The sequence below is a fragment of the Vicia villosa genome, linkage group LG7 (assembly GCF_029867415.1).
Source record: "Vicia villosa cultivar HV-30 ecotype Madison, WI linkage group LG7, Vvil1.0, whole genome shotgun sequence".
Taxonomy (NCBI): domain Eukaryota; kingdom Viridiplantae; phylum Streptophyta; class Magnoliopsida; order Fabales; family Fabaceae; genus Vicia; species Vicia villosa.
In genome coordinates, this window is record NC_081186.1 from 30,322,978 (window position 1) to 30,395,066 (window position 72,089).

General features: G+C 37.9%; 2 protein-coding genes across 3 annotated transcripts; one reads left to right on the plus strand and one right to left on the minus strand.

Annotated features, from left to right (window-relative positions):
• Positions 1–19,101: 19,101 nt before the first annotated feature.
• LOC131620424 (G-type lectin S-receptor-like serine/threonine-protein kinase At4g27290) lies at positions 19,102–22,623 on the minus strand. Of its 2 annotated transcripts, none has more exons than XM_058891494.1 (7): positions 21,185–22,623; positions 20,999–21,112; positions 20,613–20,740; positions 20,318–20,528; positions 19,970–20,207; positions 19,742–19,892; positions 19,102–19,667 (listed from the first exon to the last, which is right to left on the minus strand). In XM_058891494.1, exons 1-7 carry the CDS (start codon positions 22,482–22,484, stop codon positions 19,362–19,364), a joined length of 2,448 nt encoding a protein of 815 aa, XP_058747477.1. In that variant the 5' UTR covers positions 22,485–22,623; the 3' UTR covers positions 19,102–19,361. The 2 variants fall into 2 exon arrangements, with proteins under 2 accessions (XP_058747477.1, XP_058747476.1); XM_058891493.1 differs by having other exon boundaries at positions 19,103–19,667; positions 20,613–20,743.
• A 26,768-nt stretch (positions 22,624–49,391) lies between these two features.
• On the plus strand, positions 49,392–50,383 carry LOC131618816 (uncharacterized). Its single transcript, XM_058889973.1, has 2 exons — positions 49,392–49,710; positions 49,761–50,383. The coding sequence occupies exons 1-2, from the start codon at positions 49,392–49,394 to the stop codon at positions 50,381–50,383; spliced, it is 942 nt and encodes a 313-aa protein (XP_058745956.1).
• The last annotated feature ends 21,706 nt before the right edge of the window (positions 50,384–72,089 follow it).

Sequence of the window (72,089 nt, forward strand, 5' to 3'; positions counted from 1 at the left end):
GTTACTTAAGTGTAACGCCCTAATTATTTTTATGAATTTAATTTTTATACTCTGATAATTGTACCTATATGCCTGGGTAGAATTGGGGTGTTACAAAACACGCTTCTGATTTCTACTATGAGGAACCGGGTTGTCCCTACATGGGAACCGGTTCCCAGCTACCCATAATCCACACGCTCTGTTTTTTATAAGGGGAACCGGTTCGTCCCACATGGGAACCGGTTCCTACGTACCTGCACAGCAAAATTCACCATTTTGACAGCATTTACCCTATCCCATTTCCCCAATTTCAGGTACATACGAACATAGCACACAAATACCATCAATTTTCACATCATCACACATTTCAGACAAGCTTTATCCAAGTATTAACAGCATATATCATGAGTATTGACAGAATCATGTAATTCATACAAATTCATCAAAACCTAACAAAATTCCCAAACCCGACACGTACGATTGAACTAGACAATAATCCTAATCAATCATACTACCTATAATCGCATAAGGATTACTAACCCGAAGAATCCCCCCTTACCTCAAAGTCGAATCTTCGAAGTTCTTCTCCCCCTTTGGCTCTTCTCACTTTCACGTGTTCTTCCTTTCTCAGACTCTGACTCCTTTGCTTCTACTTCCTCTTTTCCCAAATCCTTTTATTTTATGAAAAATAAAATAAATATTATAATGGGCTTGCTTAGCTAACACCCCCCTTCTGCTAATCACCACTCTAGCCCAAACCAAATATTTCATCATTTTCCACATAATTCCCAAAAATTATTAATTCTTATAATTTAATTAAAGAAAAATAATTAAATTAATAACAAGAATTAACGGGGTGTTACAGTAGAAGCTGTAGCATTAGCCACAAATGATGCTAAAGTAGTTGTGAGTTTTCTCAGACACAATATCTTTTCCCGGTTTGGGGTACCAAGAGTTTTGATTAGTGATGAAGGCACTCACTTTCTGAATAAGCTTATGGAGAGTTTGTTAAAAAAATACAATGTGAAGCACAAGATTGCAACACCGTATCACCCTCAGACGAGTGGACAGGTAGAAGTGTCCAACAGGCAGATCAAGCAGATATTGGAAAAGACCGTTAATGCTTCTAGGAAAGACTGGGCCGTGAAATTGGATGACGTGCTCTGGGCTTACAGGACAGCATTCAAAACACCTATAGGTATGTCTCCATATCAGCTTGTTTATGGTAAAGCTTGTCATTTGCCGTTCGAACTCGAGCACAAGGCATTTTGGGCCACTAAATTCTTAAACCTCGATTCCAAAAAAGCTGATGGTTCCCGAATTCTCCAACTCCATGAGTTAGAAGAATTTAGGAACTATGCGTATGAGAATGCCAAAATATATAAAGAAAACACAAAGAAATGGCATGATCAGAGGATCGAGAAGAAAGAATTTTGGGAAGGGCAGTTTGTTTTATTGTTTAACTCCAGGTTGAAGCTATTCCCTGGGAAATTAAAGTCAAGGTGGTCTGGACCGTTCGTGGTCACTAAAGTATTCCCTCATGGAGCGGTGGAGGTTAAAAACCCAAGTAACGGGGATATTTTCAAAGTCAACGGCCAGAGGTTAAAACCTTACCATCAAGTCCAAGAAGTAGGTTTGATTCAATATCTTCGTCTCACAACTTGATGTGGAGACCGTCGAGCCATGCGACGTTAAACGAAGCGCTGCTTGGGAGGCAACCCAAGGAAGGTACGAATTTTGTTTTACCGCAAATTTCTTTAATTCAGTTAAAAAAAAGGGGAGTTGAAAAATTTGGCTGCCCATACGCGTATGAGGCCTAGTATACGCGTATGGAATGTTGAAATCTGAGGATATTGGCACTGGCCATATGCGTATCATACGCATATGGGAGGCATGGTACGCAGCCATACGCGTATGGAACTTGATACGAGATCTATATATGCAGTTTGATTTTTTGACCGTTGGTAAGAGCGTATGGACCAACCCATACGCGTATGGGACTGCATGATACGTGATCTAGAATTTTTTCCCTTCAAAACGCCTCTGCCCATACGCGTATGCTGCGTATGATACGCGTACTGCCCGGTCATTTTAGCGTATGATACGCGTATGTGTTTCTGGGCCTACTATATAAATTTTTTCTATCATTTCCTGATCATTATTCTGTTTTTGCATACGCACTGTTCTCGTATTGCTCTCATTTTATCTGCAGAATTGTAGATTTTTGTGTGTCTGTGCCTAAGTTTTCAGGTTACGTTGTTCTTCCTTCTCAACCATGGCCCCATATGATCGAAACAGATTCAGATCTGCTGCACACTATGCAAAGTTTGAGAGTTTAGCCACCAGAAACATCATTGAAGAAAGATCTTGGACGTTAACACCCGAGGAACTACCTGAAGTCCAAACTGTTCTTCAGGAACAAAAGTTAACATATTTGAATGAGCGGATTAAACCTGTTAGCAGAGTTTTGATCCAAGAATTTTATGCCAACGCCTTCAGAACAGGCTCAGAGGTTGATCCAGTGTTGGAATCTCGAGTTCGGGGTAAAAGAATAAACTTTAGTGCTGATAAGATTAATCGGATTCTGAAATCAAAACCTCTCGAGGAACATTGCCACTATCAAGAGATGAAAATGTCCATGAGAAGATTCTGGCCATTTGACGAGATGAAAAATTTGTTTCTTCAAGAAGGAAAGGACTGGCACCCTACTACAAGAGCCTCGCCTTCAAAGATGATGGTTGTGGATTTGGCCCCTATTCCAAAAGATTGGGCTTTCTTTGTCCATCACACTCTGAGCACAAATCAAAGCGGCTCTGATTTAATTGCTGAAAGAGCAATGTTGTTATTTTTTTTTCTGACCCACCGTCTTGTGAACATTGGGCGGATCATCTCTTCTGATATTGACGACATAGCGCAATCTTCTTCCAAGAAAGCGCTCGGTCATGCTTCTGTGATTTATTTGTTATGCAGGAAAGCAGGCGTTCCGGATCTTGATGGACCAATGGTTAGACCAGCTAAATCATTAGGGTCGAGTTGGTTGTCCCTCGTTGCACCTCACAACACTCAAGCTGAAGAACCTAGAGCTGATGGTTCAGGACCGAGTGGCACAACGAGACCTGAGAACACCACCTCCGCACCAGAGAGTACTACTGCTCCAGATGCTTCTGCATCTGTTCCATCATCTTTTGCTGCAGATATGATGGATGAAAACTCTCGGTTGTATCGGTTTATGATGTCAGGCTGGTGTATGTGGCAAGACCAGTGCCTGCAGATGGGGATTCCAGCATGCTACATGTGTCACCAGACTGATTTGTGGAATGATGCTCGGCGCTTCCGTGATCGTTACTCTGGAACTTTAGATGACCATTCTTTTGGGATCGTTCGCATTCCGGGATTCCCTGCGCCATTTCAGATGGGGGGACCCTTTATCCCGCAAGAACAGCCACATCAGCAAACCCCTAACCCGCAGCCGACTGTATCCCCACTAGATGCATTTGTTCAGGGGACACCTTTTGATATCGATGAGCACATCAGTTTTGATGCGGATATGCAGGACAGGGATGGAAGAACCGACGCATAGAGTTCTTTGTTATCTTCTAGTTCGTTTGTTAGTTTTTCTGTTTCAATTGCTTCTAGTTATCTTGTGTTATGATGTACTTTGTTTCATTTCTTTTGTTTTCGTTGTTTTTGTTTTATTTTAGTTTTATTTCTCTGTAATCGCCCATTGGGCATAACTTATTAATGAATCTGTTGTTTTATCATTTAGTATGAATTTCTTGTTTATAGAGATGGTGGTTCTAACTAAATGGGTGACATCGATTCTAGACTCCACAAATGTGTAAATCATCCAATCATGTTACCTCATTCATAGATACCTGTGACTCAAGATCGGACGCACTTTAGTCAATGTCATCCTGAAATCCTAACAGCGTTGTGACAACTTTAGTGAAGACGCACAATATGAAGAGCCATCAGGAAACCTGTCAAAATCAACCTACCATGGTGAGATCAGATATAACCGATTATTCATTCATTTCCATGAGGGATATTCAGGTATGATTCTACTATTCAGAGTTTGCATGCGTCCTTTTCTGTTGTATACTGCATAATAACACACTGAGGCAAGTTTTTTCTTTCACCCTAGAGCCTTGTGTAGTCACCTGATCTTGATTATCCATTGTTCACCATTTTCGAGCTTGAAAAAAAAAAAAAAGAAAAAAAAAATAATATATCTTTTCTTTCTCTCACACCCTGGTTAAATGTCACCTTCCCCTGTTTCAAGTATGCAAATTACAATTGTTGGTTTCTCGGCTTTTGTGTAAGTTTGGGGTTGCTCATGGAATAACAACGTGTAAGTTTGGGGTAGCTATGCAATGATATTCAAAAGAGGAACTCACAATATGAGTGTTTACCCAGAAAAATGGTAAACAAGCGCTAGTTTCCTTTTTAAAGGTTACTTTTGCGGAATCAACTAGAATACTCCAGGACTAATTGCTTTATTTTGTTATATTATGTGTATCTGGTTTGTATTGAATGCAACAGTGACTTTAAAGTAAAAGTAAAACACTGAAATTAAAGGCTTTAAAGTAAATCAAAGCAATAAAAAAAAGGCAGTAAATGTGCACTGAAAGACGAAATATAACGTAAAATGATTGCATTAATTAAACTGGTACGCATACGTACATTCCAAGGTTGCACTCGTTACTCATTATTGCACAGAGATTTGAGTTTACTTGTGTTTTGTAGAAAATGCGGGCCCCTAACTATTCCTATGGAACTTGCTTAAATAGTAAAAATAAAATAACTACTACTAACGGTCGACTGGTTATCAGTCAACACGTGTCTTCGACATGCAAGATCTTCAATTGTGAGACCTCCACGCGTCCTGTAAGAACTGCCAGAAAACTGCTTGAAACTGCCTCTTAACTTCTAATACCTCTCGACTTTTGCCTCAGTTTCTGCAGCAAAATTCTTAAGTCTTCGCATTCTTCTGATCGAACGCTGAAGCCTCTGATCATCTTTCTAGTCGAACAGCTTCGACTACTAAGCATTGCTTAGTCGAACCACTTCGACCTAAATGGCAATGTAATTATTTAATTGAGGCCCAATTACCAATTTAGGGCCTTTCCACCAAATTGAGGCCCAATTACCAATTTTGAGCCCCAGTTGCCCATTTATTGGTAAGTCGAAATCCTAGGGTAACAAATTGCCCCCCAAGCGACTTCTTTCGACTAACTTTAGGAAAGAGAAAAGATGGCGTTTCAGTTCTTTCTTGGGTTTCGACTTTTGTTAATTCCCATTACGCCATGATTACATTTCATTTTCCCAAGCACTAATTATTACCTAAACACTAGGTTAGTGGGCTATAACTGCTCCCAGCTTGCTTGTGTCAGTTTCCAAGATATTTAATACGACCTTTGATTTTCTAACTTCCTTTCCCACGTTTGTCTTGCTGAAGTAACTACATATTCTCTATATATATAGCCTCATTCCTTCCATTTCCTTTTGCATTTCCCTACGCATAACATCTTAGACATTTTCATCCTTCAATCTTTGTCTTCACACCATGGCACAACCTTTAACAAATGCCAACATAAGATCCTCCATCAAGAAAGAATTTAAACTTTCTGAAGAAGAGTTTGATGCGAACCACATCAATGTTCGTGCTCTTTATGCTAGTCAGGGACTTGAATTTTATCCTGAAATTTTAGATGGTAACATCTATCCCTGCATGTTGATTGAATTCTGGAGATTTGCATCTTTGCGCATAGATCCAGAAGGGAGGACTACTATAACCTCTAACATTCGATGGGCTCATGTCATCATCACTCTCTCAACAATCTCTGATTTGTTGAAATGCAGCAATACCGGTGAAACTTTTGATGACAATATTTTCGACATGAACACTTCTAATATGTTAAGGGACCTCATGGACAATGATCCCTTTTGAGCCAAAGTAATCAAAATTTGGCACCAACTTTTGGTGGGCAACTTTCGTCCACGCAACCATGATGAAAATAGCATCATGGTGGAAGACTTGGAATTCATTTCCTGTGCCCTTCAGGGGAAGAAAATCAACTTTCCTCTATTGATTTTTAAGCAACTTGTGGAAGCTGTCTCTTTGACTGCCTCTCGTCAAGGAGTGGTGACTTGTCTTCCTTATGGAAGATTCTTATCCTACCTATTCCTCAGGCAAGGTGTGGTGAGGAAAATGCGCAAGGCTGGACGCATGGATATGTTCGAAGCCGAAAGTCTGCCTCTATTATCCTTGGAAGACATCGACCGAAGAGTTAACTAATATTGGATATTTTAGTGGCTTTGGGTTTTTTTTTTCTTTTTTTCTTGTAATGACTGCGCATTTTATGAAGGAACTTTTTGTAATGACTGGCCAAGTTTTGGCCATTTAATATAATCTCTTAGTTTTTACTCTCTTATGTGAATTTCTTGAAGCATAGGTTTATATTTTTTCAAATATTTACCGTTTATCCTCGAGATTCGACCATCTGAATTTAGTTCTTCAATTTCATATGCATTGTTTGAAAATACTTGCAAAATTTTAAACGGTCCTTCCCAACTTGGAAACCATTTACCCAATAACTTATTCCTTTGATCCATGGGCAGAATAACTTTCCATACATAATTACCTACCATGAATGTCTTGTCTTTGACTTTCTTGTTGTAAGCCTTCGCCACTTTTTCTTTTTGTCTTATCAACCTATCCAACGCTATTAGCCTTTCTTCGTCTAATTCTACTAATTCATCTAACATCATATTCCAGTATTCGTCAGACGAGAGACTATTTTGTCGTTGAATTCTTGTCGACTGTAGATGAATCTCTGCAGGCAATACAACATCATGCCCAAAAGTCAAACGAAATGGGGTAGTATTTATTGCTTCCTTTGGTGACGTCCGACAAGCCCAAAGGATTTGGTCGAGCGTTTGATGCCAATTTCTTGGCTTTTTCCCCACATGCTTCTTTATCAAATTTATAATAACTTTATTAGCAGCTTCGACTTGACCATTAGCCTGAGCATAATACGGAGTGGATGTTAGTAATCTAAATCCTGTCTCTGCTGCAAAAGCTTGCATCTTTCAACCAACAAAAACTGATCCTTGATCAGTAGTAATAGTCTCTGGAATCCCATATCTGTAGATAATGTGTTTTTGTATGAAACTAATCACTGCTTCTTGATCAGCATTAACTAGTGGGATGGCCTCTATCCATTTAGTAAAATAATCTATTCCTACTAAAATGAATCTTTGTTGCTTAGAAGATGCGGGTTTGATTTCTCCTATTAAATCCAAAGCCCATCCTCTAAAAGGCCAAGGTTTGACAATGGCATGCAATTCACTGGCTGGAACATGTTGAATGCCTGAAAATTTCTGGCACTCTTGGCATCCTCTTGCATATTCAATACAGTCTTTTAGCATTGTCGGCCAATATAAACCTTGTCTAAACAACAGCCCTTTCATCTTATGGCCTGACTGATGAGCTCCACAAACACCTCTATGAACTTCTGACACAGCCAAATATGCTTCAGCTTCACTTAAGCATTTCAACAATACACCCTCGGCTGTTTTCTTGTATAAATCATTTCCTAATATCACATAGTTTAGAGCTCTATATTTAATCTTTCGATCAGTTCCTCCGACTGGATTATTTAGGTATTGGACCAATGGGTTTCTCCAATCAGCATCAGTCATATTGTCGATGGCAAAAATTTCCAAGGCATACAAATCTTTACTTTCAACTTTACTTTCAACATTATCACCTACCCCCTCAAATTTTAACGTCGACAATTGACCTAACTTGTCTAATACTTCATGGGATTCTTTATTCTTGATTTCGACCATATCTTCTAACTTGTCTTTAGAAACTCTATACCCAGAAGCAATTTGTGCCAATTCATTGGCAATGCAATTGTTAGATCTTGGTACATGCAAGATCTCAACATGTTCGAATTTTTCTAATAAGCGTATCACGATTGCATAATACATTATTAGATTTTCTTTGATGCATTTATACTCTTTTTTGATTTGTCGAATTATTAGCTCAGAATCACCTCGAATCTCAACTCATTTTGCCCCTAAATCTATTAGGGCCTTCAAACCAGTTATCAAGGCTTCATATTCGACCTCATTGTTAGAGCATACTTCTTTCATTTTATAATGGAACTTTGTTGGAAGTCCTTTGGGGGAAATAATCAAGACTCCAATGCCTGATCCATTTTTGTGACTAGAACCGTCAAAAAACAGTTCTAGGAAGCTGCTTGATCGGTTTTTTACCTGGGTTTAACGGTAGTCGATGTTCCATCACCTGTCGACCCAAACCAGGCATTTCGTGATAGTCCCAAGCAAAACAATCTTTGTATTCTCTTAGGAGTCGAATCAACTTGGTTTTTAAACAACTTGCAAGCGTCGTGCTCACATATGTAGGCTTGTTAATGATCCCATCACCTAAATCAACTTCTTCCAGGGGATCTTGAGCTTGCATTCTTTTGACTGATCCTAATGGATCCATTTTGAAACCTAAAGGTTCATCATCGTATATCCCATCAAGTCGTTCGACTTGGTGATCGACTTCAGGCCTGTCCTCATTTTTTACCAACATGGCCTCAATAGCCATATTTTTCTCTAATTCGGCTTCTAAAGTCGTTCTTTCTTTGTTTTCGGCCAAATAAGCCGTTATTCGAGCCAGGTATTCTGACTCAGTGGTCATCATCTTTGACTGATGTCCTCTGCTCTAGAGGACTTTCATGGTTCAATGGTTCATTAGGGTCTTCTTTATTCCAAATGAAACCATAATTTGGGTCTAAGTTCATATACTTAGACACACTTTCATCAGAAGAATACACCTCTTCTGCTTTGTAGCAAGGAGCTACATTTTCCAGATGTTGGTCGAAGTGTCTACGACCACTTTCAGTTTTGTAATAACTTTGGTCAGCTTCAATATTCTCCACTATACCATCTGGCCTCCAAAGGGCCACACGCTGATGTAAGGTCGAAGGAACTGCCCCTACTCCATGGACCCATTCTCGACCCAACAGCAGTTTAAAATTTGCCTGTGATGCAATCACCATAAAGATGGTTGACCTGACAGTCGAACCAACAGCTAGTTTTACTTGAATTACTCCAAGTATTCCACTTGTCTTGCCCTCATAATTAGACAACACCATATTATGGGGCCTTAAATCTTTGTCAGATTTACCCACTTTCTGAAGTGAGGAATAAGGCATTAAGTTTACAGCAGCCCCACCATCGACAAACACTTTGTTTATTGGAACATCATCCACTTTTGCCCTTATGAATAAAGGCTTCAAATGATACATCATTCCTCGACCTGGCCTCTCAAACACAGCCTTTTGCTCCTCTACCACTCCTTTTCCCATTACATAGTAACAAACAGGTGTTTCTTCCACATTCTCGTCAGGAAGAAAATCATCTTCGTTCTCAGATACCTCAGATACTCTGTCGAACTCTGCTGGAAGTACAGAGACAATTCCAAAGTCGATTAGCAACTCATCTGACTCTATGTCAAAGTTGTCGTCGACCTCTTCGTCCGACAGTGGAGAATACTCAGGTTCTTTTTCTGTATTGAGGGTCGGAGCATCATTGTTAACCAATTCTTTAATCAGTTTCTTTCCTAGGATCATTCCTGCAGCCAGTCTTTCATTTGCTATTTTAGCCTGCTCTTCAGTCAACTTCCTGTGAAAAGGCTTTGGCTGATAGTGAGAAAATCCTGCCTGCACCATTTTCGAATTTTCCTGTCCATTCTTATGGCTTCTTTGGTAACGCCTCCAGTGCGTTCGAGTCATGGGGTTCTTTCCTTTGTAGTTTGGAGATATGTAATCTTTTCTTTTAGATCCACTATCTGTCCAAGAGCCTTCAGCATTGGTTCCCTCGCCTTGAATTTGCCATTCTGGGCGTTTACCTCTGAAGTTAATAGGTTTCACCCATTTGTCTTTAGGGACATCCGTCTTGGGACGGAAAGTCCTTGGTTTTTCAAACATCTTCCTGTATTCTCCATCCCTTCGACCACTGTTTTCTCCTGTGTACATGAATTGACGATTCTTGCCTCGACGAGGATCGAACCTCACTTTTTTTGCAGCATCGACATTGAAAACAGCATCACACCTTGGGCATAATCCAACTTGAGAGTTGTTATTGTGGCATCTCTCAAGGAATTTGAAAAGACTTTCTTTTGGTTCAGGATAAACCATGTTCAAAACTTTGCCATCAGTAGCGCCGTTTTGCTTTCTAACGAAACCATCAGTAGTCTCGACCATCATCACATCAACAAGCTCAGTATAGTGAGCCTCTTCGACTTGCAAAGGATCAATATCAACTTGCATTGATGACTTTGGCTTTTCTCCAAACTGTAACCTTCCTTCTTTCAAAGCTTTCTGCACCAAGTCCCTGAAAAGGACACATTGAGAAGTTTTATGACCCAAGAAATTATGAAATTTACAAAATCCTCTTTTTTTCTTTTGTTCGAGAGGAGGATTTTTAAGTCCTGGGGGTACTATGATTTGCCCATCAGAAACCAGCAAATCAAATATTTCATCACATTTTGTTATATCAAATGAATACGTTTTACTAGAAAATTTCTCATTTTTACTTTCAATCAGATTCTTATCTTTTGAGGGCTTGAGCAATTTACAGATATATGGTGGCCCTGGCTTTAATTCAGCCACGTTCACCTCTCCCTCTTCGTATTCACTATCGATAGTAGAGTCGAACTCACTTGTAGTGACATAAGCTATCTTTTCTTTCTTATGATATTTACTAGCTCTGGCTTTTTCAGCTTTTAGCCTTTCGACCTGGCGTACTCTATCTGCCAGTTGTGCCATATCTCTCAAATGTTGGGTGTCTAATTTCTTCCTTATGGAATAATCTAACCCACCTGCAGCCATTTCGACTAACTCATGTTCAGGAATTTGTGTGAAACATCTAGCTTTCAGTAACCTAAAACGGTTTAGATAGTCATCGACTGGTTCTGCACCCTTTTGCCTAACTCCAGCTAATTCTTTCAAACTAATTTTCGACTGTCCCATTTAAAATTGTTCATGGAACAATCGTTCCAATTGGTTCCAGGAGAACAAAGATTGTGGAGATAAGGTCGTGAACCAGGTAAATGCATTTTTTGTTAAAGAACTTGGAAAATACTTCATCTTTAGATTTTCATTGTTTGCTATTTCTCCAGCCTCTGTCTGGAACCTAGCAATATGTTCGACCGTCGACTCTCCAGTCTCACCAGCAAATTTGGTGAATTTTGGGACTTTCCACCCCCTAGGCAATTCTGTTTGCCTTACGTATTCTGACAACGGGGAAACGAAATTTGGTCTATGCAAACCTACATTTATTCCATTCTGAACTCAAATTTGTTCGACTACATTAGAGATATTACTGTGTCCAACATTGACATCTTGCTGGATGTTCCTAAGAACCTGGTCAGCATCCTGATGCCTTCGTACTATTCTAGGGATCTCTTGCTCAATTTGATCTCCTTGTCCTATAGGTTCGACCCCTCTCACATTCGACCCTTGAGTAGTCGAAAGGTTTGGTTGTGGGGGCGCTCCAAAGAAATCTACAATTCTGGCCATTTGTCCAGCCAATATTTCATAACTTTGGTTCGTGTTATTTATCATGGGAGTAAAAACAGTTCCCATTTGTTGAGTAAGGGCATTCACCATTTCATGATTACTTTCGTCTATTTGCTGTCGAATTGACAACATTGACGTAGTACTTAAAGATGGCAAAGCCTGGTGATTATATCCTATGCCTATAGGTCGACCCCCTGGATTTGATGTGCTTGTAGCCATCATGTTGTCAGAATATAATGAAGGATTTGTGTGCAAACCTTGCATCATAGACGTGGGCATTCCAAACTGAGGGTTAAAACCTGGTGGAGGCATCATTCCATGAAATGGCGGTCGTAACGGATTAAACGGTGACCGTACATTCGTTGGTGATGATACCAATATTGCTGTCGTCGATCCACCAGTATTTGTTGTTCTAACTGGGGATGAATCTGCGGCACTTTGTGGTGTTGTTCCGGTCGGAACAACTCCTTGATTTCCAGAAAGATCAGAATTATTTGTATTAACTTCAGCCATGTTAGTTAATTCCCGACCACTTCTTAATATCATACATAACTATTATACTAACAAATATAAAACAAACAGCAATTGACGAGTCCCACTGGGCGTGCCAATTTGTTTACCCAGAAAAATGGTAAACAAGCGCTAGTTTCCTTTTTAAAGGTTACTTTTGCGAAATCAACTAGAATACTCCAGGACTAATTGCTTTATTTTGTTATATTATGTGTATCTGGTTTGTATTGAATGCAACAATGACTTTAAAGTAAAAGTAAAACACTGAAATTAAAGGCTTTAAAGTAAATCAAAGCAATACAAAAAAGGCAGTAAATGTGCACTGAAAGACGAAATATAACGTAAAATGATTGCATTAATTAAATTGGTACGCATACGTACATTCCAAGGTTGCATTTGTTACTCATTATTGCACAGAGATTTGAGTTTACTTGTGTTTTGTAGAAAATGTGGGCCCTTAACTATTCCTATGGAACTTGCTTAAATAGTAAAAATAAAATAACTACTACTAACGGTCGACTGGTTATCAGTCAACACGTGTCTTCGACATGCAAGATCTTCAATTGTGAGACCTCCACGCGTCCTGTAAGAACTGCCAGAAAACTGCTTGAAACTGCCTCTTAACTTCTAATACCTCTCGACTTTTGCCTCAGTTTCTGCAGCAAAATTCTTAAGTCTTCGCATTCTTCTGATCGAACGCTGAAGCCTCTGATCATCTTTCTAGTCGAACAGCTTCGACTACTAAGCATTGCTTAGTCGAACCACTTCGACCTAAATGGCAATGTAATTATTTAATTGAGGCCCAATTACCAATTTAGGGCCTTTCCACCAAATTGAGGCCCAATTACCAATTTTGAGCCCCAGTTGCCCATTTATTGGTAAGTCGAAATCCTAGGGTAACAATGAGTAACTCTTTATATATAAAAAAAAAGATTACAATGAAAAGGTACTCATAAATAAGTGCATGGAACTACCCGAAGACTTTTCCAAGAGACCCAGCAGTAACCGTGTTTGGTAATGAGACGCATAGACACATACGTGAAACTTGTAACCGTCATCCTTTTGTTTTTATTCCACCTTAACCCGAGCCCCATTACATCCTTAAAGACCTCGAAAAAGTTTGTGAATTATGCATGTAAACAGGGATTAGGATTCATTCGAATTATTGAGTGAGTATTACATACCATGAATTTGAGTGTAAACACTTGAACCCCTGAGAGAACTGGTGAGAGTGTGAAAGAAGCTGACAGGTCGAATGATGTTTCAAAATGGAAGTGTCTCTAAGCGATGGTGGCATAAAGTTGGAAGAATTAAAGGGTGATCGCTAAATGAGGTGCGAAAGATTTCACAGGTATTGTGGTAAGAATTTTGTTTCAAATAAGTTTGGGGTGATATGATTGGTCTTGATTTGAAGTTGCTTGAGGACAAGCAACAATTTAAGTTTGGGGTTGTGATCAGTCACCATTTTTGTTAGTATTTCACCATTTAAAAAGTAAGAATTCAGGTAAACTGTTTGATTTAACACGTGATTTTAAGTTATCTTAGTTCTTTTCAGTAAAAAGTTTTTTGCTTAAGACAATCTCTTTCTGGTTCCTTTTTACGCTCTTGTTGGTATAATTAGTGGTTTCAGGTTTATGAGCATGGATGTCCAAGAACAGTAGCACAAAAGCTGGGACAAGCAAGCAAGAAAGGAAGAAAATCGAAGTCAAGGCAGCCCATACGCGTATGGCCCTCCTGATACGCGTATGGCTCAATAAGCAACAAGCCCCATACGCGTTCCTCAAATTCCAAGGCAAAAAACAAGACTGCTCATACGCGTATGGGAATGTCATACGCGTATGACCCCTAGCATATACGCGTCTCATACGCGTTTTGTAGAAATCATGTGCAAAATTGGATATGCCCATACGCGTATAGGGAGCATCATACGCGTATGAGGCCCAAAATATTGCCCATCTCAAACCTATATAAACCAGTACTGCGAATTTCACCGGGTTGGACGATTTTTGACTGAAAAGACACGTTCAGAGCGCTGGAGAACTCAGAATTTGGCAAGGGTTTCACATCATTCAAGAGTTTACACAATTGAAGATTGATTCCTCGACAGATTTTGTAATGACAACAATTCTTTTCATTGCTTTGTTTTTGGTTATGAGTACCTAAACCCCCATTTGCTAAGGGGGGTGACCCTGATTCTGAATGTAATGAATTCGTATTTGTCAATGCATTAATTTTTGTTATTCATTGTTAAATTGATTTGTTCTTGTTATCGTTCTTAATGCGTAAACCGTCGGAAAAACGAATTTTGAGTTTTTATAAATATTAAGCTGGGCAGCTATTGTTTATCGACCTGAATGAGAACATTTGATAATAAATATTATCTAGGACTAGAAATATTTTATCTTGACCGGAAAATTCTCGATATTTGATTGCTTGATCATTACCGTAATTGACTATGGACATAGAAGTTAGGGTATGTGTTCAAAGATCTTCTGACTAAGGATTTAGGCTTAGATGCTCTAGAGAACCGGTAATCAATTGCTGTGAAGTATATTATTGCACTGATAAGTCGAAATTATTGCAGGCAGAATCATTCACCTACCCCTATTACTCATATCTGTTATTCGTTTAACTAATTTATTCACTCTTTCTGAATTGCATACTTTAATCATTTTCTTGTAAACCAAACCATTTACCAGTGATCTTTTGTTTAATTGAAATCATATTCCAACTCTATATCCTCAAGCAGTCCTTGAGATCGACATTCGGAGAAAACTCCTTTTATCACTACAATAGGCAAAAATAGTACACTTGCTACTTTCCTATCAGTATGTATTCATGAAGAATTATAGAAATTACTTCATGAGTTGCATCTGCACGTGGAAGAGCTAAAAATGCTGAAATGGGTACAACTTCTACTGGTACCATTTGAGACAATGGAGCTTCTGCTGTGGTTGCTGGTGTATGATTGTTGGTCATGTGATTTTGTTTGGTTTTTCATTGTGATTCTTTTTATTTTAGTTTATGATTTGGTAAGGGTTAAATGCCCATGATATTTTTAAGTTTACTTTTCTGAAAAAAAAATAAAAAAAATGCTTAACAGGTAGCTTGCTTAGTTCTACTACCTTTGTCACTTTGTGGCTAAAAAGGGGAAGTAGTATTTGAGTATGCAGGAGGTGTTTGTGCTTGAGGGGGAGTCTTCTCGCTATTGCTACTGTGTTAGGATATACTTGGCTAGTATAAGCTAACATATGTTGAGGGGAAGCTGTTACCCTGCTATGTTACCCTGCTGGTTCTTTCCGGTGCTGCTGCTGTTCTTCTAATGCAATGGTTATTTGGTTGTTTCAGTCAAAATGTGCCAAAGGGGGAGATTGTAGTTTCTCTAAGATTGGCATGAATTTTGGTAAAACCAACCTAGCTGAAACATGTTGAATAAAAAGCCATATCATTCAGTTTTTCAACATGTTGAACAAGATGTCACAACATTACAGGTATGACATCATGTTTACTAGGACGTGCTTGATGGAGCCGATCTGTCAAGATATATCAGTTGGTTTGTCAGCTACAAAATATTGTGGAATATTCAGTTAGCTTATGTGTATCCAAGATCGACTCAATCAGAGATAAATCAGAGATATTTGTTGGGTTTTAAAATCTCTATAATTAGAAACAATTTAGGAAAGATTGGATTAAAAGTCTATTTTCTTGAAGATCAAGCAACAAAATTTGTGCAGCCTCCTTGATGCGGTTTTAGGCCCAATTAAGTCAATACTAATTCTATAAACAGACTGGCCTATACCTACTTTTAAGTGGAACTGATATTTGTATTTCTAGGGTTCTAGGAATCTTTATTTTGTTATTCGTACTGTAAGTTCCGAACTGGGTAAATAATTCTTTGTGTTTTTTACCTTTCTGCACAATTTTCATTACTACTGCCATCTTGTTCCATAACCGTTATCAACAGATATTTGTGTCGTGACATCTTATTCGACATCACATATCTGATACTGTTTCACATGTGTTAGCATGAAATTCAAACATGAATTTATTATGTTGAACACTATCCTATAGTTAGGTAAAATTTTGAAGAAAATTGAGATGAACAACATATTTAATGGTGAGACAATGGACATTACCAACATGCACCTTATCATTTCCTAAATATGAAAATAATAATAATGTAGAAGAGATTCAAGAGAGTTTAAATTATAGGATTCACCTGAATCGGAAAAACATATGTGAGACTCCAACTTTCTTCGTAGCAAGAATTGCTCAGTATCATAAAGTTGGTCTATTGTAGCAGCCATTGAACTTGGTTGAGTTACCTTTGCACAATTATCTTTAACTCAGTCAACTTGAGCTTGAGAGCTTATATTTTGTTACGTAATATAAATATTGGTAAAAGTTAAAAGTTGCATGTCTATAATTGATATAGAGCTGACAAGTAGGTATGAAGCCCGAAAACCATCCTTGGAATGACCTTGACCATAATGATTGCACCCACAACCATGAAAGAGAGTACCATTAAAATTGAATTATGATTCTTGATGCACAGTATCTGTAGACACATTAGAGACAAAGAGTTCTTGTCTGAATTTATCCAATTGAGCTTCTTGAACATACATAAGCACTTCAATATAATAGATTGTTGGAGGCTCAAATTGACCATAGATTTGTATAATGAAGAAAATTTCCTCCAAACTTTAAAATGATCTTACTTTGTGTAGCGGTGAAATTGGTGAGACTAGAGTCATTGAAAAGACTTAGCTCATTTTTAAACAGAGTCGCCACCGCGCTTTATTGTTTCCAAAAGGAATGAGTGAAAGAGCGAATAAAACCCACAGAAGTTTTTAAAATCAAAACTAATAAACTTATCAGAGATCTGACACCCAGAATTGCTAGTACTCAGAATCACTATAAAAGTGCAAAGTTTGGAAAATGAGAATCTCAAGTGAGGCAGTGACTTGGAGAATTCTGGTGTAATTGATCAAGGGAGTGATACCCTCTATTTATAGGCAAGATTTAGGGTTTGTGGAGGGAAAATATTCAGAAGTTTGAAGCTCACATGTGACCCTTGTACCACCTTGCTTCTTTGTGAAGTTATGTCAAAATTGGAGTTCCAATGGCAAGGTACAAGTTCAAGCATGCTTCCATGACTTTATTCTGAGTTTGGAGAGGTTACTTGTGATGTTTAATTTTCTTTTGGTTCAGAGGAGATATGGGAGAGGCTCAAGGAGAGTGGACTTTGTGCATAAAGCCTCTTTATCAAAATGGAAGTGTGATCTTTATGCCATTAATGGAATGATCACTTGGATAATGTCTTAAACACTTGAATTATAGCTAAAAAGAAGGCGTAATCTTCTGATTATGGTGCTTTGAATAAGTTATATGGGCTGCAAGAAAGGAATCTTTGCATTTGAAATGGTTTTGGTTCATAACTTCTTCATCTTCATTCTTGAATCCAATTGTTCATGGATCCTTCTTTACAAAATCATAACTCTTGGATGGAGCCATGGATTTTCATGCTACTTATCTCTTTGGAAAGCCCTTTCTACATACTTCAATTCACTTGTTGAAAGTTTCCTCAAACTCTTTTTGGATCATGGAGAAAAAAGGGCTTAAAGTTAAGAAAAAACTAGGTGAAAACACTTAGAATTTTTCTAAGTTTTTTAGACATAAACCTTCTTAATCCAATATTCTCAAAATAATCACTTTTAGAAAAAAGTTGCATTGTGATAAGTTGTTTTTGTCAAGATCTACAACATTCATGTTTGGAGATTTTTGAGTTTGTAGGCAAAATTTGAAGTTCCAAAATTAGGTCAAAATTCACTTAAAACCCTAATTTTGACTTTTGTTGACTTTTTGATTCTTGATGAATTCTTTGAATTTTCTTTGATCAAATGTCTTCAATATCCATATGATGATGATTTGGATCGTCCCAAGTCCATAGTTGACCATTTTTCTCAAAAGTCAAAGGTTGACTTGTATGGTTGCCTTTTTCCAGATGAATTGCAGTTTTGTGACTTCTACATGAATCAAGCTCTCCTCTTCAAATGAATGATATGAATGGACTATAATGTTGAATTGAATTTCCTTGAATCATAGTTTTGGAACCATGTCCTGATTAAAAGTCAACCCTCTAGTGAAATTAGGTCAAAAACCCTAATTGGAGCTTCTGATGAACTTGAAGGTGATTGATATTGCATTGACCCATCTTTGGACCTTGATATTGGTTAGATAATCCCTTGAATCATAGAAGAATGTTGAATTTCTTTTCGGGTCTCAAAATCCTAATTTGCTCAGCTTCTTCTTGATCAATCTCATGTCTTGGGACACAAGTAACAAACAACAATTTTTGTATTTTGGGTTAACAAATGATAAATGCATGAAGATTATGATGACAATGATGATCCTAATAATTAAGATATGGTGGGATCTAAGTGGTCAAAAATTGGGGTGCAACACTTTGTGACTATGTCACTTGCTGAAAAATAAGGAACCAGGGAGAGCTTGATGAGAAGAACAAATTTTGAGGTTGAACTATTCAATTTCTTGGTTGATTTGAGTTCCCTGAGTAGCCCTTGAACACATGTTTTCATTACTACATGAAATTGTTTATGTATTTTTTCCTACATTGCATACGAAAGTTTAATATTAAGAACCATTTGCACCATCGATTCAAAGATTGTAGATAGAAGCCAAATAAACAGGGATAGATCTTGAACAATCCAAGTTTCATAATCCTCAGAAATTGAATTGTTTATACGAGATGCCTCATTTTTTAACATTGGGGGGATTTCTGATTGACACAATATCCCTGAAGTGCGTGTGTTACAATCATACTCTCAACTTGTTAATACCATAGCTAGTATTTATTGTTTTGCTGTTTGATAGAAAATTTTAGACCAAATGAATAAGAATGTTCCAAATTTCTTATATAGTGGAAGATTTATCATCATCCTCTAGTGATGAAACATGTGAGCGATCAGGGAAGAAAAAGAAAGATTATTGTGCAGAAGCAAAAGAAATGATGGCTGATATCATGTGTGAGCTCAAATGAATCTCTCATTTATTATTAATTAGATAATTAAAATCTCGTGATGACCTTCTTAATATAGAGGTTATCTATCATTCAACAACAAATAACAATAATGAATCCTAACTAACTAAAAGTAGTTACAATATTTATATGAATAACTCTAAACTAACATAGTCTTAAATGAAGAACTAGTATAATACATATAAACTCATATGTAAACTATTATTTTTCTATCTTGCATTTAATTGTGAGATAGTTACATTGTTTATTGAAGAAGATCTTTGTCTTTCGGAAGAAGTTTCTCCTTCACTTGTTATGGTTTTCAATAAATAACTTGGCTCATGTGGTAGAGGTAAAATATTATTACCATTCAACATCACAACAACAGATGTCATACTTGGCCTATTATCAGGATGATGTTGCAGACATAAAAGCCCTATTTGGATACACCGCAAAGCTTCATAAAGAATACATGTATCTTTCAAATTATCATCAATTAATGTGTGTATGGTTCCCTCTTTCCATAATCTCCATGCCTACAAAAATTTCAACAAAGTTATTATCTATGTTATGTAGAGAAAAAATAATCGAATTTTTTAGTGATACTCACATGTCCAATAAGATTGTGATCATCTTGACTATAGTTAAGGGTTCTGTTTTTCTTTCCACTTATAAGTTCTAACAATAAGACACCAAAGCTAAATACATCTGATTTAATTGAGAATAATCCGTCAATGGCATATTCTGGTGCCATATAACCACTGAAAAAGAAGTAAAAAGAATAAATTTGATATTCAATCAATTCCACAAAACTCTATCAAACCTTTATGTTACTTACTATGTGCCAACTATTCGACTTGTTTCCCCTTCCATTTGATCATCTCCACACATTTTAGCAAGACCAAAATCAGAAATTTTTGGTTGCATATCATTGTCTAATAAAATATTGCTCGCTTTTAAATCTCTGTGTACAATTCTTAACCTTGAATCTTGATGCAAGTAAAGAAGACCTCGGGCAATTCCAAACAAGATGTTAAATCGCATAGACCAATCTAATAATTTACTTTGAATTGGATCTGTTAAAATATCGCAATAAGTATAATTAGTAGTTCTTTCTTTCAATAATGACATGAATAAATAATTAAACTTGTATCATGACAAGTATTGAACTTTGAAAGTTACTTACCAAAAATAAATGAATCAAGGCTTGTGTTCGGCATGTATTCATAGACCAACATTTTTTCATCTTTTTCAATGCAATAGCCAATTATTTTAACAAGGTTTCGATGTTGAAGTTTAGAACATAAAATAACTTCGTTCTTAAATTCTTTCAATCCTTGTCCAGAACTTCTTGAAAGCCTTTTGACTGCAATTTCTTGACCATCTTGCAACTTACCCTACATTGATGATTGAAAGTAATTTGTTTAATAGTTCAAATGACTTTTTCTTTAACGTCGAGCCAAAAAAAAGTTTAAATATACCTTATATACGGGTCCAAAACCACCTTCACCCAATTTGTTATCATCTGCGAAGTAATCAGTGGCCTTATGTATTGTAGCAAGATCGAAGAAAGGGAGGTCTAAATCATTACGGTCGTCTTCATTATTGTCTTCTAACAAGATGATGAGAACAATAGTATTAAAGAGAAACGAAAAGATCAAAAGAATATATTTTCAGTACTTTGGATAAATACATATTCATCTACTAAATTAAGTGTATTAAATGAAGAATGTACACCCCCAAATTGAAAGGAAATGAATGATCATTTGGTTATTTAGGCTTCAAAGCTTTTAAAGGTACACAAATATATATCAGAAGTAAAGTATATTTTGTGAAATATGAAATGCTTTAAGGATAAGAAAAGTACCTTTGTATTTTATCTTTTTTCTATAAATGTATAGAGTCAATAGCATCACAATGACTGCAAAAACAATGATCGAAACTACCAAGATAGCCAATTTAGGATACCCATGTTTAGCACCTGCAATGAAACATTGTGTTCTTTAATGTGATCAAGTGACATTATTATGTAAAAGAGTATTGAATTTGTTACCTATATTTGATGCATCAATTCGAACATATAAGTTTCTCATAGAATCTGAATCTCTTAAGTCTTTAAGATCATTAAACCACATGGAACAACCGCCACTATCTTCATTTGAGGTTAAGCCTGAGTAAGCTGTGCAGGAACAATTTTGCAAACATTTGAGCTTGCAATCATCAAGTGTCATATTTGCGCTAGCCCATGTATTTGTAGTATCTGGAAACTTCACTCCAGTAACTTTAAAAAAACCGTCTCTTCCCTTCACTCCACAGCTCCAATTTCCATTGCGCACACATCCATCTGCCCAGTTCATTGTGCTCCACTGTTGCGGTGATTTTGGCTTAAACCCATCCAAACACTGACAAAGTGGGGATGAGTCAATCACACACTTTCCATATGGTCCACAAACATTATAACCATCACAAGTATCATGTGGTAGGTTCAAGTAGTTACTCCATTTTCTAGATTGAGGAATCCATACAAGGCGTTGAAGAAGCAAACTAGTTTGGTTTAAAACAACTATGGAAATCACAGATTTGTTCTTTAGGGTGTACGAAAAATACGCTTCATCTTCATTGCTTACAACCTCTGAATTAAAAATTGGGTTAGCCTTCATCCCATATGCTCCACTATCCGTAGTACCAATCATAGGTCCTGTTCTGTAGAACTCAGTTGAACCTTTCCAAAGAACATCTTCAGGATTATCACTAAGACTCATGGATGATACAAAATCACCTGAAGATGGATCTTCCCAATTTTTCCATGCAGTAAATATTCTATGAATACCAGTTTTCTTGTCCCATCCAAGCTTCATCTCAGGTAATAATGTATCGGTAGGATAGTCAAAGCTCTGCCATAAGAAACTTTCTTCATCAGTTTCAGTGTCGTTCTCATCTCTAATCACTAAATTTCCGTTGTCCAGAAGCTGGACAATTGGAGTTGAAGCCTTCTTCGTTGTGTTTGTTGACCATATAAGAGACTGATTGCTGTTGAGAAGAACGAGATTTCCTTGTTTGTCTATCATCAACTTGCTTGAGTTGTCTTTGATAGGATTATCACGATTTGCAACCCAAACAACGGTTTTGACCGGGATGTTTTTGTACCAAATTCCGACATAGCGGTTCGGGGAATTACCGGGATTAAAGAAACCCAACTCGAAGGTTCCTTCTTTGGAAATCAAGGTGCTTCCATCGGAAAGTGACTCTGATTGGGTAATAGTATCTGCTCCATAGGAAAATTTGGAGAAGAGTAATAGTAACATAGAAACAATTACCATTGCTGGGAAAATGGTCATTTTGGTGTGATTCATGATAGAATTTCAGAAACGAATAAGAAGTTTTTTCAATAGAATGAATTCAGAGTCAGAGGGTCATTTTTGTTAGGTGGTTGAACTTTGTTCTTCTGTGAGTTGCCACTTGACAATAAAATATGAAGAAAACATTCTAGCTGAAGAAAATGTTGTAAAAGTTTATTTATTATATACTCAATTAATTGAGGAAATTCTAATATATACGCATATGGCAATAAAATAAGAAGAAAATAGAGTCTTCTAGATGAGAAAGCATGGTCATTTTAGTCAAAAACACGTGATAAAAGTCATGTTTTGCGTAAATTTGTCAAAATTAGACTCAAAATGGGACGAAGTCCAATTTATCTATTACTAATATCGAACATGTTTCATCAGTGCTGATGGTATTTTTTTCATGATTTCTTATTTACTTAACTAAAAAATTACGGGTGTATTTGTTGGAGGGATTAAAATTATAATTTAAGGAATCTTATTCTTAAGATTGTTAATACCAAAATTTTATTTCCATCTATTGATAAGTTTTTAAAATTTTTAAGAATACTTTTAAATTTTATTTTTATTTAAAATTTTAAAATTTTAAAAATATAAACAAATATGTTAAAATAATAGAAAAATAGATAGTTATAGTTAGTTATTTTTTATTTCCATGGAAATAAAAGATTCCCATCCTTTAACATAGGAATAAATATTTGAACTTTCACAATTGATATTCCTTAGAAGAAAAGATTCCTTAGCATAATTAAAAAACTTGAAACAAACATTGGAATGTAGGATTCTCAACCTCACATTCCTGGATTTACAATTTGTATCCATAAAAAAAACACCCCATACGAGTTTTGTCTGAACAAATGTGATTTCTTATATATCGCGATATTTTATTTGTCAGTTTTAAAATTTGTATTATAAATTATAAATATTTACAGGATCACAAATCATTCATAATAATAAAGCAAAATGAGTTTATTGGCAATTTTGACAAGTGGCACAATTCTAGACAGCTTGCTATTTTAATAGTTTCTACTTTAATAATTCAATTTTTTTAAAAAATTATTATATATTCTCTATAGTCTTGGATAACACGTCATTTTTCTATTTTTTTTATAATTGGTTTATGACCACACAATACACATTACCTTTTCCCAAAACATTGGCCGCCTAATTCCCCCTCCCCATAAAAACTAAACGGAAAACCCTATTCTTCTTCATCGATTCATTCCCCTAATTTAATGTATATTTCTCGATGCTTTCAACTGATCATTCATTTCGCATAATAATCTTCGACGATTCTGCTTCTATAGAGTTTCACGATTCAATCCCTTTAATGGTAATTATTCATCTCCTAATACCTAAACAATGCTTAATCAATATTATTACTTCCTGATTATTGGTATTTCTTGATTATTGTGCCCGTGTATAAATATGACTTATTCCTTTTCTGAATTATCATATCCCTCTAATCCTTCTATCTCTTGCTTCGATTTTTTACAATGGTCATCTGTTTACCAGTGATTTCTGACAAACAACCGCTAGTATTCCAAAGGTATATACTTTGGTAACTTACAGGATTGACTAGATTGATCATAGGACATGTGTCTCGAGAGTTCGTATCTTTATGGTTTGATTCATGATTGATAATATTTCTAGATTATGAATATTATCAAAATCTTTTGACTAATTTCGACTTTTAAGAATTAACAATAACTCTAAGTGCAACTTAAAGATTAAAGAAATAAATGACGAAATGTAAGTAAACCACATGTAAAAGACTTTAACTTAAATTGCGGTAAGTAAATGACTCAAATGAATAAACTTGTAAATGTAAAGAAAGCAAAGTAAAGACTTTCGATGTAAATTTAACTTATATTGAATAAGTAAAACAGGGAGTAAATATGGTGTTCTTCATACATACATTATTTCAGCAAATTCTCTTTTCTCTAACGCTGGTACTTCGAGTAACTTTTGTGAATTTCTGTATATTAACTCGAACACACCTTAATCTACACATTAAGACTTCTATTTATACTAGTTCGACCCTAACGGTCTCTACGTAGATTATTGCCACGTCCGATATTTCAAACGTCACTTCGTTTCAGATGCTTCCACGCATTCGTCATGCAAAACCGTTCCGTTTGAGTTTCAAACTTTCCCGCTCAACACTTCGACTCTGCTGACGCCCCTGTCGAAGGGTACTTGCAAAGATTATAAAATCTCTTCCATCACATCCTTCGATACAACAAATCTTTTCCTTCAACGACAAGACTTAAAATAGCTTCATAAAAACCATTTTTTCTTCATAACATAACACTTTTAAAGTATCATGATCCTTTGGTCGAAATCTTCAAGTAACAAATTGCCCCCTATAAATGTCTATTTTGAATTCATGCAGAAGTAGGCATTTTTTGATCACCAGATTTAGACTAAAACCTTTTATAAATTCAAAGGTCAAATAACTGTCAGTCAATCACGACTTGACTTCCCAAAAATGTCCCATCGAGACGTGCGTTCAGTTATTGTCATCATAACTGCCTATTCCCTAGAAAGTGAACAACAATTTTTCAACTTCCTCACCAAACCACTAGCACGTAGCCCACTACTCCTGCCAGGTGTACCCTACTGCCTCATAGAGTAGCCCTATAAAAGCTAGCCATTATCTTTCTTTCTTTCTTTTACACAAACATCCATCTTCAACCATGGTTCAAATTTCCAATTTTCTGAAACTTCTCTCTTTCAGAAAAAACCTTTTTCATAACTCTAAGATATATCATGTCTTCTGATAATCAGCAAAAGAGTTCTGCTTCTCACGATACTCCAACAAGTAAGATCGTCACGGTTGGGAATCGAGAGTACATTACAGCTCCAAAGCTTACTAAAGAACAAAGAGCTATTTTCACTTCCCAGGTAATGATTCCATCCCTACTTTCTGGAATTAAATTAGGGTTTTTAGGACCATTAGTTTCTCAAGGTCATTTAGAGAAATGCATAGAATTTTTTCCATGTTATTTTGATACAAAACCCATAGCAAATAAAATCGCTCCCTCAAAGGATGAAGATTCAAACCAGAATTTGGCTGAACCTATTAAAGAAAAGACCTCTGACGGTACCTCTTCACCTTCTATCATAGAAAGAGAAGCTTTCCAGTTAGATTATATAACTGAGAATTCCAGACCTTTTCGTTCTTGTCCAACCTTAGACAAATGTTATCTATTTTGGTTAACTAAAGTTGAAAAACAAAAGGCATCGTTTTGGAAGGAATTAGGCATCTTCGACCTAATTCAAATGTCCAAACTAGGATTCAGCTATTGCCAACCCTTATTGTTGTCTAGCCTGTACTTCTGGGATGGTACATACAACACTTTTCACCTTCCATGCGGAATGATAACACCTAAGATTTTCGACATAGCTGCCATATCTGGACTTCCTCCAACATGAGAGACTTTCGGCCCTTATCAGGATAGTGAAGACTTAATTGGCTTCAACGTCAAAAATGCTTCATTCAGTTCTTACATCAATTTATACCACACTTCAGGAGAACATGTTTTTGACGTAGAACACATAGCATTACTAGGTTTTTGGTTATCTAAATTTTTCTTTTGTTCCAAATCCCTGCAAGTCGCAAAGAGATTTCTAACCCTTGCCAATCAGTTGCATAATGGTCAAAAAATATGTTTAAGTGAACTCCTGCTAGCCAGTTTGTATGAAAGTCTAGGGTCTGCAAGTGCAAAATTAAAAGACTATACACCTGGCACCAACCTACTTCTGTCTGGACCTTACTAACTTCTTCAATTGTGGCTAAATGCCACCTTTGAACCTTCTTTGCCAACGCATGGACGTGTTGATGAAAATGACCCAGCGGTAAAAGACAGAAGTATTGAAAGCATTAGGCTTCTTCAACTGACTCCAACTGATGAAGGCAATAACTTTCAAGCCTCTCTCACCAAATATACTTTGATGTTTTCCAAACGCCATAATTTTACTCCTTCAATGGATCCATTCACCAAACGAACTCATGGCCCCTCTTGGTTTACTACTTCACCTGAATACGCTATTAAGGATGCCAATGCGTAGATTGAAGATATATGGCGTGTGTTTTTGCTCCCAAGGCTATTGGTTTCAAGAATCTTACCACTGAAAAGCGATGTATGCTTATTAGTTTACCAACCAAATTTTGTCTCTCGACAATTTGGGTTATGTCAACTCAATCATGTGTCTCTCTTCAAACGAAAGCGTGAATTATGTGTTGCAGGGACTGATTGGACGGCCCGAGACATTGCAACACACCAAAGCTATCATGCAAACTTTGTTGAATTTCATTTGATAGCATATCAGCCATCATTTTATGTCACAAAAGGATACAGTCAATGGTGGATAGAATTCTATTGCGACAATATGTATACCACTGATGAAATCAAAGCGAATTTAACAAAAGCTTTTTCATGTTTGCAGGACCACTCTTACAAGGGTAAGCTTACACATTCTGAAGAGATCCAAGCATTCCAAAAGTACTTTGAAATTGTCTATGATCCCACACAAATTGTTCGAACAGTTTGTAATGCAGCTTCCATTTTAAAAGAGAAATTTACAAAATAAATAGCTAAGAGAAAAACTCTTAGAGCTGTAAATTCTGAATTCAGATATGATCTGGCTTTTAAGTTCGAACCACCCAAATTTCCAAATTTACCCAGTGCAGATTTTGCTTTATCATTTTTTCCTCCTTACCAGATTGGTTCGTGTGTGGGAATATCTTTAATGATTTAAAAAATGACTATAAAAAACCTGCTAAAAGAGTGGTTGCGACCAAACATACCTTAGACAGTTTCAAAGGCTTTCTCCACTTCGACTTAGATGCAGTGAGAATAACCTCTCCGATAGGTCAAGGCGTGGAATGTTTGGATTTCTTGGTTTTACAAGCTTTCAACCTTTACTGATTTTTAACATATTATGTTTTGACTAACCCACATTCTTTTCAACTGTTGAAAGAAAAGCAGTGAAGAAGGATAAACTCTTGGCAAAAACCGCTTCAACCACTACTTCTCAACCCACTTCCTCTTCCAGTCAAGAAATTCTGACTGAAGAAGTTGCTCCAAAAATAACAAGAGGCTCAAAGGTAGTCGATTATATGATCTCTTTGCCTTTCTCCCTTTTTTTCTAAATATTTACTTGCCTTCTTTTCAGGGTGATGGTAAACCTCCATTAACACCAGGTAAAAGAAAAGTCTCCTCTAGCAACGTCACCGTTATCGAAGATGAGGACGAGGATTCCCCCAGACCTTTAAAAAAGAAAAAAAAAAGAGTAAGGAAACTGTTGCCTCTTATCAAAACACCAATATCCCAGACATCCAACTCAAAATTATCCCCCCTTTTTTCACTTAGAACTTCAACCTCAAGCTTCTGGTGATGTAGCTCTAGAGCGTATCAGGAGTAATGCTTCAGACCCTGAGACTCTACAGGTAAAGCTTTGTCACTACTTTCCCTCTTAGAGAAAATATCCTTTCTATTTTAACATTCTTAATTTCAGGAACAAACTGCTGCTCCTCGGATTTCGACTGACAACCAGAGTGGGCCTTTAGCTGACAAAAATCCATCTCCGCCTCCAACCAACGTTGTCCAAAACAAAGGATCTTCGACTGGAGCCCAACAGCCTGAGCCAACTGAGGCTCAAAATGATCAAGAGACTTCCTCTCCTGGAGAAGATGGTAGAAAAAACTTGAACTCAACTGACGAAGCCCATCTAGAGGGAGAAAAAGATTCTGAACAAACTCCCAGCAATCCTCCTACACGATCCAAGTTCCACACAGATTATACTGAGGATGATGACCCATCTATCGATAATGTTGATCAATTCTTCGTTCAATATGAAGAAATGGGTGAACAAGAAACCACGCCTAGGAATGATAAATCCACTACTGACAAAGCTGCTACTGCAACAACAACGCAACATACTATCATTCTACCATCCGCCAACCAAAGCTTGCCTATGTCACTTACTAAAGAGGAGAAATATGCTCTGAAACAGAAAGATCCTCTCAAGTATGTCAAATTAATGTTGGCTCAAAGGGAATCGTCTTTTAAAAAGAGCATCTCTGGAGTTTCAACTCATTCTGGCAATAGTACCAGCGAAGCGTCTTATGAAGAACTTCTGAAGCAAGTGAAGATAGCTGTCTTCGAAGTTGATCTTTTTGAGAAGCTAAAGACGAATGTGGGTGCAAGTTTTAACATCAAACAACTGATAAATAAAATCGACATTACTGCTTTCCCCACTAATGTAGGCGAAGCCCTTGTTGACATCCAGAACATGATACATCAAATTCAAGCAGAACATAATAGGGAAGTGGATGTCAAGGAGAAAATCAAATCAGCTGAACAAGCCCAAACTGCTGAATTCGACAATGCGTTTCGAACCTCTGAGGCGTTTGAAAAGCTATTTGATTCTAAAAAATCAGCACAAACCCAGTTTGATACTTATACAGCTTCCATCAAGCTCAGGGAATCCCAGATCGAAGAGTTGCGTAAGAAAATCTCTGATGCTAAAGCGAAACAAGCTGCTATCCAGGGTTTAGATAACACTAAAGAAACTCGACTAGCCAAGCAAAGTGTTGAACATGTCGAAAAGGATACTACTATGGATGCAGAGATTGCACGGCTTAAAGGAATTCAGACCGCGGTTCAGTACAAAATACGCTTGGCAAAGACAAAGTATAACCGTATGAAGACCGTTGTTCCCTATTTATTTTTTCAATTGCATTTCTCTTTATTTTTATTTTTGAACTAGCTTTCTTTTTTGTAACCTACTTAAGACATAACCATTTTGGTGAACTTTTAGCCTTCCAATGCATTTATTATTTCAAAGCATGATGGTTATCTCTAGATTACGAATATCAGTAGGAATAGACGTTTCCTGTAGTCAATAAACTTTGACTAGACCTTTCAGTGACCCCTACGTCCCTGATTGTCGGCTAGTTATGACTCTATATTTCCAAAACATTTCATTAAGACGTGTGTGCGCTGTTTATTAAATGATTACACTTCAACTTCCAAGGCGAACATGCTGTGAACTTCACATCTTCATTATAGAAAATTAACACGTGTCCCACTCATGCTGCAAAGCGTAACCAATCACCAACATGGGTTATCATTATATAAACCCTCAACTTCTCTTATTTTTGTATCCTTTCATCTCCTTCTCATTTTCCTCATATTATATTTTCAACATGTCTTCCTCTCACAGAGAAATCATTCCTTCTGTTCTGAAAGAAAAAATCATCTCTCTTGATGACTTCAACGAGTATGGGATTGATCTTCCTAGCATGTTTGCTACTAAAAATTTAGAACATTACCAAACCATTTTAGATGGATCTACTTACCCAGTCTTGATAGTAGAATTCTAGGCGAAAGCCTCTATTCAACAAGATAGGGAAGGTAATCCTGTCATTTGTTCTAACATTTTTGGGTCTTCTGTCGCCCTCACTCTAAAACTCATTTCAAAAATGATGAAATGTGAAGCTATCGGGGTTACTGCTGAAGACTATGACAATAGGCTTATTTCCGATGTCCTGAAAAAGGTATTTACTACTCCCAACACTTCATTCTCTACATTCTTAGGGAGGATTTGGCATCGAATTTTAACAGAAAACTTTCGTCCAAGAATGGAAAACCAAAAAACAATAATGTTGGAAGATATCCAATTTCTGTATTTCTTTCTTCTTAGGAAGAAAGTCAACATACCTCCCACTATCTTCAATTATCTGAAAGAAGAAATCATGAGCTCACGCCAAGGAGAGACTTTGTGTATTCCTTATGGACGCCTTTTGTCATATATTTTTACCCAGATGGGTATAACTTTAAATATGCACATGGGAGGATTATCTGATGTCCTTCAAGCTGAAAGTGGCCTGAAGTTTGACTTAGGTGAATTGTTTCTTCAAAATAGCTGAAGATATCTTGTAGGACTTTCTTATAACATTTTGTAGTGTTTTTATTATGATGTATTTTGGTTTGATTGTATCACCATTTTCAATCAATGAACATCTTTCTTTCCATCTACAATGTTAACTTGAAAATCTTTATGCTTTTTTATTTTGTATTCAACTTTTGTTCTATACATTGAAATTATATTTACGACAAAGCCATTTTGGTGAAGCACTCGCCATCTTAGCCATTGTATTAGTCTTTAATTACTACGTTGTTGCAATTCTAACTTCATGCATGAATGATTTATATTTTTTCAAATACTTCCCATTTACCTTTAGGATCCTTCAATCCTCTGCTAATTCTTCTATCTCATATGCATTGTTTGAAAATGCTTTTAAGATTCAATATGGTCCTTCCCAATGTGGAGACCATTTTCCTAAATTTTATTCTTTTTATCCATAGGTAATATAGCTTTCCAAACTAAATCATTTATAACGAAAGCTTTACCTTTGACCCTTTTGTTGTATGCCCTCTCTACCCTTTCCTTCTGTCTTCTTAATGCTTCTAACGCGTGCAATCTTTCTTCGTCTAACTCTGTCAGCTTGTTCATCATCATTTCCCAATACAAATCATAAGGAATTTCTTCTTGTCTTTGGATCCGTACTGATCGTAAGTAGATTTCGACAAGTAAGACTGCATTGTGTCCAAATGTTAACTGGAAAGGTGTAGCATTCGTTGCTTCCTTAGGGGAGGTTAGACAAGCCTATAGTGCCTGATCTAGGGGAGGTTAGACAAGCTCATAGTGCCTGATCTAGCATTTTGTGCCAGTTTTTTGGTTTTGTTCCTACATGTTTTTTTATCAAACCAATTATCACTTTGTTTGCTGCTTCGACTTGCCCATTGGCTTGAGCATAATAGGGTGTGGATGTTAATAACTTGAATCCCTTTTTTTTTTTTGCAAATTCTTGCATCTTTCGACCAGTAAACACTGACCCTTGATATGTTGTTATACTTTATGGGATTCCAAATCTATACAGTATTTGCCTTTGAATAAATTCGATGACAGTTTCTTGGTCTATGTTTACCAAAGGTACTGCTTCAACCCAATTGGTGAAATAGTCAATTCCTACGAGGATGTACCTTTGACCTTTAGATGAAGTAGGTCGAATTTCTCCAATCAGATCTAAAGCCCAACCTATAAAAGGCCAAGGTTTGATGATTACATGGAGTTCGCTTGCAGGAGCATGTTGAATTTCTGCATGTACTTGACATTCTTGGCAGCCTTTAGCGAATTCTATACAGTCTTTTAGCATGGTGGGCCAATACATCCCATATCTGAAAAGTAACCATTTCATTTTATGGCCTGCTTGGTGTGCCCCACATGCCCCACTATGAATGTTCGCTAAGGCTAAGTACGCTTTGTTTTTTCCTAAACATTTCAATAGGATGCCTTCAAGAGTTTTCTTGAATAGCTCGTTCCCTATCAAAACATAAGACAAAGCTCTGTACTTGGTTTTTCTATATGTATTTAATGAGGGGTGTTTAAGATACTCAATAATTGGACTGCTCCAATCTGTATCTGCTAAAGTATCAATGGCTAATACCTCGAACTCCTCTTCATTAGCATATCCTAAGCGGTTGCCTTCTAGGTCTATCGGAGACGGCTTGGTGGCCATTGCTTTCCCTCTTACTTCGACATGTTCTTCTAGCTTCTCCTTTGAAATCCTATATCCTGAAGCTATTTGTGCTAAATCATTAGCATCTTGATTTTCCATTCTTGGAACATGTTTTATGTTCACACACTCGAATTTTTTAGTAGTCTGTTTGCAATGACGAAATACATAATCAAATTTTCTTTTATGCATTTGTATTCTCTATTCAATTGCTTAACTGCTAACTCTGAATCTCCTTTAATTTCGACCTTGGTTTCCCCCAATTCCAACAAAGCTTCAAGTTCTGCAATAAGGGCTTCGTATTCTGCTTCATTGTTCGAGCAAGGGGGACCTTCAATTCTATACTTGAGTTTTGTTGGAATTCCATCAGGAGAAATTATTAAAATTCCAACTCCACTACCTTCTTTATGATAAGAACCGTCGAAGAACAATCTCCAAGGTTTCATTTCCACATAAAGTTGGGGATGTTCGACCACTGCGTGATCCACTATAAAGTCTGAGACAATTTTCCCTTCATAGCCTTCAAAGGCATAAAGGCCAAAGAATACTCAGTTAGGGCAAGCGCCCATTTACCAATTCGACTATGCATTATTGGCTTTGATAACATATATTTAATGACATCAAAATGCAAAGATACATATAAATCAACAGGTTTTATATAATACTTGAGTTTAGTACAAGAAAAATGCAGGCAAAGACAACTTTTCTATAGGAGTGTATCTGGTCTCTGCATCATTTAAAACCCTACTAAGATAATATATGGATCTTTCGATGCCATCTTCATTTTCCTGTGCTAACATGCTACCTATAGTAGTGTCAGAAGCTGATATATATAATCTCATTGGCTTCTTTGCACATGGAGGGGACAAGATTGGCAGATTCATCAGATATTGCTTGATCTTGTCGAATGCCTGCTGATGTTCATCATTCCAATCGAGTTTCCCTTGTTTCAGACGTAGAAGGGGAGAGAAGGCTTGCGTACGACCACTTAAATTTGAAATGAACCTTCTCAGGAAATTTATCTTCCCTAGCAAAGATTGCAATTCCTTTTAGTTGATTGCGCCTTGGTCTCCATGATGGCCTTCATTTTATTCTGATTGATCTCTATCCCCTTTTTATGGACCACAAAGCCCAGAAAATCTCCAGCCTGCACAAAGAATACACACTTAAGAGGGTTCATCTTCAAGCCATGTTTCCTCATTCTTTCGAATGATTGGCTAAGATGGGTTAGATGATCCTCGTCTGATATAGACTTTATTACTATATCATCTTCATAAACCTGCATAAAGGTTTCTATGAAGTCATGAAAGATAGAATTCATTGCATGCTGGTATGTTGCCCTAGCATTTTTTAAACCAAAAGGCATAAAAATCCACTCATAAGTGCCTATTGCCCCTAAACATCAAAATGGTGTTTTAGAAACATCATCTTCTGCAATGAAAATCTGGTTATAGCCAGAATATCCATCGAGCATGCTAAGATACTCATAGCCTACGGCTGAGTCAACTAACATTTCTGCCACAGGCATTGGGTATTCATCCTTAGGAGTTGCTGCATTCAGATCACGAAAATCTATACATACTCTTAAGGAGCCATTTTTCTTAATTTCTGGAACTATATTAGCAATCCATTTGACATACCTTATGGTCTGGATGAAATTGTAACGGAGGAGCCTTTCAACCTCCTTTTTAATTTTTGAAAGGATTTCTGTAGAGAACCTCCTGGGTGTCTGCTTGATGGGCTTCTTGCCATCCTTGATAGGCAGCTTTAGTTCGACCAGATCCCTCTTCAAACCAGGCATTTCATCATAATCCCAAGTGAAGCAGACTTTGTTTTTCTTTAGCAGTTCAACTATCTTGTTCTTCAGCTTGGGGTCCAGTTTGGTGCTGATGTATGTAATCCTCTTTGTGGTTCCATCTCCAAGATCAACCTCTTCGAGTGGGTCATGAGCTAACATCTTTGCACTTGATGATACTGGATCTTTCTCAAATCCCAAAGGCTCTTCGTCATAGATAGCATCTAGCCTTTGATTCGACGTATCTTCTAATACCTGTTCGCCAGGGGTTGTTGGTGTGAAGCTTGCCCCCTGGCCTGCATCATTCAACATGGCATCGTTGGCTTCGACCTCCATGTTGATCATCTCGGTTTCAAGAGCCGCTTTTCGTTTGTTTTTGGCCAGATAAGCCGAAATCTCTTCGAAGAACGAAAACTCAGACATAATCAGGGTTTTCGTCCCAGCCCGTGGGCCGTATTTCTGATGATTCTCCTTCTTCAGGATCTCCCATAATCTCTCGATCCCATTGAAACCCATTAGGGGAGAGAGTTAAAAAGTATAGAGCATTTTTATTTGGGGAGTAAATATCCCCAGCTGGTTGACATGGGCCTATATTCGCCAGATTTCTGTCGAAGTTTTCCTTACCCTAATGGGTTTTAATGGGATCGATAGATTATGGGATATCCTGAAGAAGGAGAATCATCAAAAATACGGCCTACAGGAGTAAAGATTATGAGAGATTATGGTTTAGGGTACTGCTCCAATCCCATGGATCCATTCTCTTCCTAGGAGCAAGTTCCAATTGGTCTTCGCCGGTATCACCATGAATATTGTTGGTCTAGTGACTGAACCAACAGTCAAATCTACTTGGATAACCCCCGAGGTTTGTCCAATTTTCCCTTCATAGTTTGAGAAGACCATGTTGTGGGGCTTAACATCTGTGTCGAACATGCCCAGCTTTTTCAGCATAAACTGAGGCATAAGGTTCACTGCGGCACCTCCATCTACTTGCACTTTATTGATTCCAACCTGTTTGACTTTCACCCTTATGTAAAGGGGTTTGAGATGACTCTACAACCCCTGATGTGGTCTCTCGAATTGGGCATTTTTCTCTTCGATAACGTCGTCACTAAGCATATAGTAACATACAAGTTTGTGTCGCTGTCATACCCCAAAATTTGCCCAACATACTTTCATACTCAAGCTCATCTAGATGTCAGAAGCTCAAGACTTGACTGACTACACATTCTCCTAAACAACAACCCTCCAACTAGGGTTTTGTTTTTCTCAAGAAGAAAACAACTTCTAATGTCTCAAATGAACCCAATGGCCTCTCATATGCTTCAAAGGGTCCTCATGCCAAGTTTTAAGCTCTGATTCATAAGATTGCTCAGTCTACAGTTCAAATGGTCAACAGTCGACTAGTTTGACCTAAAAGTCAACTATGGTCAAAGTACAGTTAAAATTCCTGATTTTTGGCCAACATCCTCATTTTGAAGTATCATTCATCATTTGATCAAGGATTGATCGTGATTCATCAAGGAAAGTTCGGAAATCAACAAAACCTAAAGTTTCTAAATTAGGGTTTAGACCTAAAAGTCAACTAAACTTTGACCAGCCATATCTTCCACATGGAACATCAGAAATTTTCCATCCAAAGCTCATTTTGAAGGAAATTGAATTCTCTACAACTTTGTCTCTCACATGCCAAGGCTAAAAATTCTTCATTTAAGAGATATGGCCCAAAACATTACAGGTCCTTCTAAAAGCTCGCAAAAAAGCTGTTTTGTGTCAGGAGCTATATCATCAAGAAAAAATCTCCAAATGAAAAATATGTTCCAAACTGACTTGTAGAGGATATCTTGGGCTTTCTAAAAATTCCTAGATCACCTCCATATGATAAATATTGAGCGAGTTATGGCTTGCACAAGTTGGATGATTTTGAGAAAATGCATGGAGGTCAAAGTGATGAATTTAAAGTTTTTTGTTTAATGGGACTAAACCTTTGATTCTAAACCTATTCCTAGCATGATCCACGACCCATATACCTTTCCACCCATTTTTATTATTACTATTTATTTTATTCTTGAATTTAATCACCTAAATTCAATTTAAATTAAATAAAATAGTAAAGACACAAAAGATTTGATTTTGGTTTATTTTTGTGAATCCAATATTCAATTTAAATCAAGGCCAAGGTGATTGGAGAAGATTGATCAAAAATAGAAATATTAAGATTTGATTTTCAATCAAAAATTTGCATATTTCCATGTCATAAAAAGATTGGATTTCTCTCCAAATATTTGACCTAATCTCCTCTCTCTATATATATCTAAACCTAACCAAACATAGAGAGGACGAAATTAAGAGGAAAAAGGAGAGAAAATAGGGTTCACAAACTTGGCAAAAATTTCTCAAAAAAAAAAAGAAGAACAAGTGCAAGCGTGAATTTTTGTTTCAAGGAGTTTCAAGGCTTTCCATCCATTCCATTCAATCTCTAAAGTAACATGGAGTAAGTATGCATGCTTATTAAGCTTCCATAACAACAATAACATGTATTCTAATCTTCACATATTCATTCATATTTTGTGAATTTCGTATTGCACTTTCCCTTGCTTTTTAACGTAATTTGTGTATGTATACGAGTTCATGGGGACATTTAGAAGAGGTCTGGATCGATGGAGCCATGCTTTGACGCAGGGAGAAAGAAACACCATGGCTAGGGAATGAATCTTGTAGGGTTCGGTTTGCATGATACAGTCACCTAATGAACAAAACGACCACACCAATGAACTCAGGGGAAGTTTTTATGTGGATCTGGGCACTCTTTTTATTTGGATAACGTTGATTCCCTGCGTTTTCGTTGTCTGCAGAATTCCAAGGAAATTCGCAGGTAATTCCATAGTTATTTCCGCAGCAAAATCCGCAGGCTGCGCGAAGAAGATGATGACCTGGAAGTCTGAAACGCTGACTCACGCATGAGGCTGTTCTCTAATGGCCAGTCAAATCCCCAGCGTTATCTTTCTATTTCTCATTGGTTTACATAAAAGTCCAGGGGGTCCCACTTTGACTCTCTGCATTTAGTGCGTGTCTCTATATTTATTTTATTAAACGCATATAATATTTGACTAATGTATCCAGCTCAGTTGGCAAGAGAATTGTGCATGTGACCAAGACAACATAGGATCGATCCCCAGGGTATACAAATTTATTTTTCAACTCATTTAAACATGAATCCAGTGCAGCCAGACAGCGAACGCCTATGGTAAACCCTCATGTCTCATTCGTTGGATCCTCACAAGCGCAGATCCAAACGTCCTAAACCTGCAAGACCACCATGGACCTTCCAGACCTCGTCACACAAGATCATAGCTAAGTTTTCTAACTTTTTTTATTATATATTTTTTTAATTACTTAATTCCCCTTTTATTTATTTTTAAGAGCCCATGGATAACCATGGATACAAAGGGTGCTTTATTCCTTCCCTTTGTATAACTTACCCCCCGAAATCAAAATCTTTCAAAGGTCTTTCCTGTTCTTTTAGCCTTTCCTAATTGGATAAAATAAAAGTCGGTGGCGACTCTTACTATCCGCACATTTCAATAAAGTTAGTTCACCGTATTACAGAACTGGCGACTCTGTTGGGGATTTTCGAATAAAAGAGGGGTTACCTTAAAAGTTTAGGATCACTTAAATGTTTTCTATTGTTTGCTTTGCTTGCTTTATTTTTCAGGGCTGTTTTGGGAAATAAATGAAGGACGAATCCTATACCCGGATTCAAGTACACTTAAGATAGGAGTGGCATAGTCATGGCGACCTCTTTCACATATGTGGGAGAAGAGTCAATATGAAATTCACACTTGAGTTAGGACTCCATAGCCATATGCACACCATTCTCAAATGAGGGAGGTCTATGTATGTGCCTGTGGGTGCGCCGGAGCTCAAGGACCTTTAGTTACCTTTAACCCATCTTGGCCTTTAGGAACGTAGTGGGGGGGACTAATATTGACAAATGTTGAGAACCTAGTCGCTACCCGATACTACAATTCAGATAGGTTCTTTCTCAAAGTATCATTGCATGATGCGAATGTATCATGTCCGAGGGTGCTTTAGAAGGGCTGACAATTTTGAATAACTGGTAGAACCCGTTGCTGATATCATCCTTATCCTTAGAGTTACCTTTGGGGAAGGGTAGCTACCTAGTCAAACTCCATGCAAGCCTTTGAACTTAAGGACTCTTGTGTGACTTGTTGGTTATCTAACCCTTTGATTTCCTTGCAGGTTTTGCTTGTAGGACTTCTTTGTCCCTACTATCTTACGCTTTGCCTGATGCACTGCATTTACATAACATCATGACATCATAACATCATAACATAGCATGTTAACTAACCCTTTCAAGGATCTTAGGGATTTAGGGCACACAATTTTAGGTACTCTTATCAAGGACTGAATTCCTAATCAAGGGGCAAGAGGATTTATATTCCTCTAGCCACATACCTTCCAATTCAAAGGCTCGGCACCTATCAAGGGGCAAGAGGATTTATTTTCCTCTAGCCATGTACCTTCAAATTCGGAAGTATCCCGAATCAGAGGCGATGACCCACTCGATATGGGGAGCTTGATTCTCAAAGAAGGACGTTCAAAGACAAAAGTTAGATTCTTCAAACGACGAAGCCGAGACTAATCATTCTCTAATGTCGCTAACTAAATTCCTAAAGATCCTTGAAAATATTGCATTTGCATTCATAACATCGCACAACAGGTTTCCTATGACGGGTTTCTCATCCTTCCTCGTTGTTTATTTCAGCATCATGGATCTCGAGCAATCGGTCAAAATCTTCAGGCTCAGAACAACCAGTTCCAAGAGATGATCCTTAACTTGGCCAAGGGGCGAGAAGAATTAAAAGACACTTCTGATCAAGAAAGAGAGGAGTCAACATAAGCTTCAAGGTAGTAAAGATAATCGGAAATCCAAACCTAAGCGATCATTTACTCCACTGCACGTGCCGCTGTCTCAAGTTCTGCAACAACTGCTCAATCAGAACTTGATAAATCTATTTCCTCCATATTCATTTCCTGCTAATCCTACTCCTGGGTACAAGTACCATGCGAGATGTGCTTATCATTGGAATAATCTTTGTCACGATAAAGAAGATTGTTGGCAATTGAAGCACAAGATTCAAGACTTAATTGATGAAAAGATCATTGGTTTCAACTCACCTGAGAAACCTCCTATGGCTAGTGCTGTGCACAACCCGAAAGGTCGTAATAAATGCAACCTATCCGCTAAGGCAGTTCCACAACAACAAAGGAAATCAGACACTCCTAAGCGTAGGTTCTCAATCTTCTGACTCTCTTTCTGGTCTTCAGAAGGAAATAATTTCCTTCCCACTATAGGTTTTGTAGAGTTTGTCATGCTTAAAGGATCTTTCATGTTGCTGGATTATCCAACCTCCATCGAAACTGTCTCTCTCTCTCTCTCTCCACTTTTCTTAGTCTCTGGTGCCTCCTCCATTGGGATCTTGACATAGGATTTTTACCTTTGTAGTTCCCTAACCTGATAGCCTCCCTTTCAGTTGCTTGGGATTGCCTCCTGTAGGCCCAGGAAGTTCTTTCTCCTATGTCGAAGTTTCTCCATTTGCCTTTATTCGACCCTGCCTGGGTCCATCTGTCCTCTGGGATCTGTGCTGGCAATTTTAAGGTAACTTTCCTAGCCTTTGGGTGGGGGTTGTCTTGTCTTCTCGGAACTCCCCTTTTTTCAAATATGTACAGATATGGGTTGCCTCTACGTGCATCCCACCTTTGATTCGACGGAATTCTTTCGAAAGCCTCAACCATCTTTCTGTTGTAGACTGCCCCACATCTAGGACACATCAAGCATTTTGTCTCATCTTTGTGGCAATGTACCAAAAATCCCAATAAGATTTCTCCTGGTTTGGGATATAATGCCAGCAACTAACTTTCTCTTCTCCAATTCCATTCAGTTCTGGTGTGCTGCCACGTTTTGTGGTTTTATGCTACCCTTGGACTCACCTGTATGCTACACCTTGGACATAGCAGCATATCAGAGCTTTGTTTGTGACACCTCCAAATGCATTCCTTCAGAGTCTCGTCAGCTTTAGGATATCGAGGTTGCGTTCCCTCTTTCTTCAAGAAGCTTTCAACTTCCTCCATTTTTGGGGTGGAATGGCCTAGATTGACCATGTTGGCGCCTAAGTTGGCGCCCTCAGCAACGGAAATTTCCTCAAATTTCTTCCTTAGGCCTTCACCAGTCATAAACGTCTCCCCTTCAAGACCTTCAGTAGTCTTTGGTTTGACGTTAGTAACATGCTTACCCTTGACAGTTGTTCTAAAGGTAACATCATCCTCTAGGCTATCAGTAGCCTGCTTTCCAATTAGGATATACCTTTCATTCCCTGAAATCTCTTTCGCCTCAACTTCAACCAAATCGACCATGTTGATGTCGACAGACTCAGCATAATTAATGTCAGCAAAGTTAAGGGGATCAGCATCCACTTTTATCTGGTTCTTCCCCTTGTCTGCAAACCTCAAACGGTCTTCCTTGATTGCATTTTGAATAAGATCCCTGAAAAGAGAACATTGTGAGGTTTGGTGGTCCAAAAAATTATGGTATTTACAGTAACCTCTCTTCTTCCGCTGTTCCAATGGAGGAACTTTAGTATTTGGAGGTATCACCATTTGGCCATCTTTCACAAGTAAATCAAATATTTCATCGCATTTAGTCACATCGAATGTGTAGGTTTTCTTAGGAAACTTATCATTCTTTTCATTTTTGGCATGGTTTTTCCTGTTTGATGGTGTAAGCAATTTACAAGAATAAGGGGTTGCGTCTTTTAATTCAGCCAAACCTACTTCAAAATCCTCGAAACCATATTGGTCATCGAAAATTCCAGGCTCTCCTTCGTCGGCTTCGACGTAGGCAACCCTTTCCTTTTTATAATTTTTATTTGCTCTAGCCATTTCATCTTTTAAGCGTCCGACCTGACGAACCCTATCGGCCAACTGGGCCATGTCTCGTTAATATTGAGTATCTAGTTTTTTCCTGATAGAATAATCTAGACCCCTAGCGGCCATTTCCACTAGTTCATGTTCAGGCACCACTGTGAAGCACCTAGCCTTTAGTAAACGGAACCTATTCAAATAATCATCTATAGGTTCAGTAAATTTCCTTTTGAAATACTGGCCAATTCCTTAAGACTTATCTTGGTTTGGCCCATATAGAACTGCTCATGGAATAATCTCTCTAAGTGAGACCAGGTATCTATAGAACCTGGTGGGAGAGTTGTAAACCATGTAAAAGCATTCTTAGTCAACGAACTGGGGAAATACTTCATCCTCAGATCTTCATTATTCGCTAAATCCCCTGCCTCTGTCATGTATCTGCCTATATGTTCCATAGTGGATTCACTAGTATCTCCTGAGAGTTTAGTGAACTTAGGGACCTTACGAACCCTTGGTAATTCAGTTTGTAAAACATAATCTGAAAAAGGGGAGGTATAATTTGGCCTTCGAAGTCCGGTGTTTAGGCTGTTCTGGGCCATGATCCTTTCTATCATAGTAGTCAAACTAGTTTCCATTTGGTTGTCTTGCCTAACCCTATGAATTACTTTGTCTGCATCTTGGTTTCTATTAACCATCATGACTCGCCCAGGTTGTTCGCCAGGAATTTCCTGTCGAACAGCGTCAATTCTCTTTGTTTTTTGTTTTATCCCTACCCCTAAGACTCTTTCGCCAGGCCCTTGTCTAGGTGGTCAAATTTGTTCTATAGTTGGTTCTTCCTCCTGGGGTATAACCTGGTTGGTCCTATATGGACATATTAGGCTGGGTGAATGTATTATTGTTTAATCCAGACATAAAGGATGCTCGCATCCCATATGGTTGATTCCTCCAAGGCCTAAAACCTTCGAATCCTGTTGGTCTAGGGGTGTACACTTGACCCTGATTCGTGAAATTTGTCGAGAATAAAGAAGCTTGTGTATTTTGTGGAGTTTCTGTTGTATTCACAAAGGGAGGCGTTGTAGTCGAACTAACTGTTGGTATCGTCCCTGTGGACGTTGGCATAGATGTGTTGGTAGCCACAGGTGCTGTAGATGTAGGCATGGCTTGAGATCCAGACATCAAAGTCGAAGAAGTTGCCACGGCCGTGCCTGATCTTTGTGGAGGATTTTGTCCTCCTTGATCACTGGTCGAATTGACCATCTTTCTATTAATTTTCTTTTGGGTATTGGCTGTTTATCGTTGGTTGTCTTTCCACTTCTAAGGTTCATACAACAATAGTGAAGACGAATTTACGCATCAAAACCAAATAAAACTTAACTCAAAAGATTGTATAAATGATACTAACTTACTCTTTGACACCGTCCCACTGGGCGTGCCAATTTGTTTACCAGTGATTTCTGACAAACAACCGCTAGTCTTCCAAAGGTATATACTTTGGTAATTTACAAGATCGACTAGATTGATCATAGGTCATTTGTCTCGAGAGTTCGTATCTTTATGATTTGATTCATGATTGATAATATTTCTGGGTTATGAATATTATCAAAATCTTTTGACTAATTTTGAATTTTAAGAATTAACAATAACTCTAAGTGCAACTTAAAGATTAAAGAAATAAATGACGAAATGTAAGTAAACCACATGTAAAAGACTTTAAATTAAATTGTGGTAAGTAAATGACTCAAATGAATAAACTTGTAAATGTAAAGAAAGCAAAGTAAAGACTTTCGATGTAAATTTGACTTATATTGAATAAGTAAAACAGAGAGTAAATGTGGTGTTCTTCAAACATACATTATTTCAGCAAATTCTCTTTTCTCTAACGCTGGTACTTCGAGTAACTTTTGTGAATTTCTGTATATTAATTTGAACACACCTTAATCTACACATTAAGACTTTTATTTATACTAGTTCGACCCTAACGATCTCTACGTAGATTACTGCCACGTCCGACATTTCAAACGTCGCTTCGTTTTAGATGCTTCCACGCGTTCGTCATGCAAAACCGTTCCATTTGAATTTCAAACTTTCCCGCTTAACACTCCGACTCTGCTGACGCTCTTGTCGAAGGGTACTTGCAAAGATTATAAAATCTCTTCCATAACATCCTTCGATACAACAAATCTTTTCCTTCAAGGACAAGACTTAAAATAGCTTCATAAAAACCATTTTTTCTTCATAACATAACACTTTTAAAGTATCATGATCCTTTGGTCGAAATCTCCAGCTAACACTGCCGCAATGTGTATTGTTTGTGCTGTGTTAGTTTGTTGATTTTAAATTTGATTATTCACTAGGTTTTGCTATTATGGTTAAGCTGGTTTCATTTTTGGGTTTGGTTTTTTTGCTTTTTGTTTTGTAGAAAAAAATGGAGAATATGGTAGATCTCATCAAGAGATTACATCAATGTGTAAGGTGGTTTAAGGGAAGAAAATAAAAGCTTCAGGCAGATCTTGAATCGGCTGAGAAGAAATGCAGTGATACTGGTGAGTATAAGTAGCTTACTCATGATAGGAAAAGTATGAAGTCTGAAATCTCTACTTTGCTTAGTTGTTTACATTGGTTAAAATTATTATATTTGTGTCAACATTATCTACATGTATAACATGGGCTTATAGTCATTTATCCTTTTTTTTTGTTTAATTTCATTGAACATTTATAACTAAGGTGTTAATAGTTATGCTTTGTATTTTAATATACCTTTCACCGTGCTTAATGTCTGGGTTGAGTTCCTATTTTCTTTGATGTTTTATAATTAATAAGGTCTGGCCACATAATTTCATAGTCATGTACACATGAGTTATTTGAGTCTTATAATATTTATATTGATTTTGCAGGGGAAAGAGGTATTGAGAAATAGCTCTTCCAGCTTCCTAATTTTATTGTTGTCGCAGGAATTGAGAAAATCAGACAGGTAATGCAATTTTATCTGTTTGCATATCTTATTATTATGTTAAATTTCAGTTTGCAATGCACTGTATATTTCACAAGAGAGAAAAACTGAAAAATCGAATCTGAGTATGAATTTCGTTCAATAGTTAATTAGTTGTAAATTCAAATTCTGCAGCTCATTTTTTGGTTGGCTTAGCCAAACAATTAGGAAATCAAACCTGAGTATGGTATATTGCAAACCAGGATAACTCAGTTCCTACTGTTGTTTCTATTTGTTGCAGATAATTTTAGAGCAGACAAGTTTTTTGGTGACTGGTGCAGGTTGTCAACGATGTTGATTTCAACTCCTTATTCGTGTGATCGGTGATAATACTGGTTCATTGTGTTTGGATGTTTAAATCGCCGTAGCTTTTGACATTATTGCATGACATCATGTTTACGTTTGTTCCGCTCACAACCCAGTTTGGTATACAACAATACGTACTCTAGGGGCTACCAAGCCAGGGATGAAATCCACTATTAGCAGTATCAATTCAAAGTTAAACTCCCCCGTTTACAACTTCTCACTTAATCACTACCCAATGACCCTTCTACCTAGGTCCTCCCTAGATATGGAATATCTCCATTCCACTCCCAATCATAGCAATGATGTTTAGCAGTCAACACCCCATCCTTTGCATCAACGGCCTAATTTCTGACATTCTAAACACTCAAATAAATAAAACTTGGAGTTGCTTCAAAGCTTCCTCCACAAACAATACTGCACTCATTGCTTCACAGTTTTTGAGTGAGTAAAATAAACCTCTCGCCTACAGGCTTCGAGGCACAAATCAGTGACCATCCCACAATCCCGGTGGTTAACTTACATGGCTAACCCTAATGGTTACATATTTGAATAGAATCGGCTAGCTTACTAAAACTAGGTTACAACTGCTTATTTATAACCTATTACCCAACTGGATTTGGGCCTTCAATCACAGCCTTATTTGCTGTTACAAAACCACAAAAATTTTCTGCTAAAAGAAAGGTCTTTAATCATAAGTTTCCTAAATTGTCTCCATGATTAGAAACTATATAATCTTCAATATTCTGACTTGATTCTTTTGACCTTTAAATCATAACAAACTGACATAACAAACTGTTGCTAAAATTGCTCCACAATATAAGCTCCAAGATATTCTCCATAAATATCTCCATAAAATATGCTCCAAGTAACAACAATAAGTTGTTACACTTTTGCAACAGATTCTCCTATAAAATCTTTCAACATTTAGTTTCCTAAATGTTCTCCTTGTTCTCCTTAGATATAGCTCCACATAGGATTTAATGTTTTGGGAATATTCTATTTCTGTTATAACAGAATCCAAACTGTCAGCTCAAATACGATGTCACGACATCTTCTTCGAACTGTTGTTCCTGATGTTGAAACATTTCAACACAACATGTTTCTCCATTAAATAGAACTTTAACCTACTTTCTCTTACAAGTTATAGTTGTATTTAACCTATTGCTGCTAAATTAGTTTTACCAAACATAAAGCCAATCCTCAAAAGCACTAACAACTATGTAAAAAATTGTGTCATCAAAATACATAGTTTTGTCATCATCAAAAAGGGGAAGATTGTTAGAATAAGATTTGGTTCTAGAATATGTCTCTGAGTTTTGATGATAACAATGAGTATGTTTTATGAACAATTTTGTTATACTAACATTTGTTCTGTTGAGTACTTAACAAACAGGTTCTAATTTTGATGAAAAGGCGTGGCCAAAACATCAGAAGCTACTAAGTTATGTTTCCGCACTACACAAATTTTGATGAACAGTAGGAAAGCCTCAGAAGCATGTAAAATCATTACTCTGATATGAATTCTAAAGAAACCATTCTGAAGACAAAGTGTTGAAGACTCTGAAAACGTGGTTCTGAAGACTATGAAGACTTGAAGTTCTGAAGACACAAGTTTCTGAAGACAAATGGTTCTGAAGACTAAGTGTTGAAGACCAAGAATCAATCAAGTATAACACTTAAAAAATACAAAACATCATACTCAAGAATCAATCAAATACATCACTTAATCCAAGTGTTGTGCAATACCACGAATAATGAAATGCAACTTCATGAGAATCATGCATGTGGTACCAAAACTTTACTGATGACTTAGTCATCGTTATCTCCAAAGATCCCCATCTATAAGATTGATTCCCGCTTGGAACCTGAGCATATCACAAGTTACACTCAAACCACACTATGGGATTGAGGCCATCACTGGACCAAAGAGTCCTAACATCATTGGATAATTATCCTATAAACTTCACTGGAAAAATGTCCTGACATATGCTATGAATGCGTGATGCACAATAATACATAAATACGACCACTGCTAGTCAAAACTCATCATCATTCATCATATTCATCATACATCATCACATACTTCATAATACACACATAATCATTGCAAAAACATCAATTCATTATAGAACATACGTTAAGTCAATTAATAATAGAAAGCATTACCTATTGGTATATCATTCCATGGTCTCACCATCTCGTCATAAGGAAAACACACATCATCATCAAAATAACATCAAATCATCATAAGGAAAACATACATAAAGTTATATCATGACATGGTTATGTCAATTCATAGCAAATAGAATACTTACTATTTTATCACTACATAGTCTCATAAACTATTCATAATAAAAGCACTAGAAAACTACATCCTATAAGTAATTTTATTCTACTAGTGTAAATTTCATTGTGTTAGCTTTCCAACACTTTGAACGTCGCATCAATCAGAGTTCGAAAACTTAAGTTATGGCATTAGGAAAATCTGTCAAAAAAATGGATGTCACTTGGGACTGCTCAGATCAACTCTCAGGTCGACGCATACCGATTCTTTAGGCATGCATGATTTGACGCAAATCCGTGCTCAGGTTGACGCATAAGTCATATTTGAGGAGTCTGTTTTCCTCAAGTGTGCTTAGGTTGAACCTCCCTATTCTTCAGGTCGACGCATAGATAATTTGTGCTGAATTTTTTTGCTGTTTTGTATTTCTTATGGCTGCGAATTCCTGCAGTTAGGAAACCCTTATTTTACTCAAATCCAACCTAGTAAAATCACAAAATCATCATAATTACTCATGTTTACATCATACAATAACAACTCAATTCATCATACATCCTATGCATCAATTGGAAGCAATTACTACCTCAAATCATCATCAATTTCATCATATTTATCTCACTATCAAAACTACACTAAATCCCCAATAATCCTACAAGTATCTAAGCCTTAAATCAATTATAATAACAATGATAAAACTCCCCTTCCCTTAAATCGTAGTTGAATCCGACTTCTCTTCGTGTTCTACTAAAACCAAGGTTCCTCTTGCCTCTTTGTGCCCTAGCCTTCTCTTCTCGATGTTTCTCCAAATTCTTACGAATGCACAAAGTGAGACCACTAAACTCTTTTCCCTAGTTTAATCCTCGGACCCTTTCTATGGTCTTCCCATCTTGCCCTCACTTACACTTCACAAATGAACACCTTTCCCTTATTATCTCTAACACTAAAATAATTTTTAGGCAAAATAGCCTTTTTGGTCCCGTATGTTAATCCCGGGGTTCATTTTGGTCCCTTAACTTCAAAAAGTTCCATATTGGCCCGTTAACTCTTCAAATGGTATCATTTTAGTCCTTTTTGTCATATTAGCGACGAATTTAACGACCAATTTTTGAGTTTTTCCGTCGCTAATATGACAAAAAGGACTAAAATGACACCTTTTGAAGAGTTAAGGGACCAATATGAAACTTTTTTAAGTTAAAGGACCAAAATGAACCCCGAGGTTAACATACGGGACCAAAAAGGGTATTTTGCCTAATTTTTATTTTTCTAATTAAAATATTTCCATCATCACCTTTGTTCATATGTTGAACAATTTATATGCTCTACTATTGGTAGGGTATCCCAGAAATATTCCCTCATCATTTTTAGGGTCCATTTTCTTCCTATGCTCATGATCAGCAAGAATTTAGCATTTTCTTCCTATGCTCATTTTCTTCTGATATCTTTGCTGATATGAAGGCCTTCTATTTGACATCTTCTGTTTTTCTCCTGCTTAAACAGTCATCACGTCTGCCACTTTATTCTTGGCCTTTCCTTGATAAGTAATACCCAATGTCTTTACTATTGCCAGCATTCTTCCCAATTTGAAGAATCTTATATAACATATTAGAGCTACTGTTAAGCATTCTAACAAACTTAGTCATATTGTCTAGTATTGAATTAAGTGATATAACTTCCTTTTTTAGTTCAGAGATGGTACATAGTTGCTTCACTTTCTCATTCTAGAGCTGTGCAATAATCCTCTAATAATACACATCGCGACAAGATTTTTCAAGAGAGGAAACCATTGAAAGGTTGATGGTACAAAAAGATTAACCCATCTGTTAATAAATTTATTGGGTGCTACAAGCAAGCCATGAATTTAAAAAAAAAAATCGGGAGATCCGAGAGAAACATCATTTCAACTTCATATGATATTTATTACCAAGATGAGCGTGAAAAATTTACATTTGAGAGTGCATGGAGATTATTGAAAGATTAACCCAAATGGCTTGCTGGTTCATCATAACCTTCTGCAAAAAGAACAAAGAATTCGGCTTCTAAAGCATATTCTTCATCTTTTAACCCTCCAAAACCAACAAGCAACAAAGACAATTCACCATCACCTTCTTTGTTACGTAGATCAATCGGTCAAAAGGCAGTAAAAAGAAAGGAGAAAGAAAAGCTAGTGGAAAGATCAACACCCGATGTAAAATTTAATACTTTGCAAGACGACTTCCAAAATAAAAATGAGTTGATGTCACAGTTTGCACGTGATTATGCACGTATTGAGAGTCAAAAAGTTGAGATAGAGAAGAAAAGAATCGATGCAGAGAAACATAAGGCTGAGAGAGATATGGTAAGACTGAAGATCAATGATTTGCAAATACTTTCAAAAGATACATCATACATGGATTTAAGACAATTGCAAGCTCACGAGTTATTGTGTGACGTGATTAGAAGAGAATATGGGCTTAATTAGTTTTTAGTATATCACTAGTTATTTTTAGATTCCTATGTATTTTTAGATTCCTATGTATTTTTAGTATTCAATTTGTAGCCTTTATTCCAAGTCAATATTATTCAAACTAGCCGTTATTAAAACTAACCGTTATTCAAACTAGCCGTTATTCAAACTAGTTGTTATTCAACCTAGCCGTGATTCAAACTAGCTGTTGTTCAAACTAGTCGTTATTCATAGCCCTATAAATACTTTTAACATGAGTAATAAGCTTCACACTCTTTTCCAACTTATCTTCCTCTTAATTCAATATTATAATTCTCTTCACATGGATCCTTCCAACCCTTCCCACATTGCAAAAATGTTCATGGATGATATGAATGATGGCATGGATGAAGAACTTGTGAGACTTTACTTTGAAAGTGAAGCCCAATAAGAAGTTGCAAGTTCTAGCAGGCCTAGACGCCGAATAAGAAATATAGAGAGGAATCGTGAAGAAGGACATGAGCGTTTATTCAATGATTATTTTTCAGAAGCACCGGTGTACATAGATGAGAAATTCCGTCGAAGATATCAAATGCATAAACATGTATTCCTTCGTATCATTAAAGATCTTGGTCAACATGATGAGTATTTTTGGCTTAAGGTTGATACAACTGGTAGATCTAGTCTTTCACCACTGCAAAAGTCCATTGTAGTTATTCGTATGCTGACATATGGATCATCTGCTGAAAGTGTATATGACTATTTGAGAATTGGTGAAACAACAACACTAAAATGTGTTGATAAGTTTACAAGAGGTGTTATTAGTGTATTTGGGCCACAATATCTGCGAAAGCCAGCTATTAAAGATGTCAAATATCTGCTGCAAATGGGGGAGTCACGTGGCTTTCCAGGTATGTTGGGGAGCATTGGGAATAGAAAAATTTCCCTGTTGCTTTGAAAGGGAAGTATGTCCAAGGTGGTCATGGTAAGCCTACCATTATGCTTGAAGCAATGGCTTCACAAGACCTATGGATCTGGCATGCACTCTTTGGGGTAGATGGTTCAAATAACGATATTAATGTGTTGAACCAATCTGATGTCTTCAATGATGTTATGGAAGGGCGAGCTCCCGAGGTCCATTATTCAATTAATGGCACTGAATACAACATAGGTTATTATCTATCAGACTGCATTTATCTTAAATGGTCAACATTTGTGAAAAGTATCTCAATGCCACAAGGGGATAAGAGAAAATTATTTACCCAACATCAAGAAGGTGCAAGAAAGGATATTGAACGAGCATTTGGAGTTCTCAAATCCCGATTTGGGATCATACGTAACTCAGCTCGACCTTGGCACTTAGATGCACTGAAGCGCATAATGGATACGTGTATTATACTCCACAACATGATTGTTGAAGATGAACGTGCCACATATGGTGGAAATTTAGATTATTCTAATGAGCATTCAGGCAATGACCCGACTGCACCATCAAATGATTCTAATAATGATTTTCAGGAGTTTTACGTAGAAGACATCATGTTCGTGACAAGGAAACTCATTGACACCTTCAATAAAACTTGATAGAACATACATGGGAACGTTTTGGACATGAGAATAACCATAACTACAAATTATTTTAAGTGTTTTATATATTTTCTGCATGTTTAGTATATTTTCTATTATTAGTTTGTATTAAAATTTACCAATTTTTCAATGTATTTTTATTTTTCCTTTACTTATTTATTTTTGGATATTTTAATTTTTTTATTATATGTTGTTTCCTTTTTAATACATTTTGATATAATTAAATATATTTTTGTTTAAATTATATATTTATATATTAAGGTAAAATATAAATTCGGAATATATTGTAAGTTTAGTGGAACCCATTTTAAAAATTTTAGATGAGTGGTATGGATATTTGAAAAATGTAGTTGGGTGGTTTAAGTGATTGAGAAATGTGAAGTAATATATTATATTGAATGGGGTACATTTAGACTATCAAATTGGGTAACTTGGATGTGAATGCTCTTTGTTCCTAAAATTGAGAAATCCACACCTTTTTCATTGTCTCGCGTTCATTTTCGGTACACCCGCCTCCAAATTTGTTTTGTCTCTCAAATTCCTTGGATCCATAATTACTAACCATCTCATCTTTCTCTCAAAATCATTTAAAGTTTTAATCTTTCTCTCTAATTTGTTTCCCCCCTTTCTATTTCTTTGCTTTTTCTCAAATCCCATAAACCCTAGCTGATGCCTCTATATGAAAATGCGATTCAAATCACAAACAACTCTTCTCTAAACCCTCACACCTCACTAGGCAGTAATTGTTAGAACATAGTTTGGTTCTAATCTTATCTTAGTGTTTTGATGATAACAATTAAATAAATTTTGTATGAGTAAATATGTTACCCTAATCATATATCTCTCATTTCAGAAGAAATTCTAACATATGCTAAAGTTCAAGCAAAACAAGTACCATCAGAACTTGGACTACATACAATGTTGAAATGAACAATATAAAGAAAGTCACGCTGAAGTCTAAAGAAGTTCTAATGAAGAAACTTCTTAAAGCACCAACCGCTGAAGCATAATTCTGATAGACGTTATTTCTACAAAGTCAGAAAGAAGTTTTCTTGAAGAAATACATGATAAAATACTCTGACAGAAGAAAGGTTACCGTTAGAGACATAATGATTATTAGCGGGTAAAAGAAGATTTAGTAACGAGTCTCAAGAAGCGTGGAAAGCAAGCTTATCCAAGATAACACAGAAACATGGAAAGCTAAGCTAGCCTATTATCCAACATTTGACAAAAATTTCAAATTGCTATAAATAGAAGATCATTTGAAAAAGAAATAGACAACAATACAGCGAGAGCTCATACATGATATAAACAATACTCGCAAGATACATGTAAGCACACTCAAAGAAAATATTTCATATTTGAACACTTATACTGAAAGAAAATATCATTGTTCATAGTATAAAATTAGTTCATCTTCATTGTACTAAACTTAGTGAAAAATCACAGTTGTGATACAGCTTAGATTAAGAAGAATCTAAGACCACTTGTTAGAGAATCAGTTTGTATTAGTTTCTTGAGTAACCAAGTTGTGGTTAGAATTCTCAAGAATTTAAAGTTTGTATTCCTCGAGTAACCAGGTTGTGGTTAAGATTCTCAAGAAGACGTTGGTTGTTGCCTCTGTGGATTGTTGTAATCAGTTTTTGATTAGTGGATTAAGTCCTCGACCGAGAGAGGCGAAATCACCTTGACGAGTGGACTAGAGTAGTTGAGTTATAACCAACCAGGATAAAAATATCGTGTCATTTTTATATTGCAAAAAGAAACCACTTATTCAACCCCCCTCCTTTCTAAGTGTTTTCATACCCTTCAATTGGTATCAGAGCACTTGGTTATGGGTGCAAACACTTAACCGTGTCAAAAAAGGATCCAGAAGGAAAACACTATGGCAAATGAATTAAACAACAATGGTTATACAAGACCTCCTATGTTTGATGGAGAAAATTTTGTATATTGGAAAGATAGACTAGAAAGTTTCTTTCTAGGACAAGATCTTGACCTGTGGGATATTATGGTAGATGGCTACAATCATCTAAAAGATGCGGGTAAAAAGATAGATAGGAAAAACATGATTGATAAACAAAAGAAAGAGTTAAAAAGTCATCACAAAGCTAGAACTATCCTGCTAAGTGCAATCTCACATGCAGAATACGAGAAAATCATGAACAGAGATACAACGCATGATATGTTTGAGTCAGTCAAAATGACTCATGAAGGTAATGCTCAACTCAAAGAGACAAAAGCTCTGGCCCTCATCCAGAAGTATGAAGCCTTCAGAATGGAAGATAACAAGTCCATTGAAGCCATGTTCTTAAGATTTCAGACTCTGACTGCTGGCTTGAGAGTTCTGAACAAAGGATACACAAAAGTAGATCATGTCAAGAAATAATCAAAAGTCTACCAAGAAGATAGGGACCAATGGTTATAGCGTTCAAAGTTGCAAAGAATCTTGATGATGTATCTCTTGAAGAACTCATCAGTGCATTAAGAAGTCATGAGATTGAACTATACGGAAATGAACCTCAAATGAAAGGTAAGACTGTCGCTCTTAAATCTATTATAAAATTTGAAACTAACGCTTTTCAGGCTGAAGAAGAATGCTCGAGTGAATCTAGATCGAAAGAAGAAGATGAGCTATCTCTTCTCTCCAGAAGAGTCAACCAACTCTTGAAGCATAAGCAAAGGAAGTTCGGAAACTTCAGAAGACCAAATTATAAAGGAGAATCGTCTGGATACCAGAAGACTAGCTGAAAAGGTGTTGTATGTTATGAATGTAAAGAACCAGGACACTTCAAGAATGAATGTCCAAAGCTTCAAAGAGAAAGGCCAAAGAAAAGATGTGAAAAGAAGAAACGTCTGATGGCCACGTGGGATGATTCGGAATCTTCTGAAGAAGAATCTAACTCTGAAGATGAACATGCTAACCTAGCATTCATGGATACTATAGAAGATGACTCAGGCTCATATTCAGAAACTTACGAGGTATTTTCTGAAATCACTAGAGATGAGCTTGTAGAATGTAACACCCGTATAATTTTAATATTAATTTAATTGGAATATTGAATTAATAATTAGAATTATAGGGATTTTGTGAAAATAATGAATAAATAATGGTTTATGGCTTTTGGGCCGTATGAGGAAATAGTAAAGATGGGGGTGTGGTTTAGTAAAACTTTCACTAATCTCAACATTATTATTTTTCATAAAATAATTGGGAATTGGGAAGAAAGAACGTGAAAGAACAGAAGTTGGAACGAGGAACGTGACGGAGAACTGTAGAGGGAGAGACCAAGAACCAAGACTTTTACCCGAGGTAAGGGGAGACTCTCCGTTTAATCTCTTTTATCGTTTTATAGGTGATAGTATGGATTAGGAGTATGGTTGGATCCATTGATTCTATATTCTAAATTGTTGTTTGTGTTCATCATTGAAATTTGGACTATTTATCCCTAATAACTGATAGATTTAGGGTATGATGAATGAAATTGATTATGGAATCATATACTGTGGTTGTGGATGAATTCGTATGCTGTTTAGATGTGAATTTTCTGGTTTTTTGACTCAAAATCGTGGACTGGTAAGAGTAAAAACGAATGGGTTTTGGACTGTTACGAAGTTGCAGGTTCTGGACAAATTTTTCTGGTGTTTCGCGTATGAAACAGTGCCATACGCGTATGGGATGAGGTCATACGCGTATGAGGGACATTCCCCAAGGGCTATACGCGTATGATACGCAGCTGCCCTGTCCCAAAGTACCTTGTGCTGGTGAATTGCGTATGAGAGCGTATGAGGATGCTCATACGCGTATGGAATTTTTTAAAAGAGGAAGTTGATCTGATGATACGCGTATGGCAAGGCTGATACGCGTATGTGTTGCACCCCAAAATTTGCCCTCTTTCTCTGTGCTATAAGTTATGGAAGACGTTTATTTCGTCGTTCGAAAATCAAGAAAAATAATAAAGAGTTTTCTTATACATGGTGTCAGCAATCATTAATTCAACAAAGATTCATTGGATTTCATGTCAAGAGGTTCTTAGGTGTTTTAACTTCTATCTTTTTCAAGAACCTCTCAAGGCATTATTATTGTGTTAGAGATATGAACTTGGGGTTTATTTTAATCAAGACAATCTGGTTCATTTCTTTGTCACTTGTTGCTTACTATGCAAGTTATTTGTCGACTGAGATTGGGAAATAGAGTTTCACTTTGAGAATTAAGGTGTAACTGAAAGTATTCATTCAAATGATGATTTAAGTCCCAAGTACCGTGTCGTTCAAGATTGGATCAGATTTGTTTTAAGCATACAAGATGGAGAATGTATTCACATAGTTATAAGATACAAAATATTCTTCACAAATTCCAGGAAGTTCAATCTACATCACAAAATTCATTACAAATACCCAGAGTCCAAATACGAGTATTCAATACAAAAATTACATCAAAAAAAATTGTAGCAGTTGACTAAATAATTTTGTTTCACGAATTAAAGCTAGTGTTACAGTTGATACGCAAAAACTAGCTGCACTCAAAAAACCGGTTCAACCAGATAAAAATCAAACTAAGCTGGAACTTGCATCAGACTCGGTTCAGAAACCCGGCTTCGACCACCCTGCACGTCAAATAAATCGAACCGGCAAGAGAAAACAGCAGCGGTTCAGCCTAGGGAAGGATACATATGCCAGATAACTCATAACAGAATGGGGAACAAAAGAAAACAGAATCAGAAAACGAGAGAAAAAAGAGTGGGAACTCACTTCATAAGAGGAGATAACAAGCTCAGAGTACCTCACCTCGAATCCGTGAATCTTCTTCTCTCTCGAGCTTCATCTTCACCACCTTCAATATTCATTCACGACAAAAAATCAATAACAGATAACAAAAAGGAGAAAAAGAAAAGGGAGGGGAGAATGTAACCGAATTTGTAACAAACTTTTTCAACAACTCTTCAATCTTCTCTTCAATCATCACGTTCATCATCTTCATCTTCATCAATCAACAATCTCCAGTCTGAGCCGATTCCACCTCCATCTCAACCTTCTTCACATATTCTTCAACTTCAACCTAGAATCACCTTCATCAATGAACCTTCAATCCTCGAATCATCACTAAAACACAGAAGAAAAAGCTTCAATAAAGATTCATTCACCAACTCCTCACAACTTCAATCAGAAGCTGCAGAAAAATCACGATGGTTAAACCAGAAAATTCATCGCACAACATCGCATATTGATTCAATCTCAAAAACTCACCATCACACTTCATCATCATCATCTTCATCTCACGGTGAAGCGCCGTTTCTTGGTGTCATCTTCATCAACGAATGATATGCCGATCACCACAACAACTTCCTCCTCATGCTTCAACTGTGAATCTGCAACATCAACAACAACAATGCATCAACTACAAAAACACAGAAACAGAAGAAAAGGAGATCGAAATCGATGGAGCTTCGTCTGAGAGGCGAAACCGAGAGATTGAAAGCAGAGATCGAGAGAGATCGAAAGGTTGAGGCATTGAAAGCAGAGATCGAGAGAGATCGAAAGGTTGAGGCGAAGAAAACTTGTTTCGTTCAGACAATCAGAGAGCTGAGTCCGGAGACGATTGTTTGAGAACGAAGTCGGAGAGAGTGAGAGATTAAGATGAGATGTGAGGCGGAGGAGAAATCTCTCGCGGCGGCGTTAACGAGTTTGATCGGAGAAGAAGATGAGCCGCCGTCGCCGCCATGAATGAGGAGAAGAGAACATGAAGTTTGATAGTCACACACGTAAACCCTAATCCCCTTTTGTATTAGTCTTTTCTCTTAATTGAAATTAACTGAAGGTAATTGTGATTAGTAGAGAATTAGGTAGAAATCTAATTAGTTAATTGATGTTAATTAAGAAAAAAACCTGATAATAAAATGTGAATAAAAATCTGAAAATCATAATCATGATGGATCAACAAACTTTGGGGCTAAACGAAATTGCTAGATTCACACCTCCAGAATGAGCCCACGCACCTTCTTTTTGCTGATTGCTACAAAAAACCGAGTTTGGGCCTGCAATACTTTAGGGCCTGCGTCTGATTCACTATGTACACCATGATTCTCACACTTAAACCCCTCTGTTTCATATAAAATTCACATTAGTTTTAGTTTTTTAACTAATTTGCTTTCCATTATTTTTAGCATAATGAATGACATAAAAACAATTTTTTTGTTAGATTTTGACATGATAATAGAATATAGAATCATTGAATTTTGTTAATTTTTTGGTTGATGAAGAGATAATAAAAAACATGTAATATTTCTTTGTTAGAATTTGATTGTTTTGTACATAGTTTTGTTCTATTATTGTTAGATGAAAATGTCATAAAAAAACAATTTAATTTTGTTAGATTTTTGTTTTAGGATTTACTTAGAATTTAATTCCTATTATTTTCTATGGCGGTGCGTGCCTCCTTGTTATTACTGATTTGGTTGTTGAGATGTGCGAGGTACTTCGAGAGAGCCTTTGATTGCGATTCGACTTGTTTCGTGTTCCACTTTGCTTGTGGGATACGAATTCGCTTCCAGTGCGATTGATTCGAGTCGTGTTCCACTTTATTTGTGGGATACGAACTTATCCTCGATTCGATTCACCTGATCTCTCATTCATTGAGATGTATATTCCTGTCTTGTCTGGCTTGTGTTCTCTTGCAGGTTGCTCATGTGGTTATGCTCGACGTGTACCACATGTCGCTCGTGATTTATTTTCATGATGGCGCTTCCTGACTCGCTTTGCTTGATGATGGCTTACGCGAAGTATTCCGGACTTCTCTGCTTACGCTTGCTAGCTCATTGCGGATTTGCTATCCGTTCAGTATTGTCTCCTTGTCCCTTTTACCGCTTTCCGCATCATCCTATAACATGAGAAGTAGGACCTAGACATGCATCTGGCCAAGCCCTCGAAAGAGGTTCTGTTTTTGTTGGTGTGTTTATATTTGTGCTTTGCGGCAGGGAGTCACGGTGTAATAAGTCCTATATGGCACTCCGTTAAGTCCTCATGGAAGGCATGTGGAAAGGGTTAGCAATCAACCCCCGCCTAGTCTCATCGAGTCCGTTCAGTATGCGCACGCTACGCGTCGCTCGCTTTTGAACCAGCACAAGATCTTGTTATCGAGTATGTCAGGAAAAGGGTTCATGTAGGCGGACCCCCGCCTTTCCTATAGCTCGCGTCGCTCGACGTTGATGCTCGGTGTACGCACGCACCGTTTTCCTTTACGATCCGTGACGGCTTGGTTGCTGAGAGGGGTCCGCCCTCTTGTCTATGGCCCGATCATTTTCACGAGGTCTAATGCTTGGTTGACTTGGGTCGAGTTGCTCCCCTTGGCTATGGCGGGACCGCTTTTCTACCATTCGGTCAGTACCGTTGGTTTTGTTTGCTTTACGAGTGGATGCTCGTTTGTGTGCTCATTGTTTGCTTCCCTTTTCCATCGTAGGTTGTTAGTTTAGCTTAGACTTGTACCCTTTGTATGATAACATTAGGTAGCAAGCTTTTCCCCTTATCTTAGGTCTTCCTCATGCATTCTTTAAAACACAAACCACACTCTTTGATTTTCTTTTCTTAAGAACTTGTTATTTCCGCTCTATTCCCAAGCATAAGTCTCCAAAGGTCGAGCAGCGGAGTGTGAATGTAACTCGTTCACCTAAAAAACACAAAACAAATAGAAATTAGTTAGCCGAGCTACGGTAGCTCTGATTCTGCAAAACAGATACGTAGGCAGCGGGGTAGGGCCCGTGCGAGCATAATCCTTTCTTTTCCCTACATTATGCATTCATTTTAGTCCAGATTAGCATAGTTTGCTTACACACCCATAGATTTAGACACATGCGTGGATACCATCGAGTACGATGGGCGCGTGGGGAGCTAACACCTTCCCCTCGCGTAACCGACTCCCTTACCCTTTTTCTCTGGTCGTGAGACCGTTGTTTTGTTTTGTGGTTTGCTGGCATTCCCTTCCTTTTCAGGATAAATATGTTAGTGGCGACTCTGTTAATTTTCGCGGTAGCGACAGCTGGCGACTCTGCTGGGGACGTCTCGACCTATTGCGGGTCCGGACCTAGCGAGTCGATCCTAGCGCTTGTGTGTTTATCTTTGGATGTTTTTACTGCTTTGCATATTATCTGTTTGCATTGCATTCTATGTGCGCTTTTACTTTTCTGCATCATATTCTGGACTGTCTGGATTTCTATCTGTGGGTGGGTGTTTCAAGAGGTAAAAGGCCCAATACCCAGGCTATGAGTGATACCATAGGAACTAGGACTAGAGTGGCCGTGACGGACAGAAGGCGTATGCCTGATTGATCGGATCACGTATCCACGGGCAGAGCTTGGTGGAATGAGGCAATATCATATGATAGCGCCTACATTCGATCCTCTGTTGGCTTTTTGACCTACCTTGGCCTAGATTTACCCGTGAGTGGGGCGGGAATCAATGTTTATCTTACAGGTACAGGTACTGTTGGTGACCGCTGTTCTCGTTCGTGGGTGACCGCTGTTCTCGTTCGTGGGTTACCGCTGTTCTCGTTCGTGGGTTACCGCTATCCTCGTTCGTGGGTTACCGCTATCCTCGTCCGTGGGTTACCGTGGTTCTTGTTCGAGGGTTACTTTGGTTCTCGTTCGAGTGGTTCCATTTTCGTTATGGTGACTATGGTTTTGATTCTATTGATTGTGTCCCGTGATCTACGGGGAGTTCTGAATGGGTGCCGAACTTTTGAACATGGATCGTGTAACATTGAGGAAATCCAGACTTGTCCGGTGGGAGACATCAAAAGTCCCACCACTTTGCATCATTGCATATTTACTTTCCAAAAAATGATGTACAAAAAATAACTAGCATACATGTTCCTTCCATTTCAAAGGAATCATATCTTTAAGCCTCGTGCCGAGCTTTTCCATCTCTTGCTTGCTAAAAAATCAAAACACGAGGATTCCTTGGAAATTGAATGAACATGGCATTGCATTTATATCATGCATCTCATACATCTCATGCATAACAGGTGTTCAGGATTGAGGATTTCTTATTCAGACTTGGTATTCTCTCCAGACTCACAGACTCGACTTCTTCTTATTGTTTGTTCAGAGATGGATCATGGAACAACTTTGTGGGGATTTTTCCAAGATGAAAGCTCAGTTTGGGGTTGTTTATGAAGACATACAGGTTATGACCCATGCTAAAGGACTCTTAGTAAGAAAAACTCAAGGAGCACTTTCTGGATCTCTTCCACAGTCTTACGATTTCAAAAGTTCCTTTTCAGCGGCTAATCTCTTTTCTCTCATGGATTCAAAGGGGCATGCTCTTAGCAAAGATAAAAGAGGACCGAAAGACAAATCTATGTGATTCTCATGTCTTATGCTCAGTTGCTTCCATGCTTGCTTTATTTACAACTGGTTAAGCTCCATACTATGTGGGTGTCTACAAATTCTATGCTTGATGACGATGACGCTAGGTGTGAGTTCTATTCTGGGGCACCTGGTCGTGATCTTAATATCCACAAGTCTTTGGAGTTGATTGGGGCTCCCGCACGAGGGATAAGCAAGACATTGTATATCTTGAGCATTGCACCATTTGCATTGCTCGAATCCCTAAAGCACTTACAAATTCTGTGTGACTTTTCCAGAATCTTCTGCCAGACGGTAATCAAGAGTGATCTGCAAAGGCACCTCTCATTCTCAAGGTCCTGTTTCATATCCAGAGTCACCTCCTCCTCTGGGAGTTATCTTGTCAATAGTCTTTGCTTGTCAACAGAGACAGAAAGAATGTAAGAAACAAGCCGACATGATCCCAATGCCTGGTGTTCAGTTGCTTTCCTGTTTGATGGAATTTCAATCGGTTAAGATTCGTGCTTTGAATGTTTCTCACCACAGGTAGCTCTCCTTATTTTGATGACAATACTCGGTGTTTTCCATTCTAGGGAACCTGATCATAGTGTCAAGACTTACAAGGTGTTGAGGTACAAAGAGTCCAGAACTTGCTCGATACATAGATGTTTGAGTTTATGGTTTCTACTGGTCAATCCCGTTTCATCTGCTGCAAGTAGAATGATTGTTCTTCCTCGAGGAGTAACTCATAAGAATCACTTGCAATTGGTAATGCTAGAGGTTTCCTTCACAACAACTGGTGTGTGTTCCAAGTAATGACTTTGATGGCCAAGCGTCAGAGGTTATTGTTGTTTACCGATAGTAATACAAGGTTCATCCATTCATGATGGTGGTTTCTATTTCAGCAGCTATATTTAGGGCTCCCGACCGAGGGATAAGCAAGACTCCGTGTTCTTGAGTTTGCATCATTGGCAGCTCAAATCCCTAAAGCATTCACAAACTCCTGTTGCTGTTATTTAGGGCTCCCGACCGAGGGATAAGCAAGACTCCGTGTTCTTGAGTTCGCATCATTGGCAGCTCAAATCCCTAAAGCATTCACAAACTCCACTCGCTATATTTGGGGCTCCCGACCGAGGGATAAGCAAGACGCCTTGTATCTTGAGTATGTGCACCACTTGCATGGCTCAAATCCCTAAAAGCTGGACACTTACAACTTCTGTAAGAGTTTGCCGAAATCTTCTTCCAGGAAGTAATATAAAGTGTTCTGGCGTAAAGCTTGGTGTGCTTTCCGCTCTATGGTCACTGTGTTATCTGATTGAAGGCTGTAAGTCATTCAAAGACAAAGTTCAAGACCTAATTGATTCAAAGGCTATCACATTCGCACTTGAATGCCAGAATTGAAGTTCTCCTCCGATTCAGCGGATCTTCTAAAGCAATAAGTCCATACGGAGAGGATCTCCTCAACATTGGCAATTCCTAATTCATCATGCATTTTCATGTGTAATCTTTATTGTTTTGTTCAATATTGTTTGTATGTAAAACTTGTTTGTTTTTGAACTATAATCATAATGCATTGGATATGTTTGTCTTGAAAAAATCCATTCGCTTTTGCTCTTATATGTTTTTCTATGCTATTTGTGATACTTAACTCTTGTTAATAAAGCACGATAACTCCGTAGGGAGGATGATGAACATAATACCAATAACCTCAAATGGTATGCTTTCGAGTAAAACCCTGTTGATGATGTACAGGCATTGTTTCAATTCCCAAACACTGGAGATATAAGGGAGTGAAACCCTCGTTAACCCCTCTGCGCCTTCGAAGTAGGAGTTTCTTTTCATGAAAAAACCCTCACATTCAACCCAGGGGCGGGTAGTATTCAGTTAACCTGATCAAGCATTCAAAATTCATCAGGAGTGTGCACCTAAGGATACAACAATGGTTATCCCCCGCATCAGGAGGACGAAACATCAAAACCACAATGGTTATCCCTCACCTCATAAGGTTGAGACATCAAAATTATCCCTCACCTCCGGAGGTTAAGACCAACATCAAAGCCGTTGTGGTTTATCCCTCACAGTAGGAGGTCAAAGGATGACGATACCACAATGGTAATTCTTCATCTACCAAGAATTCAGGCAGTCACGATCACTTCCAATAAAGCAAAGGTAGTGCGGGATCACACGACTTGTAAAAAAAAAAAAGAAAGAAAAAAAAGAAAAAAAGAGAAAGAAAAAAAAAAAAGGAAAAAAAGAAAGAAAAAAAAAGAGAAAGAAAAAAAAGAAAAAAAGGAAATAATAATGAAATTGTTAATCAAGGACAAAGTCGTGTGATGTTAAATCAGGGGATCAAGAAAGGTGAAGTGATTGCCGTGTTCAGAAGACCTCATTGACTCCTCAATCATTTCCAGACTCCTCTTGAAAGATGAATCCTCGTGTCAAGTTAACTGAACTTAGGACTGGAGAACATCATGAAGGGGGTGGGCACCAAATAATTTGAGCCTAAAAATCTTTTTTCTCAAACCGTGAACCTGACCACGTTACAACCCTGAAAAGTCCTAACTGAAGCGGGGTTAATTCGAAAGCAGACTACACACGAGAATACGGTAAGCTGACTCCTAGGAGATCCGCTAATTGCTTGGGTTGGTATCACACCATCTTTCTTTCATAAAAAATCGATGTTACGACATCCTTTCAAAAAGTTTCTTTAAACTTCAAGACAAACATACTCTTTGCATTAGAATTATATTTCTCATAATAAACATTCTTTGCATATGAACAAGTGCTTAACATCAAGAAAGTTTCCATCATGAACTTCAGATGAAAAGTGTATTCCTCCCAAAGGATAAGTTGTCTTCAGAACTCCGTTGAGCAGAGGCAGCAATATTTCAAAGTCTGGTCACCCTCAGGGGCACAGAAGCGTTTGATTACTCTATCGAGTAAGTTTTCAGTCAATCTGGGGCAATCAGGTCAAGATTCGAAGAATCTCTCAAAGTGTTGAGTAATCACGGGCATTCACTCAAGCACAGTCGAGGTTACCTCCAACGCAAGTCAATCAGGGGCATGGTTTCGAAGTTCATGATACTGGGGCAAATTGGCTATGATAGCACAAATCTCAAGAAGTCCTTACGAGACGAATTTTGTCAAAGTCCTTACAGGCTGGGCAAGACACTATGCATTGGCATTTTAGCCTCATCAGGAGGTGTTCGGCTTAAAGTTCATGTGTGAGCTAAGCAACTTATGAACTTGAGAACCGTCAAGATCTTCATCCTCAGCAGTTAGAAGCTAAAAGTCCAAAACTTGTTGGCATTCTTACAATCAAGGCGAATATTCAGAACACTATGAGATCCAATGCATGTTTGGTCACTTTGAAGTCAATACTTGCTTGACCCATTAAGCCCATTTCCTGGTGGTATTCTTTTGGAGAATCAATGCCTTTTTGATACTCTGGTCGATACATATTTGGCGTTCTAATCACTGCTTGCTTGTCAACTCGTGAATCCATTGCTTGTTTGGAAAGTTTCAAGCTCAGATGTCTGACAATCTGTTTGTTCTTGCATTTTCCTACTGTGGGTGAGCATCACCATCCTCTGCCATGTGAGGAAATCCCATGGATGTCATGCTATGTCCTGGGGCAATTTCATCTGTTTATCTCGCAGGTACATCCTTTTGAGCGCACCATGTCAGCGCATTGGCGGATCTAGCCAAGTGAGAGATTCTCATTCCCCAGCTGAGTGCATTCAGATAAGGTCTTCTTTGTTCCAAGATTCTCATCTCCTCAGCAAAACACAGCTCAATGCAATCTTCGTGCTTCAGAAGCCTTATTCCCGGTGGAATGTCTTCTCCCCAGTTGAATCATGATTGAATGGTATCTGATTCCCCAGCTTAATGAGGTTCCTTGCCTGAATGCCTCATTTTCCCCAGTAGAGCGCTTCTCTCTCCAACAGATTGACCTGTTTTCCCCAAGAGGGTCGTCTTATTCCCCAGTGGAGTTGTCTTAACAAAAGGTTCTTACGCTAAGTTCCTTATCCCCAGCGGATCTCTCATCTCCTCAGTGGATCGTTATGCAGAAGTATTCATCTTCCCCACTGAGCTTCTTCCCTCAGCAGAGAGTCGTTCGTATCCTCAGCAGGATCTGTTCTCATCAACGATTTCCCCAGCGCAATGCATCCTATATGAGCAAGTGGTCACTCCCCACCAGAGTTATTTTCATGACTTGCCCTTATCTTCACATCCCCAGTGTGTCGAGAATTTGCTTCTCTAGTGAAGTTGCCAGGGTATTCCCTAAGCAGTTAATCAGGATGTTCATATCCCCAAGCAGGATTTATTCCCCAGTTAGAGCTCACATCTAGATTTGATCGTCTCCAGCAGATTTTCGATCTATCTTTGCCAGCTCGTTGTTGTGACTTCTAGTCACTCGTCTTGTCCTCCCCGCAGAGTTCCATGTGCTCTCTCTAGGACTTCTTCAGCAATTCAGTGCTCCTCCGCTGTTCTCCTAAGCAGCGTCCGAACCATGCATCATTCACATTGCATTCTCAAAAGCGTGTAGCGTCTTCCTTTTCCGGAACGTTATTCCATAAACATTCACACATGCATCATGCATAAATCATATCATATCTGTCTCTTTTCTGCAGGAAAGATGTCCAGATTCAAATGCTCCCCAGAGAGCAATATCCGCCTAGCCATTACAGGCGCTTATCCTGATGTTTTGAATCAGAAGAGGATTGTTCTACTTATTTTCTGGCACAACTCAGATCAGTTCAAAGACATTCCTATTCCCGATGCCCCCAGATCGGTGGAAGATATTTGTTCCTATCCTGATATCCAGCTCAATTGAAGGAACCGCCTCCGGATCTACCAAGATCTTACGAAGGAGCAAGCCCTCTGATACATCAGATCAGTTGGAAATATCTACTCCCTAACGATTTAGTTTGTTCAGAAGAAGAAATTCGTTTGCCCAGTCCTGATGCCTAACCATCAGTTGAGGACGTTTTCTTTACCCGGCGTACACAGTTCGGAAGAGATATCTGTTCCTATCCTAATATTCAGATTCAGATTAGTTGAAGGAACCGCCTCCGGATCTCCCAAGATCTTACGAAGGAGCAAGCCACTGATATCATCAGATCAGATGGAGATGTTTGCCTGATTGAATTTTTCATTCAGATGAAGATTGTCCTACTTATTTTCTGGCATCATGTCCAGATCAGTTTAAAGGCATTCTTTCCCCGGCGTACACAGTTCGGAAGAGATATTGTTCCTATCCTGATTACCAGTTCAGTTGAAGGAACCGCCTCCGGATCCCTGTGGTCTTACGAAGGAGCTAGCCGCTAATTCCCAGATTAGTAGGAATATCTACCTGATGATTTAATTGCATCAGAAGAGATGTCTGCCCAGATTCCCAGATCATGATTCCCAGATCAGAGATACCTATTACCCGTTGATGTCCGATTCAACCGATGTATCTCCCTCGATTCCCAGATCGACTTAAGACATCTATCCCGATGCAAGTTCGGAGACATCTGCTACGCCTGATACTCATATCAGTCGAGATGTTCCTTCTCTTGATGCCCAGATCATTTGAAGCGTTTCCCCTGCCTGTGGGTGCCCGTTCCTCCTTTTTTACAAGTTGGAGCTTATTTATTATCTAGGTCAATTGAAGTTTTTTCTTCCTGCTTGCGGGGTGGTACATTCCTTCTTATTGTAAGATGGAATCTTCTATTGATCAAGAGCGCAAATTTTCGAGTTCATTCTGGTATTCAATCTCCTTCCACCTCAACAGTTCGAAACTTTCGTTTCTCACTCGTCAGGTTCAAGAAGTTTGAATAGGGGCAGCTGTTGCACCCCAAAATTTGCCCTCTTTCTCTGTGCTATAAGTTATGGAAGACGTTTATTTCGTCGTTCGAAAATCAAGAAAAATAATAAAGAGTTTTCTTATACATGGTGTCAGCAATCATTAATTCAACAAAGATTCATTGGATTTCATGTCAAGAGGTTCTTAGGTGTTTTAACTTCTATCTTTTTCAAGAACCTCTCAAGGCATTATTATTGTGTTAGAGATATGAACTTGGGGTTTATTTTAATCAAGACAATCTGGTTCATTTCTTTGTCACTTGTTGCTTACTATGCAAGTTATTTTTCGACTGAGATTGGGAAATAGAGTTTCACTTTGAGAATTAAGGTGTAACTGAAAGTATTCATTCAAATGATGATTTAAGTCCCAAGTACCTTGTCGTTCAAGATTGGATCAGATTTGTTTTAAGCATACAAGATGGAGAATGTATTCACATAGTTATAAGATACAAAATATTCTTCACAAATTCCAGGAAGTTCAATCTACATCACAAAATTCATTACAAATACCCAGAGTCCAAATACGAGTATTCAATACAAAAATTACATCAAAAAAAATTGTAGCAGTTGACTAAACAATTTTGTTTCACGAATTAAAGCTAGTGTTACAGTTGATACGCAAAAACTAGCTGCACTCAAAAAACCGGTTCAACCAGATAAAAATCAAACTAAGTTGGAACTTGCATCAGACTCGGTTCAGAAACCCGGCTTCGACCACCCTGCACGTCAAATAAATCGAACCGGCAAGAGAAAACAGCAGCGGTTCAGCCTAGGGAAGGATACATATGCCAGATAACTCATAACAGAATGGGGAACAAAAGAAAACAGAATCAGAAAACGAGAGAAAAAAGAGTGGGAACTCACTTCATAAGAGGAGATAACAAGCTCAGAGTACCTCACCTCGAATCTGTGAATCTTCTTCTCTCTCGAGCTTCATCTTCACCACCTTCAATATTCATTCACGACAAAAAATCAATAACAGATAACAAAAAGGAGAAAAAGAAAAGGGAGGGGAGAATGTAACCGAATTTGTAACAAACTTTTTCAACAACTCTTCAATCTTCTCTTCAATCATCACGTTCATCATCTTCATCTTCATCAATCAACAATCTCCAGTCTGAGCCGATTCCACCTCCATCTCAACCTTCTTCACATATTCTTCAACTTCAACCTAGAATCACCTTCATCAATGAACCTTCAATCCTCGAATCATCACTAAAACACAGAAGAAAAAGCTTCAATAAAGATTCATTCACCAACTCCTCACAACTTCAATCAGAAGCTGCAGAAAAATCACGATGGTTAAACCAGAAAATTCATCGCACAACATCGCATATTGATTCAATCTCAAAAACTCACCATCACACTTCATCATCATCATCATCTTCATCTCACGGTGAAGCGCCGTTTCTTGGTGTCATCTTCATCAACGAATGTGATGCCGATCACCACAACAACTTCCTCCTCATGCTTCAACTGTGAATCTGCAACATCAACAACAACAATGCATCAACTACAAAAACACAGAAACAGAAGAAAAGGAGATCGAAATCGATGGAGCTTCGTCTGAGAGGCGAAACCGAGAGATTGAAAGCAGAGATCGAGAGAGATCGAAAGGTTGAGGCATTGAAAGCAGAGATCGAGAGAGATCGAAAGGTTGAGGCGAAGAAAACTTGTTTCGTTCAGACAATCAGAGAGCTGAGTCCGGAGACGATTGTTTGAGAACGAAGTCGGAGAGAGTGAGAGATTAAGATGAGATGTGAGGCGGAGGAGAAATCTCTCGCGGTGGCGTTAACGAGTTTGATCGGAGAAGAAGATGAGCCGCCGTCGCCGCCATGAATGAGGAGAAGAGAACATGAAGTTTGATAGTCACACACGTAAACCCTAATCCCCTTTTGTATTAGTCTTTTCTCTTAATTGAAATTAACTGAAGGTAATTGTGATTAGTAGAGAATTAGGTAGAAATCTAATTAGTTAATTGATGTTAATTAAGAAAAAAACCTGATAATAAAATGTGAATAAAAATCTGAAAATCATAATCATGATGGATCAACAAACTTTGGGCCTAAACAAAATTGCTAGATTCACACCTCCAGAATGAGCCCACGCACCTTCTTTTTGCTGATTGCTACAAAAAACCGAGTTTGGGCCTGCAATACTTTAGGGCCTGCGTCTGATTCACTATGTACACCATGATTCTCACACTTAAACCCCTCTGTTTCATATAAAATTCACATTAGTTTTAGTTTTTTAACTAATTTGCTTTCCATTATTTTTAGCATAATGAATGACATAAAAACAATTTTTTTGTTAGATTTTGACATGATAATAGAATATAGAATCATTGAATTTTGTTAATTTTTTGGTTGATGAAGAGATAATAAAAAACATGTAATATTTCTTTGTTAGAATTTGATTGTTTTGTACATAGTTTTGTTCTATTATTGTTAGATGAAAATGTCATAAAAAAACAATTTAATTTTGTTAGATTTTTGTTTTAGGATTTACTTAGAATTTAATTCCTATTATTTTCTATGGCGGTGCGTGCCTCCTTGTTATTACTGATTTGGTTGTTGAGATGTGCGAGGTACTTCGAGAGAGCCTTTGATTGCGATTCGACTTGTTTCGTGTTCCACTTTACTTGTGGGATACGAATTCGCTTCCAGTGCGATTGATTCGAGTCGTGTTCCACTTTATTTGTGGGATACGAACTTATCCTCGATGCGATTCACCTGATCTCTCATTCATTGAGATGTATATTCCTGTCTTGTCTGGCTTGTGTTCTCTTGCAGGTTGCTCATGTGGTTATGCTCGACGTGTACCACATGTCGCTCGTGATTTATTTTCATGATGGCGCTTCCTGACTCGCTTTGCTTGATGATGGCTTACGCGAAGTATTCCGGACTTCTCTGCTTACGCTTGCTAGCTCATTGCGGATTCGCTATCCGTTCAGTATTGTCTCCTTGTCCCTTTTACCGCTTTCCGCATCATCCTATAACATGAGAAGTAGGACCTAGACATGCATCTGGCCAAGCCCTCGAAAGAGGCTCTGTTTTTGTTGGTGTGTTTATATTTGTGCTTTGCGGCAGGGAGTCACGGTGTAATAAGTCCTATATGGCACTCCGTTAAGTCCTCATGGAAGGCATGCGGAAAGGGTTAGCAATCAACCCCCGCCTAGTCTCATCGAGTCCGTTCAGTATGCGCACGCTACGCGTCGCTCGCTTTTGAACCAGCACAAGATCTGGTTATCGAGTATGTCAGGAAAAGGGTTCATGTAGCCGGACCCCCGCCTTTCCTATAGCTCGCGTCGCTCGACGTTGATGCTCGGTGTACGCACGCACCGTTTTCCTTTACGATCCGTGACGACTTGGTTGCTGAGAGGGGTCCGCCCTCTTGTCTATGGCCCGATCATTTTCACGAGGTCTAATGCTTGGTTGACTTGGGTCGAGTTGCTCCCCTTGGCTATGGCGGGACCACTTTTCTACCATTCGGTCAGTACCGTTGGTTTTGTTTGCTTTACGAGTGGATGCTCGTTTGTGTGCTCATTGTTTGCTTCCCTTTTCCATCGTAGGTTGTTAGTTTAGCTTAGACTTGTACCCTTTGTATGATAACATTAGGTAGCAAGCTTTTCCCCTTATCTTAGGTCTTCCTCATGCATTCTTTAAAACACAAACCACACTCTTTGATTTTCTTTTCTTAAGAACTTGTTATTTCCGCTCTATTCCCAAGCATAAGTCTCCAAAGGTCGAGCAGCGGAGTGTGAATGTAACTCGTTCACCTAAAAAACACAAAACAAATAGAAATTAGTTAGCCGAGCTACGGTAGCTCTGATTCTGCAAAACAGATACGTAGGCAGCGGGGTAGGGCCCTTGCGAGCATAATCCTTTCTTTTCCCTACATTCTGCATTCATTTTAGTCCAGATTAGCATAGTTTGCTTACACACCCATAGATTTAGACACATGCGTGGATACCATCGAGTACGATGGGCGCGTGGGGTGCTAACACCTTCCCCTCGCATAACCGACTCCCTTACCCTTTTTCTCTGGTCGTGAGACCGTTGTTTTGTTTTGTGGTTTGCTGGCATTCCCTTCCTTTTCAGGATAAATATGTTAGTGGCGACTCTGTTAATTTTCGCGGTAGCGACAGTATGAGGTTGTTTTTAGGCCATTTTTGACTCTGAGGAAATGCGTATGATACGCGTATGAGGGATGATGATACGCGTATGGACGCGTATGGACTTGATGATACGCGTATGGCTTCTGTATGTGAAATTTCTGTTTTGTGATTTTTCTGGAAAGTTCAATGATGTGTAACTTTCGATCTGTAGGCCTATTTTGTATGCTGTTTGAGACTGTGTAAACCCTGTGATGTGATTCTGTGGTTTACTGATGATTGATTGTATTGAATGATGTTAATGTATATATGAACATGCTTAGTAATGATGATGATGATGATGAAATGAGTATAGATGATGCTACTCATAGAATGGTAATGATGAAAGTATGTTATATATATGTTTGCATGCATTCATAGTCATTTGATGAGGGCTGTATCTTAATGATGAGAGGATACAGTGAAGGGCAAGATTCCCATTGTGTGGAATCTATGCTGGCAGGGCCGTATCTGGATGATGATAGATCGGTCGGTGGATGATTTCCACTGGTGATGTTGGTACCACATGCATAGTGTCAGTTTCATACATGTGCATGACTTGTTTCAATATGATGATATATGTTATATGACGACTTGTCTGTTTATCTGTGGATGTGTGAATGATGAATTGTCTGAATATGAAACAATTGGGTGAATGATATAACTATGATATGTTATTATTTATGATGCAATAACATTGGTTAACTGTGATGAGACTCACCCTTACTTGTTGTCATTTTCAGATTGAGGATAGCGGCGTGACTTGGTGAGGATTAGCTCATAAGTCGGTTATTAGTTATCGAGTCGGTGTCATGCTCTGGTAGTTGTAACACTGGGAACGCGTTGTTTTGGAGTTTTGGATTATAACTCTATTTTGTTTTGTTATTTGAAGTCTTATACATTAAATGATGAATGTTGACTTGATGAATTAATTTCGCTGTGCAAAACATGACTTTGGTTAATGAGTTATAATTTCAGACGTTTCAGTGAATGCATGACATGTACCAATGTGATTTTCTTTACTTATGAATTGTGACACCTCTTGCATGCTTACTCTGATTTAATAATTGTTTAATTGCCGCGGGTTATTAGAGGGGTGTTACAATAGTGGTATCAGAGCATAGTCGGTCGTTGTGACCAGAGTCTTTGCGTCTTAGTGTCAGTCTTTCCTGTGTATGCGATTAATACGAGTTATTGTCGATACTTTTGTTCTGACTAGATTGTTTGTGTTAAGTAGAACAATGGCTGGAAGAGGAGGAAGAAATGATGATGCTATCACTGAGGCTCTGGGCATGATTGCTGGTGTGCTGGGAGGGAATGCCAATGGAGCTGCGATTGGTGCTGACAGGCAGCTGAACAATTTTCAGAGGAACAGTCCTCCATTGTTCAAAGGCACGCATGATCCTGAAGGTGCTCAGAAATGGCTTAAGGAGATCGAGAGGATTTTCAGAGTCATTGACTGTGCTGAGGATCTCAAGGTGAGGTATGGTACTCATATGTTATCTGAGGAGGCTGATGACTGGTGGATGTCAACCAGAGCTGAACTGGATGCCGATGGTACAGCAATTACTTGGACTGTATTCAGAAGGGAATTCCTGAGGAGATATTTTCCTGAAGATGTCAGGGGCAGAAAGGAAGTTGAATTTCTGGCACTGGTTCAAGGCAATATGTCGGTACCAGAGTATGCGGCCAAGTTTGTGGAACTGGCAAGGTACTATGTGCACTACAATGAGGATGAAGCCAGTGAGTTCTCGAAATGTGTCAAATTTGAGAATGGTCTTCGTGATGAGATCAAGCAAGGTATCAGGTACCAGAGAATCCGGAGATTTGTTGACCTTGTAGATTGTAGTAGAATCTTTGAGGAAGATAACATCAAGATGAAGTCATCTCACTCTCGCGAGTTGGTTGACAAGAAAGGAAAGAAACATATGGATAGAGGTAAGCCATATGGTAGAGGCAAAGCTGCTGATTGGAAGAAACCCAGTGGGGGAGATTCCAGTGCTCGTATCAGATGTTACAATTGTGGCGAGATGGGACATCGTAGGAATGAGTGCAAGCTTGATCAGAAGAAGTGTTACAAGTGCGACCAAGTGGGTCATATTGCTGCTGATTGCAAGAAGAGGGTTGTGACTTGTTATAACTGTGGTGAAGATGGTCACATCAGTTTGAATTGTCCTAAGCCGAAGAAGAACCAATCAGGAGGAAAGTTTTTTGCTTTGACCGGGTCAGAGACTACTCCAGATGACAGGTTGATTAAAGGTACGTGTTTCATTCATGGCACACCTTTAGTTGCAATTATTGATACTTGAGCAACTCATTCTTTTATTTCTTTGGATTGTGCTGAGAGGTTAAATCTTGAAAT

Bases quoted from the DNA above. Each gene is read 5' to 3' on its own strand.
- LOC131620424 (XM_058891493.1), bottom strand. From the start codon at position 22,484: ATGAATCACACCAAAATGACCATTTTCCCAGCAATGGTAATTGTTTCT. The intron at 20,744-20,998 runs GTACTTTTCTTA...TCATCTTGTTAG, and splicing joins AAAAAAGATAAAATACAAAG to AAGACAATAATGAAGACGAC. The intron at 20,208-20,317 runs GTAAGTAACTTT...ATATTTTAACAG, and splicing joins CCTTGATTCATTTATTTTTG to ATCCAATTCAAAGTAAATTA.
- LOC131618816 (XM_058889973.1), top strand. From the start codon at position 49,392: ATGCATAAACATGTATTCCTTCGTATCATTAAAGATCTTGGTCAACAT. The intron at 49,711-49,760 runs GTATGTTGGGGA...TTGCTTTGAAAG, and splicing joins GGAGTCACGTGGCTTTCCAG to GGAAGTATGTCCAAGGTGGT.